The 72,089-nt window shown below is 39.6% G+C and overlaps 2 protein-coding genes and 1 non-coding gene across 3 annotated transcripts; 2 read left to right on the top strand and 1 right to left on the bottom strand.

Annotated features, from left to right (window-relative positions):
* Positions 1-17,782: 17,782 nt before the first annotated feature.
* On the top strand, positions 17,783-45,807 carry ddx18 (DEAD (Asp-Glu-Ala-Asp) box polypeptide 18). Its single transcript, XM_078552404.1, has 14 exons — positions 17,783-17,907; positions 19,698-19,877; positions 21,338-21,493; positions 22,716-22,851; positions 24,277-24,377; positions 25,099-25,298; positions 28,863-28,977; positions 30,116-30,255; positions 36,520-36,681; positions 38,461-38,613; positions 40,264-40,377; positions 41,679-41,735; positions 43,068-43,245; positions 45,173-45,807. The coding sequence occupies exons 1-14, from the start codon at positions 17,817-17,819 to the stop codon at positions 45,316-45,318; spliced, it is 1,929 nt and encodes a 642-aa protein (XP_078408530.1). The 5' UTR covers positions 17,783-17,816; the 3' UTR covers positions 45,319-45,807.
* Positions 45,808-50,471: 4,664 nt separating this feature from the next.
* LOC144687007 (U6 spliceosomal RNA) lies at positions 50,472-50,574 on the bottom strand. Its single transcript, XR_013578044.1, has one exon. It is a non-coding gene; the product is annotated as a U6 spliceosomal RNA (small nuclear RNA).
* A 1,621-nt stretch (positions 50,575-52,195) lies between these two features.
* LOC144686302 (5-hydroxytryptamine receptor 5A-like) lies at positions 52,196-56,645 on the top strand. The gene is made up of 2 exons (XM_078551382.1): positions 52,196-53,134; positions 54,845-56,645. The coding sequence occupies exons 1-2, from the start codon at positions 52,361-52,363 to the stop codon at positions 55,175-55,177; spliced, it is 1,107 nt and encodes a 368-aa protein (XP_078407508.1). The 5' UTR covers positions 52,196-52,360; the 3' UTR covers positions 55,178-56,645.
* The last annotated feature ends 15,444 nt before the right edge of the window (positions 56,646-72,089 follow it).

Raw genomic sequence — 72,089 nt, 5'->3', positions numbered from 1 at the left:
AGGATTGCCTTCAGTATATTAGGTTAGTTATATAAAGGGTAAGAGAGAGGCAAAAGTGGACATTGGGCTGCTGGAAAATGACGCTGGAGAAGTGGGGAACAAAGAATTGGCGGAGGAACTGAATAGGTACTTTGCGTCAGTCTTCATGGTGGAAGACACGAGTAACATCCCCAAAGTTCAAGAGAGTCGGGAGGCAGAGGTGAGTATGGTGGCCATTACCAAGGAGAAGGTGTTAGGAAAACTGAAAGGTCTGAAGGTGGATAAATCACCTGGACCAGATGGATTACACCCCAGAGTTCTGAAGGAGATAGCTGAAGAGATAGTGGAGGTGTTAGTGGTGATCTTTCAGGAATCACTCGAGTCAGGGAGGGTCCCAGAGGACTGGAAAATCGCTAATGTAACCCCCCTGTTTAAGGAGGGAGTGAGGCAAAAGACGGGAAATTACAGGCCGATTAGCCTGACCTCGGTCGTTGGTAAGATCTTAGAGTCCATTATTAAGGATGAGATTTCAGAATACTTGGAAGTGCATGGTAAAATAGGGCAAGGTCAGCATGGTTTCATCAAGAGGAGGTCATGCCTGACAAATCTGTTAGAATTCTTTGAGGAGGTAAAGAGTAGGTTAGACAAAGGAGAGCCAATGGATGTTATCTACTTGGACTTCCAGAAGGCCTTTGACAAGGTGCCACACAGGAGACTGCTCAGTAAGATAAGAGCCCATGGTGTTAGAGGCAAGGTACTAGCATGGATAGAAGATTGGCTGTCTGGCAGGAGGCAGAGAGTGGGGATAAGGGGGCCCTTCTCAGGATGGCGGCTGGTGACTAATGGAGTTCCGCAGGGGTCAGTGTTGGGACCACAACTTTTCACTTTATACATTGATGATCTAGATGAAGGAACTGAGGGCATCCTGGCTAAGTTTGCAGATGATACAAAGATAGGTGGAGGGACTGGTAATATTGAGGAGGCAGGGAGGCTGCAGAAGGATTTGGACAGGTTAGGAGAATGGGCAAAGAAGTGGCAGATGGAATACAACGTGGGCAAGTGTGAGGTCATGCACTTTGGTAGGAAGAATAGAGGCATAGACTATTTTCTAAATGGGGAGAGAATTCAGAAATCTAGAGTGCAAAGGGACTTGGGAGTCCTGGTCCAGGATTCTCTTAAGGTTAACTTGCAGGTTGAGTCGGTAGTTAGGAAGGCAAATGCAATGTTGGCATTTATTTCGAGAGGACTAGAATATAAAAGCAGGGATGTGCTGCTGAGGCTTTATAAGGCTCTGGTCAGACCACATTTAGAATATTGTGAGCAATTTTGGGCCCCGTATCTCAGGAAGGATGTTCTGGCCCTGGAGAGGGTCCAGAGGAGGTTCACGAGAACAATCCCAGGAATGAAAGTCTTAACAAATGAGGAACGTTTGAGGACTCTGGGTCTATACTCAACGCAGTTTAGAAGGATGAGGGGGGATCTGATTGAAACTTACAGAATACTGAAAAGCCTGGATAGAGTGGACGTGGGGAAGATGTTTTCATTAGTAGGAGAGACTAGGACTTGAGGGCATAGCCTCAGAGTAAAGGGAAGACCTTTTAGAACAGAGATGAGGAGAAACTTCTTTAGCAAGGGAGTGGTGAATCTATGGAATTCATTGCCACAGAAGGCTGTGGAGGCCAGATCATTGCGTGTATTTAAGACCGATATAGATAAGTTCTTGATTGGTAAGGGGATCAAAGGTTACAGGGAGAAGGCGGGAGAATGGGGTTGAGAAACTTATCAGCCATGACTGAATGGTGGAGCAGACTCGATGGGCCGAATGGCCTACTTTCTGCTCCTATGTCTTATGGTCTTACACCCCCCATATTTATTGCTTCTACTAACGTCAGCATTTCAGCAGCTGATGATGATGGTTGTCCTTCAAGTTCGAAGAAGATGATGGATGTGCAGACCCATCAACAATGAACACAGAGATGGTTATGTAATTCCAGTGGGGGACACAGAGTTGGAAACAGTTGGAGCTTTGGAATGCATATGTGGCGACATGGACAGATGCTGCCCCTATCCAAAAATTTTAACATCATTTTTGCATTTAAGTGTGCTCAATGCACTCAATTACAATTTGACATCAAGAGTTCTAAATTGGAATGAATTTGACATCAAATTTGATAGCATGCGCTAAGCTATCCAGTGCACTCAAAGCTATATCCAATGTGTCCAAAGCTATCCAGTTCACTCAAAGGTATCCAGCACACTCAAAGCTATCCAGTGCGCTAAAAGCTGTCAAATGTGCTCAATGCTATCCAATGCACTCAAAGCTATCCAATACGCTCAGCAACCCACATCGAAAAATACACTGAAATTAATTACTTAAATAATGTCTGAATTTATTTAGTTTTTCATTTAGTCCAAAAAAACATTCTGCTATACAGTACATGCTTAAGAGCATCACCTGATCCCCATCTGTTCTTAATTCATTTTAGTCTTAGGGTCTATACTTTCCAGCCACCCACCCCCACCAATGTCTCAGGGTCTAAACTCTCCTCCATTCCTAATCTCAGGGCCCAAATTGTTCCTCCCACCGCCAACCCCCCACCTCACCCAAGTCTCAGGTTCCAAACACTCTCCTTCCCCCCAGTTTCAGGGTCTAAACTCTCTCCTCCCACAACCCACAAATGTCAGTCAATAGTAATGTTAAATGATAGCTAAATCATTGGTTTTGAGTGGAATTGATGTCAAATAATGGCTAAATCATTGCTTTTGAGCACAACTGATGTCAAATGATAGCTAAATGATTGCTTTTAAGTGCAATTGATATCAAATGAGTGCAAATGAATGCTGTTGAAAGCAAATCACGTCAAACTTTTCAGGTAGGGTGTGCTTTATGATGTTGTTCATAGGCAGCAATAAGATGTTGAAGTTGGTTCTTGCCAAAAGTGACAGAAGCTCTACGAATCAGGGCTCTCCAGTGAGTTCCTTCTCACGCTGATTCTTCCAGCTGATGAGGCATAATGCTACACCACTTCAGGTTTCCCTTAAGCATGTCTTTGTAGTGCTTGCGTGGCTGGCCTTGATTCCTTTTGTCAGGTGCTAGCTCTCCAAACAGCAGCAGCCTTGGAATACAATGGTCCTCCATTCTAACTACATGCCCTACCCAGTGCATTTGGCCTGTCAGAAACATTGCCTCAATACTTGTTGTCTGGGCTCAGTCTAAGATTGAGGTTGGTGATCTGGTCTTGCCAGTGGGTGCTGAGGATGGAGCGAAGAGTGCACATGTGGAATTGTTCCAACTGCCTTATATGTTTGCAGTATAAATTCCAGGACTCACCACCATAGTGGAGGGAAGCAATGACAAGCACATTGTACATCTTGATCTTCATGGGCAGTCTAATGCTGAGGTGCTTCACTACTTTGGTGTGAAACCTTCCAAGCACCTGGCTTGCCTTGCTGATCCTAGCTGATATCTCTTTATCAAGCAAATCATTGTTGGAGATAATGGTTCCAAGGTATTTGAAGCTATCAACATTCTGCAGCTTTGTATCATCGATGGAGATGTCTGGTTGAACAATGCTGGAATTTGACAAGGGCTGGTATAGAACATCAGTCTTACCAAGACTGATGATCAATCCAAACAGCTTGGAAGCCTCTGATGATCAGTCAACCATGATCTGCAAATCTCTTGTTTTGTGAGTCATTAAGGCACAATCATCAGCGAAAAGGACTTCCTGGATAAGTTTCTCAGAAGTTTTGGTTTTTGCACTAGAACATTGTAAGTCAAAGAGTGAGCCATCAAGGTGATATCGGAGATACACTCCCTCTTCGATATCTGTAACAGCATGGTTAAGGACAGGTTAAAGAGGACTGGTGCTAGAATGCAGCCCTGCTTCACTCCATTCAAGTTCTCAAAGGGAGCTGATGATTCGCTATTTAAAAAGGACCTGGTCCATCATTCCATTGTAGAAGAGTTGTATGATCCTGACAAATTTTTTTGGGTGGCCATGCCATTCCAGGATTGTCCAGAGGGCTTCCCTATTGACTGTGTCAAAGGCCTTTGCAAGGTCAACAATAATGAAGTAAAGGGCCATGTCCTGCTCGAGGCATTTTTCTTGGATTTGTCTGACATTGAACATCACATCCACTGTGCTGCGACCTGGTCAAAAGCTACACTGAGCCTCAGCTTCATTTATGTCATAATGATAAAGCTGTTCAAGGTTAAGTGAGCAAAGATCTTTCTTTCTATGGACAGAAGTGAGAAGTGGCCTCTGTTGTTACCACACCCTGCTTTGTTGTCTTTGTTTTTGTAGGGAGCAACAATTGTGGCACTACAAAAGTTCTTTGGTATATTTTCTTCATTCCAAATGCACAAGAGGATATCATGGAAGACCACTATCATATCAGGACCTGCCGCTTTGAAAATTTCCACTGGGATTCTATCTTTTTCTGAAGCCTTGCCTGAGTTCATTTGCATAATGGCTTTCTTGATCTCATCAACAGAAGGAGGCAAGTCAAGCTCATCAAGGACTGGTTGCTTAGGAATCTAGTTAAGGGCTGTAGGGTTGAAGGTAGACTGTCTGTGCAGCAGGCTGCTGAAGTGATCCACCCACCTCTTATTTCTGACTGATTTCTAATCAAGGATGACCCATCAGCCAAGAGCAATGGTGTGGAATCTGTCCTCGAAGGTCCATATACAGATTTGATAGAACTGAAGAACCTTTGAGTTGTTGGAGTCTGCATATTGTTGTAATTCTTCAGCTTTCCTTTCCCACCATCTGCCTTGCATCACATACAGCTCTCTCTGAACTTTGGTTTTCAGCTGTCGAAACTTGTCTCTTTTGGAGTTGGAGGTTGTATCGTTCTGCCACTCCATATATGCTCTATTTTTGGCCTGCAGAATGAGAGAAGTTTTCATCATTTTTAATCGAACTAATCCTGATGCACTTGCTTTTTTCAGTCCAAGAACAGTGTTTGCTGTTTCAGTGACAAAGTCTTTAAATTTGGTCCACTTCTCGATGCAGTCTCCAACTAGGTGTATGCTAGCTATGAGTTCTTGATCAAGCGAGTTCTGAAACTGGATGTAGCCTGCGGCAGATCAGCCATGATCTTATTGAATGGTGGGGCAGGCTTGAGGGGCCGAATGGCCTACTTGGGCTCCTATTCCTTATGTTCTTATCTAGAAAGTGACGTTACTCAGTTTAGCTGTATTGAAAGAAGCTCTGATGATTTTTTGGTCGCTTGTGCTGAGTTGGAGAAATTTGCAAATTGAGAATTGCACTAATTAGTCTGTGACATGTCCAACATTCTGTATGTCGCATTGCGATTCATACATCCTGGAGATCCCTCTGACGCACAATGATGTAGTTGATCATGTGCCACTGTTTTCACCTTGGATGCTTCCAAGTACTTGTACTTATCAGCTTGTCTGAACATTGTGTTGGCAATGCAAAGATTGTGCTCAGCACATTTGCTCAGGAGTAACAGGCCATTGTTATTAAGTTTTCCACACCCATGATTACCCAGGATTCCTTTCCAGTTATCTCTGACATTCCCCACATGGGCATTGAAGTCTTCTAGGACCATAAGCTTATCATTGACAGACGTGAACTTAGTCATAGAACTGTTCTTTCATGTCCTCAGGGCTGTTGAGAGTTGGTGCATAGGCACTGGTGATGGTCACGTGATGTGTTTGGTCAAGTGAAAAACACAACCTAATGAGGCACTCATTGCAGATACCTTCACCTGATTTTGCCTGCCTGTTGAAGCAGTTGCCCATGATGTGGCTGCTGCCGCATGCAGCAACTTCTAGGAGCAACAGGTGAGAGCTAGGTGTCAGGTGGAGACCAAAGCAGGCAAACTACTGAGGGCACGGCAAGTCTCCCCATCAGAGGTACCACCCTTCTGAGCACCCCAGCAGCTAAGATGTTTTTAACTGTCCTTTTCATTCTGTTTGCTTCCCAGGCCAATGGACACCATTTATTATTCTTTCCCACAAAGAATATGATAAACCCTGATGTGTAGAATAATTTGGAAGATTGCTAAAAATGACTAACCTCATATCTTCTGGATCACCTGAGGCTAGAAATTTGAGTGCACATTTCTCTGAATTTAATTTCTTTAATGTTTTATTTGCTCTCAGAGCTTAGTTAACAGTAGCATGCTTCATCATAGTGCTCAGTTCCAATATGTCATAACTGGTATCAGGTCTAGTCTGAGTGCACAACTAGTTCAACTGTCCAATAAATTGGTCTGTTTCTTCCTTGGATGCAAAATCCTCTGTGTGAGGACCTGACCTGATTTATTGGGATGCGATTGATGTTTTTTAAGTCAGGTTGTTGATTCAAAGTCACTTCTGACTTATTCTGCTTAATGCCTAACCCTATATATTTAAAGACCCCCAAATCCTAACTTTCAACCTTAAATTCCTTCTTTATGTTATCTATCACCCATTGCTCAAAATCTGCAGAACCTCTCCACAGAAAATCATCAACATGCATTATAAAGATGCCTACTATTTTTCTCCTTGTGATACCGATAGAATATTCCTGAGTAGCTTTTAACTGAATGCAATCTGTTTTCAGCAGAAAGGACTTAACTGAGAAACACCATACCCGTGACACATCATTCAACCCATAAACACACCTGTTTAATTTCCACAGTTTCCTTTCTACATTGCCAATTTCTTTAGGTGGTTTCAAAAACACTTCCCTTTGAAGTTTCTTACCCTGCAAAAATGCAGCTTTTATATCAATCAAGTTACATTCCCAGGAATATATTGCTCAAAGAGCTAAGAAAATCTTCAAGCTCACTTTTCCATCAGTGGGGGAGTCCACTCTGACATCTTGATCACCCAAGTCTGTCTTCGAAATCCCGAGCCACTAGTCTAGCTTCAGTCTTATATGTGTCATTAGGAAGTACCTTTTCTGGACATATCCACCTGTTTGATAAGACTGGCTGTCCCTGTCTAGTATTTCAGTGTATACACCAAATTCTTTCCAACATTCCAACTCCTTTTGTTTGGCATCCTTCTAATTTGTTAGTAGCCACCTAAACTTCTCGATCATAAGGGCTTCTACTTCTAGTGTCATTTCTAGCTTGTCCTATGGCCCTTGGTATTGTCAAACTACGACCTCTACTCGCTCTCCTATCTCTTTCTGGACTGCTGCTACACAATCTCTCCCTCCTATGATCAGAGTCCTTTTTGCAAGGCCATGATCTTTTCCTAGGGCTGTGATCACTTCCTGGTCCACTTTCAGAACTCACAATGGCCTTCCACATCTTTGCCTCATATTGTCAACACATAGATCTTACCTTCTGTCCTCACCTTCTTTGCTCATCTTGCACATTCAGCCAATGTTTTTATTTTCCAATGGCTTCTCCTGCTCTCCCTATGATGGTGGAATCCCTCCATTCACTGACCCCTACTGGCACATATGTTACTCTAGTATCAACTTTGGGTAGTTGTCCTTTGGGATGATTAGCCTTATCCTGCAATTTAGTGTCACTTCGTTCATATTCAGTCAGCCTTTTATCTGCCATAATCTGCTCCCTGTAATTGTCCAACATGTGTATGTGAAACACATGGTGTCTCTTCACTTTCTATTAGCTGTTTAGATTCTGCAAATGTATAATGAGTGTCAATTAGCCTCTAGGAATGCACCCCAACAGTTTGGTTGCCATGTTATAAAATTACTGTTTTTACTGTTTTTCTATCACTGCCTATAACCTTACCTTCCTTTCTGCCCTTCTCTTTTTTAATATACCATGTCCCCTGGATTAAAATTTATTTCTGATGGCCTTATGTGGTTCCATAAGTCTCCTCAAATTTTCTCTGAAACCTCAACCTTGAAAAATTCTTTTCTCCCTACATACAGGGCATTCAAGTGCTCAGAAAAAATGTAACTAATAGCAGTCCCTTCCAAGGCTGGGGGATCATCCCACTTCACCGAAGGTATTTTTGGATTTCTCCCATAAATTAATTGATAAGGACTGTAGCTCCCAACCATTTGAAGTGAATCCTTCACATGGAGTTCCCATGCCAGAACAAATGTCAGTTTACAGCTTGGTTGGTCATCTAGGATTTTATGATCAATTACTGTTTGATTTCTTTCACAAAGCCTGTTACGAAAGGGACTTTCTACTGCTGTGTTCATTACTATGATGTTCATATTTTCACACATACTTTTAAATTCATCTTTGGCAAATTCCACCTCCTCATTGTCAGTTAGGAATTTAACCAGTACTCCCAGTCCTGTTCCTACACATTTTCCATGATCTCATCCACAATTACCTTTTTGTCTACTATATATTACTGTTGATGGACTGAATCTAATTGTCATGTCTGTTGGGAGGGTGTTAGTTACAGAACCGTATGTCTTAAAGAAGTCACTGTAGTATTCTGTAGGTTAACTGTAAACCTTTATTAACTGCTATAACAGTTTACACATGTATAGTAAAGAGTACAGGCTAGGAGCTGTCTGCATGCTTAGGTCTATACACATCTCTGCTCAACACCACATTGACACCTGGGTCTGGGTCATGTGCCTTCTTACATCTGTGTGGGCAGTGATGTATTCAGTCCCACATTAACTTTGTATGTGCCAGACCCTATATACTACAACATCTATGAAATGTAAGGGAAAAATGTTTTTGTCCTTATCCCATACCTTCAAGTCCATTGTTACAATTTTATTATAGACTCTTAATGATGGGAGGCTCACTATGGGCTATGATGGTGACATATATGTAGTTTTAAAACATTTTGCCATTTTTCCTTTAAACTCCTACCTCCTGATGTCATCAACACTTCTTTAACATCATGATTAGAAATGTTAGGTCTTGTTAAAGGGATACAATAATGTCCCAATTGTGTAAACTTTAAATCTACAGATTTCCCAAAAATAATTGCCTTATCGTGTTCCATATCAAATTTCATTTGAGCCTTTTTCTTAGATGGTTTACACAATAAGGGTATATCACTGGATACTACATTTGTGCTGACAAAATGGTTTACTCTAGCTATTTTACACAAAATTACCACACTGTAGTGATTTTAACGTGTTATCGTCTCCAAACCTGAAGTAAGTAGAACCTTCATATTCCTTAATCTTACTTCAGTCTTTACTATTTAAAGAATTCAGATAACACTTTAAGCAATCTGCTCCACACACTGTAGTCATGCAGCAATGTCTAACAGCACATTTGAATGAGTCTGCAACTAGAACACCCATTACTTGACTAAAGCTTCACAATTCCTTCTGACTCAAAAATAAAAATACCTGGAAAAACTCAGCAGGTCCAGACCTGCTGAGTTTTTCCAGGTATTTTTATTTTTGTTTTCGATTTCCAGCATCCGCAGTTTTTTGCTTTTAATTCCTTCTGACTGATCAGTATTGTCATCTTCCCATTCTGATCCTTCCTTGTCATGTGTCATTTCAAAAAAACCTATTATTCCATTTCAGACAATTCATCACTATGATATTTCAAGTCACATTTGTGCTATGACCACAGCCAGTGTTAATTGCTGGGCAAACCAAATCCCAGAGAGAAGCTTGGCTTACAGGCCGTACCCTTTTTTTTTGTATTCTGAAAACGAGAAGAAGGCATACCGATCTCAACCATAAGAAGTCCAGTAACAGTTTTGGGATATTTAAAAATTACAAGTACAAGTTTTATTAACAAGAATAAAAGATAACTTTAGCACACAAGGTTACAGTTACACAATGAAGGTTAATCTTACAAAGCATTCCCCAAAAATCTATTTGGTCAAACCCACAAGTAAACACCTTCCAGGCAAAACACACACACAACCTTCTTTACAGAATAACACAATATTCCCCAAAATGCTTTTTTAAAACATCCATTGTCACAATCTGAAACACCTTTTTACCACACCTCCGTTATTCCTGATGTTCATTCTCCTGCCATAGTTATCCAATTCCTCTTGTCTATTAGAGCTACCAAAAGAGTTTCTATCATTTCTTTTGCTTGTGGTTCTTCTTTCACATTGGCACTTGCGGCCAATACCTAAACAGTCTCAAAATGCTGCCAACATTGAAACCTCCATCTTTTGTGTTACTGCTGAAGGTCCCATTGGTGCCATGAAAGTTAATGAATATGAATGTTTCTCTATTTTTTTAAAACTTCAGACATCAGTTCCAGAAGCGCATCTCTGAGAATCCAACTCCAGTCAAAACCAGGAGCTTATCTATGTTTGCTACTTTAGAACCATCCAATAATTTCAAAGCAAACAATTAATGAGGGATCTCCAAATAGAATTTCTGCAATCTTGTATAAAACCCATTAAATTTCATGATATTCTTCTAAGTAATTAATGTTCATCCTTCTAAATTTATCAGCATCTGACCATGCCTCATATGCATTTAACAGATCATCTTCCTTATAAATTTTGTCCATACATTTTAAGAGTTTATCCAAACCTTCCTCAGTGTCCAGCTGATGAGCCTTTAGCTTCAAAAATACTTTGCATCTGATCCTGCTTCTGGTGGGAAGCGAAAGTGCCAAGGCCATACCTTGTTTTTTTTGGTAAGGTAACCTGTGTCCATGTATCCACCTCATTTTTCCATTGGTCATAAGGTTGAGCTTCATAACACAACAGTGGAAAATCATACCCTGATACTTTACACCTGGTTTCAGCCATTCTTCTCCAAAGTAACTCCAGTTACAATCTTCTATCCGAAAAGGTATCTTGGTTTCCAATTTTCACCTTTAGGCCATTCTCTCCTACCAATATTTAGCAGGATTCAAGCTGGTTGATGAAGTCAAAACTAAGACACAGAACCTTTCCTTGCTGAAAGAGTTTATTGACTTTGCCCAGTGTCAACACTTCTCACCCATACCCAGTGTCCCAGCTATCCCCTGTTTATATGTGTTCAAATACCCATCACCTGATTCCTTTAACAATGTAATTGACATTAACAATGTAATTAATAAGACATTGGCATTCCTACCAAAATGAATCACCTCACATTTCTCCACAATGAACTTCATCTGCCACCTGTCCTCCCATTCCACCAACTTATCCAGGTCCCTTTGAAGTTCTACATTATCCTCCCCACCGTTTACAATGCCTCCAACTTTTGTATCATGTGCAAGTTTTGAAATTGTGCCATGTACACCAAGGTCCAAGTTTTTAATATATATCAGGAAAAACCCAAATTTGATCCCAAATCACATGCTACATCTTCTCAAGCATCACAACATATCTCAAACTGATCTATTCACAGTGTTTAATAATTACATAAGGCCCATTACTGAATACAAGTTTGCCAGTTTGGAATGCTGGACTTACCAAAGAGCATGTGAACAAGCTTGAAAGCATTCAGAAATGAGTACTGAAACTGATCTTAAGCTACTCTGACACAATCAAAAAACTGAAGATGTATTCCTTTGCTGATAGGCGGAAAAAGCTCTGTCTGGACTTTGCTAGAAAACTCTTGAATCCCACCTCCCATTGCCACTGTATCCTGATACAACCACATGAAAGTAAATGTGCGATGGAACTGAGAAAAGACACCATTCCTCAAATGAAATATAGAACACATAGGCTATGAGACAGCCCAATCTCCTACTTTATAAAACTCATGAATAGTATGTAAATGATTGCGAATTTAAGGAACTCAGCCTGACCTATGGACTTTAATACAAAATGCAGAGTGATGTAGACCTTTCATTTTTATTCCGTAAATTAAGACCAGCATTTTTCAACATGTTATAATTATTGTATACTGAAATGTTCATAATTGTGAATCCTTTTATAATTTATACTTTATTTTTACTTTAATGATTATCTATAGCTTATGAATTATGAATACTTGCTTTATTTGTATTGTCATCACAGTTCAGCATCTGCCACCATGATGATTTTTCAATAAACCAATTATTTATTGATCAATACTTGTCTTATTATCACTTCCTTTGGCCTTGAACCAGCATCACTTTTATTATATAGTCACTCCACTGGCTGTGTACTTCCTAACATCTTCCAGCTCTGATGAAAGGCAACAAAAGCAGAAAATGCTAGAAATACTTAACGGTTCAGGCAGCATCCATGAAGAGCGAAACAAAGCTAATGTTATAAGTCAATGACCTTACATCAGAACGGGAAAGAGATACAACAGCTTAGAAAGGTCATCAACCTGTTCATGTATTTCCAGCATTTTCTGTTTCATTTCAGATTTCCAGCATTTGCAGAATTTGCTTCTGATGAAAGATAATTGACCTGAAATGGCAATTGTTCCTCTCTCCAGCATGTGCTTATTGCTCTGTGCAGTCCTTAATTCCCATTTAATCATATCCCTCTTTTGCAAAGTGCAGAAATGAATTTGCAGATGCACCTGGACATCTTTTTGTCAAATAAGGGTCAGCATGCAGCTTTTTTTAATCAGGTAGGAGTAGAACTTAGAAATATGAACTGTTTTCAACAACTCTACACAAAATGGAACTTTACCAAAATAACAATGCTACTGTTTTTTTGTAAAATTACTGATTTAAAGTGACAATATCTTTGGGCTATGTATCTGGATATTATACAAAAATGCATGAGTTTGCTTTACATTTCTGAGTTTAAATCTGGGACTTGTATGACTGTTGGAAATTAACTCTCAACAATGGATATTATGAAGCTGTCCATAATCGTCACAATCCTCAGAAAAGAAATGAGGGTTCTTGCTTGACACTCCTACCGAGAATGTACTGTACAAAATGATGGCAAGTGATTATGGATGATTGCAAACAGTTAATACTTATGATATGGTAAAGATTAGTCTACAATACTGAAAGCCCCCAGCAATCAGTCATAACTTTATAAGCTTTGGTGTTCAATATCTATATAGAAAAATGTCACTTATAAAAGAACATGTAGTACGTATCTGCAGCATTTGCACTGTGCCTAATGCTGTCTATTGTAGCCACCGTTATACAGGGTAATAATATATATAAAGTCCTTGGGCAACATTAAACTTTAATAAATTTGGATGTACATATGACACAAGCAAACTGTAAATAATATATGAAAACATATTTTGTAGTTTTTAATGTGAATGTAGTTATTAATACTGCGTGAATGATGCTGAAACTGAAAATTATGGCAGTCGGAGTAAAGGTGAACTGTTGGAAAATTGTATTGAATGATGTATCACTAAGGATGGTGGTTACATTGAAGTATAGATCTTTGCACTATGTTGTGCTTAAATTTAATGAACTTTGGTTTCATACACCATTTACAATCTTGGGTATATCCAAAGTTATTAAAGTTGCACAAGGCCTTTAGAAACACCCTGGGCAGGGAAGCAGTCTGTCAAAATCATCTCGAACTGTAGTAATTATATTAATTGGTCACCAGAGGGTGCTATAGAAAAGTTTACCGTCAGACTTTTAGCACTTTCTCCCAAATCTTACATGTCAATTTCATGTTTCCTTTCACACTCGTGGTTTCATTGAAGCCAGGGCAACTTTACCAGTTACAATATTGAAGAAGCAAATAATGTTTAAAGAAAAATGAGGATTTTTCTCAGTGGCAGGTATATATATACAAAAGTCTATATTAAAATGAGCTGCAGAGAGGAAGACAAGAATTTTAAATTTAGTCTGTTTCTTTCAAATGTAGACACAGGTTTAAACATTAAGATTCACTGTTATAATCACTTCCGAATTTCCTTCATAGTTAGAGATATTAAATACAATGTTGGATCAAGGGTAATACATATTATAACTAATTTCAAAGCTTAAGAAAGTACCTCATGCATACAATAAGATCAAAAAGTATAAAACTTAAGATTAATCTAAATTGTACTTCTCATTTTTAACAATTATTCTCCATCATTATTTAACATTACTAAAAGAGTCAACTTAAACAACCATGTTTAAGTTCAGAACTTTTATTCAGGCCCCAAACTGAATAATATGCAATCCTTCAACGTTTTTTTTCTGCTTTGTTAATTGTTTTTATGTTGTTTCTGGTGTCCTGACAATTTGCTCTATGAGGAGAAGGAATGTTATTTGAAAATGGCAAAGATATTTTAACAAACAACTTTAATTAACATAACCCAAACCTGGAAAATTCAAACAGTTTAGCGCCAGGGTTGGTAAAAGAAAAAACTTACATTTAAATAAGAAATGAACTTGCATTTACTGTTTACAGTGCCTTTCACAACCTCAGGATGTTCCAAAGTACCCTGTAGCCAATGAAGTGTCATGCCCAGTACAGACATCAAGATATTACAAATTTTAAATCATATCATAAAATGGACACAACGCTTTTCAGATAGCTGGCAACGTATGTAACTTTGGCAATATCTGCTCCAGACAGACCTGAAACTCAAGTAAATATCTACTTAAAATATGGACAATCACAACCACTTGTGAAATTCACAAGTCCCTTTGTTAAGGATGAACTGTCGATAGAACAAAACTAACACATTTCAGTCATCTCAACTTTCTACTTCACCCTGGACCGCAGAGACATCGAAATTCAATGTGTTTTCCTGAAAGGCATTCAAAAAGGTAATTTAAATGGAATTGGTCATTCAATTACAAAAACCCTGGCTATCTCAAAACTCATAAAGTGTGAAAGCTACAACAAAGAATGTGTATCAATCCAACCACCATCTTTTTTAGAACGAGGACTTTGGACTCGTCACAGGTCACATGGTTAAGACAGCCATCTTTGTTACCTGTTCTTTTTAAAAATAACAGCAGAAGCTATTCTGATCAGTAACACCATTACAGATACATCAGAAACACCATTTAAACCATTGAACCAGCTGCAAATTAACAATGCAACTAAGGTGATGTACAGCTATACCTTGAAAGTGGGAGAAGGGCTCTCCCCCAAACCTGTTCCAACTTCAAGTTCACCTAAGAGCTGACCTCCTGCCAGTTCAACAACAAGAAGCCTCGCAGTTTATTGAGAATCCTCAGCTTTTCCAAGATCTCCACTCCAGCTGAAGCATCAATTCATCGAAGAAACTACAGGCCTGCTATGAAAGAAACTGAAATAATTCCAGATTGTAATTGTATTGTTTTTTCTTTCATCTGTACCTATTTTTTGTTTGTGTGATAGTGTGTGTGAAATGTCACGTTAAACCTCCAGGCAAATAATCTTCTTTATTTTTAAATTCACAAAATGTTGCTGCTGGAAATCATTTAAATTGGGACAAATCAATCTGAGGGAAAGAAAACTCACTAACCTCACACATTAAAACACTGATTACTGACAACAAAATACATAAACTCTGTGACAGAAGTATATCTGAAGCATAGGTACTGGTGTAATATAAGCAAACAAAGCTGCCACTCTGCACACTGCAATGTCCACAAATTGCATTGAGATCAATGACCAGATAGGCTGTTTTACTGTTGTTGGCTTAGCTAAAACTCAGGAAGAATTCTTCCTGCTCTTCTTCAAATAACACCGTGCAATCTTTTACGTCCTCATGAGGGTCATCGGACCTTGGTTTAAAGTCCTATCTGAAAGAGGACACCTCCCACTGTACTACTGTTAAGGGTTAGCCTAGACTCATGTTTCTGGACTGTAGGAACATAGGAGCAGTATGCCATTTGGCTGGCTCTGCCATTCAAACAGATCATGGCTGATTATCTACATCTATGCCATTTTTCCCACTATTCTCATATCTCTTGATGCCATTAGTATCCAGAAATCTATTGATTTCTGTTTTGATCATGCTCAATGATTGAGCTTCCACAGCCCTCTGGGGTAGAGAATTGAACATACAACCTTCTGACTCAGAGGCCGCATGACATCACTGGCTGTCATCACAGATAAGCATAATCTCTGCCCTGCAGAGTCAAGGATTGTTGACAATACGAGCCAAACAACCAGCTTTGAAAAGCTTTGGGTTCTGTCCAGAAAGTGTTGTGTTTGCAGAGTGATGAATCCCAAAATTATCAGCTGAAAAAGCTAACACTTGTTGGAAGTCCAATCCTTCCTTTTCCAGAGCTATCAGAACTTGACCTGCAATAGCCTTAGCAAATTCAAATGGGTTTTCAGACAAATCAAGCAGTTTGGACACACATCCCTTTTTGGTCGTGGAGTACTGTACAGAAATAGGGTACTTCTTCCTATTTCCTTTATTAGAGTTGCCCATTGCTACTGAAAAAAGAGGGGCGAGAAAGAGAACTCAGAACCTTTCAGTTAAAGTCTGATATGATCAACTTGCTCAGAGCATTTGTGTCAATTTGCTCTGCTTTTGTCCATTCACATGATACCTCCTTAGCAAGGAGGAATCAGAGAGCAGCTGGGGCCCTAGTTTCAAGAAACAGGCTTATGTGCAATATGAGTCACCATGTTGTTTTCATTCCTTCATAAGATGTGGGCGTCACTGGCTAAGCCAGCATTTATTGCCCATCCCTAATTTCTCTTGAGAAAGTGGTGGTGAGCAGAGTTCGTGAACTGCTGCAGTCCATCTGTTGTAGGAACAGTTCTGTTAGGGAGTTCCAGGATTTTGGGCCTGGGCCCCCAAAGGCTGTTTGTGGACTTGGGTAACTGATACTTGACTTGTCACAAATGGCTGAGATAGTAGTGGGAGACCACGGTGTTTCAAAATTTGAGAGATCATCAACTCCTTGCAGGGTGAAAGCAGTAGCTGCAAAATCTTCCACAATTCTTCAGCGATCTGGGCTTGACAGTCAACACAATGTGCCCAAAATGTCTGATGACAAAAATTGTGACAATTACAATATGTTTTAAGTTGGTTGGGAAAGTCCTAAGTGTCATTAGAGTCAGTCCTTTAGCTCTAGCTCTCTCCTCTCCAGTCCTGTCCCAATCTCGTCACTGCCTCTGCTATTACCTGGCTGGGCCTGCTTGCACCACCGCCAGTCTCCCTGCACAGCCTCACCTTGCGCCATACCCGCTCTTTCTTAGTGAGGCAGGAGTGCTTGGCCCAGTATGCCTGCACCCCGTGTGAAAGAGTCAAAGCGAGCTGCAAGAGGACACACCCACATCTCCAACCTGGAGACCAGAGACCTTCAGCCTGTCAGCAGCCCCAGACTTCAGGGCACAAATGGAAATGCGGGATAAACAGCATCCCAGGGAGATTTCCAACAAGACACGGGACAAACTTTAAAGATGCAGGGCAATCCCATAAAATACAGAACAGTTGGTCAACCTGGAGAAAAGTCCTTGAACTGGGAACTATTAGACCCTGGAATGTTTCATCAAAGTGGATAGTGAGGTAGGAATTAGACATTTAAAAAGGTGTGGAATAAGTATTTGAAAGGAAGGAAATGTAAGATCATCTGGGGTTACAGGAGAGCGCCAGCATTGGCATTAGGGACCGAATGGCCTCCCACTTTGCTGTTATTTCTCTAATGTTACGAATCCTCTCACGTAGAGTCCGAGCTCAGGGGATGTTTCAGAAATATGGGCTCTGAGCTGAACTTAGGTAGGAAGATGTGGAATGTGAGAAGATCCCAATATCTCAGAGACTCCAGACATCAATCCAGTCTCTTCTTTTTAACAAATGTTAGTTATGTTTCCAGGATCCCTTGTTTCATTACAAAACCCTCTATTCGGCTCCGCATTGTCTTCTGACCTCTCGGAAACTCCACCCCCTTCGACATTTCTGAACTGCGGCTGCGCATCCGATAGCTGTCTGAATATATCGCCGAGAAAATCGAATCACAATCTTATGAAAAACGACTGGAATATAATTTCACGAGGAGACGTGTTTAATTCAAGCAGAGATTTTTTTTTTTTTTAAAAAGCGCATGATTTGAACGTGGTTATTTCCCGTTAGCGGGCACTCCAATAACCAGCCCAGAGGACAGGGTCCTCATCTCTTTCACGTGTTGCTGCCAAAATGGCGGATCTACAGATGAAAATTATCCGGAAAAGATTACAGAAGAAAAACGCCAAAATTAAACATATCAACTCAGCGGCGGGCGGAAAAGGTGAGCGTGAGGCGGTTATTTGGGCGGGTGGGGGACTGGTCACGGCCGAACGGCATCTCCTGGCCGAGATTCACGATGTGTGTGAGGCTGAACCCCCAGTCCCCTCGCAATAATGGCCATCGGTGCTATTTGCCTTTCCCATCGCGTGTTTTACCTGCATGCTAACTTTATACGAGTACACACAACTCTCTCTCTGAAGATTTACAAGTGTCATTTTTTAAAAAAGTTCTGCTTTCCTATCAGTATCATGCTCACATCATACTCCGCCTGCCACTTTTATGCCCAATTGTTTAACCCGTCTTTATCTCTTTGCAGCCTCTAAGTGTATTCCTCACAATTTACATCCCCACCTAGCTTGGCATCATCCGCAAACTTGGATATGTTCCTCCCATGGCCTCTTAGTCTAAGCCATTAATATTGTTTATAAATAGTTGAAGCCCCATCACTTGCCGCATTCCACTAGCTACAGCCTGCCAACTTGAAAATATCCCATTTATCCCTACTCTCTTCTTTCTGTCTGTTAACCATTCCTCCATCCACACTAATATGTTACCCCACACTTCATGAAATAAAAGAAAATTGCCAGAAACGTCAGCTAGTCAATTATCATCCATTGAGAGAATAGATAAACTAATACTTCGGCTTTGACAAAGGGTCTAAACTTTATCTGTTAACACCACAGATGTTCATTGACCTGTGTATTTTCAGCATGTTATGTTTTTCTAAAGTTCATTTTTGCGCATGGTGCAATTATGAAGTCTAACCTCATTTTTGGCATACTACATCATGTTCCAGGACTTAAACTCCATAAAATAATTTTTCAGCTGCAATTTTCAGAGATTTGAGAGCATTGTTGTTACTTCATTGTAGTACTGAGGGAGTGCTGCACCATTGGAGCTGCAGGCTTTTGGATGAAATGTTAAACTCAACCCCCGTCTGCCCTCAGGTGAATGTAAAAGGTCTCAATGCACTACTTTGAAAAAGAGCAGGGGATTTCTCCCCAGTGTCCTGGCTGATATTTATCCTTCGACTAACACATTTATCTAAAGAAAATCTTGCATTTCTATAGGGTCTTTCATGACCAAAGGATGTCCCAAAATGCTTTACGATAAATAAAGCACTTTTAAAGTGTCGTCACTGTTGTGATGTAGGAATGGTGGCAATCAGTTTGCAGGCAGCAAGCTCCCACAAACAGCAATGTGATAAGAGATGTGTATTATCCTGGATAACTCCCCTCCTGCTGTTCAGAATAGTGCCATGGGACCTTTATGTCTAACTGCAAGGGCAGATGACACCTTGCCTTAACATCTCATCAGAAAGATTGTGCCTCCAACAGACCAGCACTTCCTCATTACTGCAGTGGAGTGTCAGCTTAGACTTCTGTGCTCGAGGCCTGCAGTGGGACTTCAACCCATAACCTTCTGAGTCAGGCAGAAAAGCCACTAAGCCACAGCTGACACTCGGTTATTATTGTTGTTTGTGGGATCCTGCAGTACAAAAATTGACTGTTAAATGTCCTACCTTGCAGCAGTGACTACACTTCAAAAAAAACCAAAAAGTACTTTCTTGATCACAAAGCCCTTTTGGAATTGCATCAGATCATGAAAGGCACTATGCGAGTCTTTTTACACTTGGAGCTGATTCATTTATAGTCTATTCTCAGCTCCTCCATATAGCAATTTAAGATTATCATCAGTAACCAAGTATAAGATTTGAGCCAATTTGAACATCTAATACTTGAACCTTTAGTGGATTTGGACTGTATGAACAAAATTAAACTTTGTCAACAGTGGTCAAACAAAAGGAAGTGGAAAATGAAATGCCTCAAGAGGCAGCAACTGATCAGGAAAATACTCCAAAAGTGTCGAAGGAAGGACAGAGAATTATGAAAGATGAGACTGAACTGAAACCTGTATCAGAAATCAAAAAGAAAAAGAAAAGAAAGCTTGCAACTAACATCCAGGAAACTGGTAAGTTAATTTTGCTTTCAGTACTTCAGTAATGCATAAAAATAATTATCTGTCATTGAAATGATGGAATGAATAAGAATTTTAACTTGCAGTTAATCAAGTCCACAATACTGCAATAATTAATTGCAGGAAATTCTGAGAATTAAGTGATTGGCAAGAGCCAAAGACGACATGAGATAAAGCTTTTAGCTGTGCTGTAACCACTTTATCATTCTAATTATATCATTGACATAAGGATCCCTAGAATTATGACCCTTCAAGAACAATTTCTGTAACCATTTTTATTGACTAGATTCTGCACTAATCTCTTTTATTTTTTTTATATATAATATATTTATTTCTATTATGTAATCAAGATTGGGTAAAGTAGGATTATAAGATTGGAGATATTTGATAGTGCAGAGCTTTTGCTGTAAGCAGTGTATAATCACAGCATGATAAGTTTACATAGGTAGTTTCTATTATAAATGTGAAGAAAGGAATATATAATGGAAATATTAAGCAAAGGCAGATTATATGATTTAAAATTATGCCTATTACCCCAGTCAAAATACTCCTGAAGCTGCAACCCTATTACTGGAAGGCTTCACTTGGTCTTGGCTCCTGTGTGGAATGCCACATAGATGGAAAACTCGGCATCTTGATTTGAGATTAAGTTATTAGTTCACATGGAGATGTTGGAGCTCTTGTCAAGATAGTATAATTAGGTTTCAATTTTCACAATTAAGCTTCAGTAAGTACATGTTTTGGACAGAACTGGGTGATGCCTTATTAGCACCCTGTGCCTTTCATTTTCAAGTTGAGATGGTGTCAAATGGAATCAAAAAGTCACCTCTGACAACAGTCAGGGTTCCATATGAAACATATTTGGTTAATCTCAATGCGCTGCCTACAGAATTTAGGATTAGGGCACAAAGCTGCACCTAATTTGGCATTCAAGCCACAGCGATGGCTGTTTTGGCAAATTGAAACTATCTCCTAGCTCTGATTTGTGGTCAAAGTACATTATTTAGGTACAGTACAAGAATATTTCAATGTATTTACCTGTGCAGCATGTGACCTTGATATGTTTGATACTCATTGAACCATTTTGCTAACTCAGTTCATTAGGGAAAGTGAGTTTTTATACAGACACACACTCCTAAATATATTTTATAGTTATGCTGCACTATTTGCAGAAATCAGTAGTTTGGAAAGCAGAGTACAGATGTTGTTGCAGACTTTGATTCCAGTCAGGAGAGAGCGCCAACATTTCTGATGCAGGGGTTGGACTTGCACATTTGTATCGATGTACAGCCAAAGCTACTTTGATTTGATGAAAAACAGCAATACAACCGCACCTTTATAGAGACAATAATGACCCATTAAATTGTTTACAGCATTGAAAATGAGAATTCATTTTAATGTTGGCAATGTAACGTGCCTGACATAGTTTAACTTAGTTTATTCTTTTACTGTAGAAATCAAAAAGCCAAAGAATGTTGAAGCGAAGGAGGATGGTGAGCTGGAAGTGAACAAAGCTGATGACTTAGAAGTGAAACAGGATAAAAAGGATGAGGAAAATGAAGAGCAATCTGAACATGATGGAGAGCTGACTTTGCCTTTAGGGTTGACAGGTAAACCTATTTCTGAGATTTAAACCTTAGAATGCTGTTGCACTGCTGCTGTGTACGAAAATGAGTTGGAATAATGTCAACCAAAATCTCCCAGCAGAATACATGTACTTCCTCATCATATCAAGTGCGTCATTGGTATGTTCAAATTGCAGCTCTTCAGGACTGAATGTTGGATAAACAGACAGACAAGAAGTATTAGTGGATTGGTCAGGAGTGGTGGTGGTGCTGAGGTAGAACCAGCTGTTTTACTATAGTTCATACCAAAAATAAATCAGATTTGCCGATGTCGCCAATGGGCAGCACATCGATGAGGGAGCAGCAGGGGGCCTAGGATATATTCTCGGGGACTCCAGGAGCACAGCAGGGAAATAACCTGTTGCTAGAGATTGTCTGCTTGCGTTTGGATGGGTAAAAGTGGGACAGATTGGGAGGGCAGTTGCACTCAGCTGGACAGTAGAGGAGAGGTGCATGAGCAACCATGTCAATGGCTACAGGGACGTCAAAAAGGGCTGCACGGTCATTTACAGAAAGTCATTTGTGTCTTTGAATACAACTGTTGCAGTGCTGTGGCGGTTTGGAAACCCGATTTTTGAAGAGGTTCAAATGTGGACTTGTGAGAAAGATAGGCATTGATTTGGGAGGTGACAACCTGTTCAAGGCCACAAGGAAAAGGAGATTGGAGATGGGACCATAGGTTGCGAGGATTTGAGGGGCCAGGGTCGATTTGTTGATGGCAGCAATTTTGAAAGGGACAGTACTTGAGGAAAGGCAACCCTTTACACTGCCAATGTGCATTGTGGCAAGGAAATGAAGTTGGGTGCTTAGCAGTTTTTTTAAATCTGTACAAAAGTTAAATGTTATTTGAAAAAAACAAAGATTGTGAATGAAAGCAAATGAGCCTGATTATAGAAAAATATATTTTTGTGTATGATTGGCAATTGCAGTTGGTCCTTGATGGGGTTAACTAAAGAGGGTTAGGAGAATAAACACTGGCATGGACCTGTTGGGTCAAATGACCTGTTTCTGTAAATACTATAATTCTATAAATTCTATAAATACTTTGTAACTTTGTCAATATTTATGAACTTTAATATGTTGAAGTGGTTATGCTTTGTGAAATTATTCAGCAAAATTTGATTCTAAAGGTGTGGTGAGTATCACTGATGTTTGAGTACCTGGCCCTTCAGGTGATGCTTTTAGCTAACTTCATGTTTGTGTTCAGGGGCTTTCGAAGACGCTGCTTTTTCTTCTTTGGCTGACATGGTTAGTGAGAATACTTTAAAAGGGATTTCTGACATGAGCTTCACTCATATGACAGACATACAACTGAAAAGTATCCGACCTTTGCTGGAGGGCAGGTAAGTTATGTTGATCATAAACTTAATACATGCTTAATATTTTTTGTGATTTTTAAGACATATATATTGTTTTCTCCTGTCACAATGCTATTTTGTCATCCTGATGGATAACTTAGTTTATTTGAGTGGTGCAGTCAGTCGGAGGGAGCATAGGATAGACCTCTCTTTTGAGCTCTCCTTCACAGCAAGTGGAGATGAAGAAACTGTTACTCTGAGGTCCCCAAGGATCTATCCATGGCACTCTTTTTCATTTGCTGTCCCTTGGAGATTTCATCCACAGACATCAATTGAACTTCTACTTGCTGATAACATCCACCTCTACCTTTCCACCATTCTTGACTCCTCCGCCGCTTCTTTATTGTCAAGTTTAGTCCAACATCCAGCCTTTGATCTGCAATTTCCTACATCTAAACATCTGGGAAGAGTGAAGCCACCATAGTTGGTTCCTGTTGCAATTTCAGTACCATAGCCAGCAATTCTGTTCTTTTCCCTGGCTACTGTCTCAGGCTGAATCAGTCTGTTTGCAGTCTCAACAACCTGTTTGATTCTGAGTGGAGTTTCCAAGCCCATAATTCTCTCCATCACAAAAACCATTTACTTCTACTTCCATACATCTTCCTCCTCCGCCCCTACTTCACCTCTGCTACTGAAACTTCATCCATGCTTTTGTCACACCAGTCTTGATTATGTTCTTGTGGCCTGCCTTCCTATCTCCACCCTCTAAGATTCAGCAATCAAAACTCTGCTGCTTATACCCTATCCCACAAAAAGATTTGCTTGCCCATCTCTCCCATATTCACTGAGCTACTTTGGCTTCCAAAATCAGTGCATCAAATTAAAAATTCTCATCTTTGTACTTTTAAGCCCTGTCATGGGCTCACTGCTCCCTATCTTTGAAATCCCTGCAGCCTCAAAGCCCCTGCTCAAAAACTATTCCAATGATCTCTTGTGCGGGCTCCCCTCTTTTTGCCCCATTGGCGGCCATCACTCTGGAATTTTCTCAAACTCCTCTGCCTCCTGATTCCCTCTTTTAAGAGCCTCTTTAAAACCATCACTTGAGTTTTTGCTCATCCTTCTCATATCTCCTTTGGCTTAGTGTCCATTTTTTGATAGTTTTGTGAAGCATTTGGGGCATTTTCTACATTAAAGGTACTCTATAAATGTGAATTGTTGATGCAGGAAAAGAAAATCTGAGTTGAGAGAATGTTATTACTTTTAAAACATTAGTGTAAATTATATTTTTCTGGAGTTGTCATCTTTGTTCACAGCATTTAATTCAAAAAAACGTTCCCTGTCAATGGATATAAATTTGTAAGACATGTTTTCTTGCACACAACATATTTCAATAGAGGTGGTAATACAAGTGTGAAGGAAGACTACAACCAAAGCTATAAAATTAAATCCCCCTTTCTGTATCTTTTTTAGGGATATTTTGGCTGCTGCTAAGACAGGCAGTGGGAAAACATTGGCATTTCTCATTCCTGCCATTGAACTGATCTACAAACTTAAGTTCATGCCCAGAAACGGTAAACAAATGGCTCAAGTTGTTAACTATTTTAATTGATTGAAGCTGGATACATGTCCATCCGCTCTTGGACACATTTTATTTTAATTTATATTTTTAATGTTAATTATTTGAATATAGCATGTTTGATTCTTGTGTTTGGAGCAATATGCTCATACATTTAGATGATAGCAAATAATGCTTTTAATTAAAACAAAATGCTGAAAGTGCTTACCAAGTCTGGCAGCATCTTTAGAGAGAAAAACAGAGTTAGCATTTCAGGTGTGCAATCTTTCATCAGAACTGAAAAGAGGTCATAGACCTGAAACATTAACTCTGCTGTTCTCTCTCCCCAAATGCTGCCAAACATTTGCAAATTTTTTTGTTATTTCAGATATCCAACGTCCAGTAATTTGATCTTAAAAACTCATTTGATCAATGGCTGGAATTGTTTCTGAAAGAAAATCTAACTTGAGTGTAAAGTATTTTTGGCTCATTTCTGGCTAACCTTAATTTCAAACTTTATAAATGTATTCTATTGGAAAAATCCAGTGAAAGTATAAAGTATCTTAATTGAGCTTGTTTTGAGATGATTTCTCTTCCTTTCCCTTCAGCCCCATTAAATTGTTAATTCTTTGCTAATAAAGTCATTCTAATTTTGAAGCAGAAATAGATGAATGATATTGTTCATAAAGCTAAGCTGAGGTTTTGGTCTGTAATTGAAAATAAACTTGTTTTCTCAGGGACGGGTGTCCTTGTTCTCTCACCAACTCGAGAATTAGCCATGCAGACATATGGTGTTCTGAAAGAACTAATGACACACCATGTTCATACTTATGGCTTACTCATGGGAGGCAGCAACAGAACTGCAGAAGCACAAAAATTGGCAAATGGAATCAACATCATAATAGCAACTCCAGGCAGACTGCTGGATCATATGCAGGTATTATGCATTTATCACTTGAACCTTCCATAAACATATAAGAAAGGATTTGCATTCACATAGTACCTTTCATGACTTCAGGACACCACAAAGCACTTTACAGTCATTATATATATTTTTAGAATGGCCTATAAAGTGCAATTAGTCGGGATCAGCAAATCCGTTTTATTGATGTTGGTTGACAGATAAATATTAGCCAGGACACCAGGAGAACTCCTCAACTCATTAATTGTGTCATGAAATCTTAATGTCCACCTAGGCAAGAGATAGGCCCACAATTTAATGTTTCACCCAACAGTACACCACTTCCTCAATACTTCACTGGCGTGTCAGCCTCGATTGCATGCTCAAGCCTCTAGAATGGCACTTGAACTAGCAACTGTCTAAATCAGGCAAGAGTGTTACCACTGACAAAGGCTGGAACTTAAGTATGGTTCAACATTTCATCTATTCTTTAAACCTGAATAGTCATTTATGTTTTTATACATAAATTTTCTCCCTTCTGATGGCATTGGCTCCTAATGGGGAGAGTTCCACAATTGCACAAATAGAAAACGCTGGAAATACACAGTGGATCAGGCAGTATGTGTGGAGAGAGAAGCAGAATTAGCCTTTCAGGTTCATAATTTCTCAACAGATATGATGAAAGGTCATCAACTTTCTCTCTCCACGGGTGCTGCCTGACCTGCTGAGTATTTCCAGCATCTGCAATATTTAGGTTTTGTAATAATTCCACCAGCCCTGGTCACCATCTGGCACACTGGCACACACGGGAGTGTCAGAATGCTATTTTATCTTGGGGACATTGCAACTGAGGCCAATCTATTACCATCCAGTGTCCACAGATGCGCACTTCCAGTAGGAATTACTTTGCTAATTGAAAGTTGCTGCAGTTGTGTTCCGACAGCTGTGTTGACTGAGACCAGCTGGTTTTTAGTCTAGCCTGGAGACTGAATCTGAGATGTTCATGGGGTTTGTTTTTTATATTTATTGTAATTGTAACTTTTTATATTTCAAAATGTACTTGTATGTTTTTGAAACCTTCCACTCAATCAAACTCTTTGTCCAGAAGTCCCTGGACTTGGGTAGCTACTATAAAGGTGTTCCATTCAACATGTGTTCTTTTCTCAAACAGTTTAGGTTATGATTACTTTGTGAACTAATAGAAACCTTGGTTGATGTTGGTTCTTTCTTATCTGTAATCTCTTTTCTAATCATGTAGCATCTGGGCTTTTGCAGTCTTATCTGTTTTTGTGGACAGGTCATCAGACCTGGTGACAATTTGTCAATTTCTCCTTCTCCAGCAGATGTTTTTCTTAATTTCCTAAGGGAGTACTTCTTCCAAGATACTCCCAGATATTTTTCCAACTGTATGTTGGGGATGAATTGAACAAGTATTGAGTTAAAGCTCTCTGACAATTTGTGGAGAAGGAATCTGGCTGAGGTATGTTATTGGCCTGGGAAATGGTGACTCCTATGACTTTGTTCAATTCTGATGCGCTTTTATTCATGCTAAGGCCTTGGATTTGGGTCTCCTAGCAGTTGCCAATGTTGAAATTTGTTTTATTTTTTTACTTTGACTTATTTTATTCAACTCTGTGATTGTAGTTCTTTCAGTTAATAACTGGGAATTCAAATTTCCCTTTAAGCATTATCGGTCTCTGTGGAGATCATAACAATCGATAAAACTGGAGCAAGCAGACTTCAGTGTAGGCAATTGTGAGGTCATCTGTTTGGACCTAACAAGGATAGAGCTGGGTGCTTTCTGAAGTTTATAGCTTATTCCTTACACTTTTGAGCCAGATTAGAATCATGTAAATTATGTAAAGCTAGAAATGGTGGACTCCAAAGAGACTAGTGGATCCAGGTACACAGATCGTTGAAATGTCATGAACAGGTATAGAAAGTAATCATAAAGGCTAATGGGATGCTGATCTTTATATCTAGAGTACTAGAATACAAGGTGATAGAAGTCATATTTCAGTTATACAAAGCCTAGGTATATGTTGTCCTTGGAGGGAGTGCAGTGTAGGTTTAACAGAATTACACCTGGACTTGGAGGGTTAAATTGCAAGGAGGGATTACAAATACTAGGGTTGTAGGCCCTGGAATTTAGAAGGTTAAGGAGTGATTTGATTGGAAGTTTTCAAGAAATTAACAGGAGCAAATAGGGTAGATAGAAACTATTTCTGCCGTTTGAGAAGTCTAGGACTAGGAGAAATAGTCTAAAAGTTAGAGCCAGATATTTCAAGAATGACTTTAGGAAACACTTCTGCACACAAGGTAGTGGAAGTTTTGAATTCTTTTCCACAAACAGCAATTGATGCTAGGTCAATTATTTATTTTAAATGTGAGATTGGCTAATAAAAATTTATCAAATGTGTTAAGGGATGTGGGGAAAAGACACGCATGTGAAGTTAGATCATAGAGCAGCCATGATCTCATTGAATGGCGGCAGGCAATCTTAAAAGGCTAAATGACCTGTTCCTGTAGCCGTATGTCCTAGTAGCTCCTATGTAGCCAGTTGCCAAATTTTGTTTCATACCACCCCTGTAAAGCACCTTGCAACCCTTTACTATATTAAAGGCACGATATAAATGCAGGTTGTTGGTGCATTGTCGGAATTCTTTTGGGCTTGAGAAATATCAGTGAGGCTACTGGGACCCAACGATCTCATAATTTTGGATTTTGTCTATAATGCAATAGTTCACAGCTATGATTTTAAGAGATATTAAGATCACGCCAGGATTGACGATTTAAACTGCTCATTCCAGCATTTCCTGTAAGTTATTGTAGGATTTTGTTTGTCATCAAATTGGTCTGCTTGGTATCTTTAGAGCATATTTGCTGTTTGTGCTAAACTGTGCTATGAACATGGTTTTTGGGATTCAAATGCTGAGAAGATTAAACTGATCTGGAAATATAATTGATGCTCTTCACTTCGAACCACATCAAATTCGAGTCACTGTGATCTCTCTTTTTGAAGTATTGCAATCAGAACAGATTTTTGTGGTAGATTTTAGGTGTCTGTGCTTGGGCTTTTAATAGGAATTAACCTGTGCTCCTGGTTATTTCATCGCCATGTGTGGTAGGCAATACTTTAGGCATATCTTCTTGCTACCTTTATTCCTTTGTCCTTGTGCTGGGTTTTTTTTTTGTATAATGGCCTACTCGTGTTCCTAAATCCTATATTCCCTAATATTTGTTTCTGGTAATTGTTTCACTTGGCTGTTTTTTTTCTGGGTTGGAAACATTTACCTAGACCTGGAATTTATAATCTAGATGTTTTCAAATCACATTAATTCCTTTCTTGTTGAACAAAACATTTCTTCTCAACTTCACATCATACGTAATGGATCTACAGTGTTTGCCTTAGCTGTTTTTAAACCTCTGCCTCATTTTGTTTCTGTGCTTATGGTGTTCTTGGAAAAATTCATAAAGAATGGGAAAAGAAGTTCAGATAATTGAGATTGAAAAATCTTCTATTTGAGTCAGTGTGTGAGAATTATTTGGATGTCATGAGACTGAATGTATGATCTTAATTTACTAATCTTCCCTTGGCAGAACACACCAGGGTTTATGTACAAGAACCTGCAGTGCCTGGTAATAGATGAAGCGGATCGTATCCTAGAAGTGGGATTTGAAGAGGAGTTGAAACAGATCATCAGACTTCTGCCAAGTGCGTGAATGCAGTCATTTTATTTTATACTTTACTGGAAAGATGAGTGCAATGTATTAACATAATCATAACCACTTTTTTCAAGATCCCAGAAATACAATACTAAATATTTTCCATTTCAAATTGATTTTCACCATTCTGGTCATGATAAATTAAGACCTTATCATTGATGACTGAATTTGCAATTTTAGATAAATTGTTTGTGTTCATGTAGCCTCAGATTGTTTGCAATCACATTAAATTATTTACCATCATGTTAGAATCTAGCTTGTTCATTATGAAAATCCCTAATCTATTATGTATATCAACTAATTTAGATTTTTAAATATTCAAAGTATGGTATGTACTTACCTGCTTTCATTTTGATTATACTGTACTGTACTGATTAACAGTCTTTAAATTTGGCAAGTTATGCTTCCTTAAAAATAGTGGTGGGTTGTACTTTATAAAGCTTTAGTGCCTGTTCTTAAGGTAATTGTGTGGATTCTTTCCTGTCAGGTCTGTTTCATCACACTTTGCTGAGTATTCGGTGCGTTTGCTATTTTATTCATTGCCTTATTCCTATTCCCTTGATGCTGAATGCAAGCAAACTATACAAGCGTGGGAGTCTTCAACTGCCATCGTAGCATGTACTTATCAGTTGGAATCACCAGAAGAAACAAAATTCTATCTCCATCTCTTCCCTAGTTTGCAGATTTTTAGTTTCCTGTTTGAAGATTTGCTATTATTTGCCTTCAAGGCCTAAAAAAAAGTTCTACAAAACTAGAGGCTGCACTAATTTAGCAAGCTCAGTAGCTACACCAGTCAGGAAAAGAAATGGAGTGATCCAGGGGCATTAGTACAAGGACTTTTTTCCCAATCCTCCCCAGCAATTAACAGCAAATGCTTTTGACAGTTTATGGAAACACTTCATAAACTATCTTTTAAATTTATTTAGTTCTGACCTTCATTAATATTTCTCAGGTATGAACATTGATTCTAATTTAATACTGGGACGTATATTTTACTTTGCTGACTGGTGGCAAAATACATCTACCTTTTCACTAATATTAGCAATTGAAAAAAAAATCACTAGAAAGTGGAGGTATTTGAAACAAAAGGAAACTAATGCTAAGTAACTTTTATATAACCTTTACAGAGCGGCGGCAAACTATGCTTTTCTCTGCAACACAAACTCGTAAAGTGGAAGATTTAGCTAAAATCTCACTGAAGAAAGAACCTTTGTATGTTGGCGTTGATGACGACAAAGAAACTGCAACTGTAGAAGGCCTTGAGCAGGTGAGGTGAATTCCTTATTTTTCAGTTTTTGCTTGTATTTGCATATTGGATCATTAATCAAATAAATATACACATGACAAAATTTTTCAAATTACTGGGGCTACATTTAACATACTACAGTTCAAAATGCAATGTTTTTTTTTGAGATTCATTTGTGATTTACTTGTCAAAACAGTTGAAAATGGTGAGCAGATTTGTGTTGCAGAGAGAAATACTCTGGACCTTGATCCACAATGCCAGACCACCTTAGTTTTGTGATCTTCTGAAAAGAGGTAGATTTGCTGTTTAATAAGTTGTTCATACTAGACTCTATATAATCTCTCAAGCTAATTCTCTTGTTTTTGACTCCTGTCCATAACCTCGTTTTGTGCTCGGCCTTCAGAGGCTAACTATGCCCTTGCTCTTTGGTGCTTTTCAAAAACTTTGCCTTGCTACTTCTCTCTCTTCCTGTGAAGGTCTTCTAAAACTGTCTAAAGAGTCGATTCCTTTCACGATATGTTCCAACCACCACCTCACATTTTACAAGGCAAGTGTAGTCAGTGCAAAAGCTTTAGATTTGTACCTCCACAGGTCGTTAATGAGAACCATAAAATCGTAAATAGGAGTAGGCTGTTCAGCCTGTTGAGTGAGCCCAGCCTCCATTTGATAAGAGCATAGCTGATTGTCCTTAAGTCCACTTTCCTGCCTGTGCCCATAACCCTTGACTCCCTTGACAATCAAAACTCTGTCTAACTCAGACTTGAATACATTCAATGACCCAAATTTCACTGCTCTCTGCAGAAGAAAATCCCAAAAATTAAAGGCCCTCTGAGAGAAGAAATTCCATCTCCTCTCTTTTTTAAATGGTAGATCCCTTATTTTTGAACTGTGCCTCCTAGTTCTAGATTCCCCCACAAAAGGAAACATCCAGTATTTCCTTTGTAGGACCCCTCAGAATCTTATGTTTCAATAAGATCACCTGTCATTGTTCTAAACTCCATGAGTATAGGCCCAACGTGCTCAGCCTTTCCTCAAAAGACAATCCCTTCATCCCAGGAATCAACCTAGTGAACCTTCTATGATCAGCTTCCAATGCTTGTATATATCCCTCCTTAAGTAAGGAAACCAAGCCTGCACGCTGTACTCCAGGTGCATTCTTACCAATGCCCTGTACAGCTGTAGCAAGACTTCCCTACTTCTATATTCAATACTCCTTACAAAAAGGCCAACATTCTATTTGCCTTCCTAATTACTTGCTGTACCTGCATGCTAACATTTTGTGATTTGTGTACAAGGATACCCAGATCCCTCTGTACTGCAGCATTCTGCAGTTTCTTTACGTTTAAATAATATTTTGCTTTTCTATTCTTCCTGCCAAAGTGGACAACCTCACATTTTCCCAGATTATACTCCTGCCACATTTTTGCCCACTCAAATTACCTATATCTCTTTGCAGACTTTTTGTATCCTCCTCAACTTGCTTGCCTACCTATTTGTATTTTCAGCAAAGTTGGCTATAGTGCCATCTGTCCCTCATCCAAGTCATTAATATAAATCATAAATAATTGAGGGCCCAACACTGATCCCTGTAGCACTCCACTAGTTACAATTTGCCAAACTGAAAATGACCCATTTATCCTGACACTCTATTTCCTGTTAGTTGGCCAATCCTCTATCCATGCTAACATATCACCCCCAACACCATGAGATCTTGTCTTGTGCAGTAACTTTTTATATAGCACCTTAAAGCATGCCTTTTGGAAATCTAAATTTACCCTTTATCTAAATTACCCTTTATCCATCCTGCTTGTTATATCCTCAAAGAACTCTCATAAATTTGTTAAACATGATTTCCCTTTCTCAAAACCATGTTGACTGTGCCTGATTGTATTATGATTTTCTAAATGTCCTGCTACTAAGTTGTTAATAATGCATTCTAACATTTCCCCAATGACTGATGTTAGATGAATTGGCTATAGTTTCCTACTTTTTCTCTCCCTCCATTTTTGAATAATTGTGTTAAGTTTGCGGTTTTCCAATCCACTGGGACCTTTCCGGGATCCAGGGAATTGGAAGATTATAACCAATGAATTTGCTATCTCTGCAGCCACTTCCTTTAAGACCCTAAGATGCAAGGCATCAGATCCAGGAGACTTGTCAGCTTTTAGTCCCATTAGCTTTCCTAGTACTTTTTCTCTAGTGATTCTGATTTGTTTTAAGTTCCTTGCTCCTTTTTGCCTCTTGATTTTCTACTGTTCTTGGATTGCTTTCTGTGTCTTCCACTGTGAAGACATGCAGAATACTTCTTCAGTTTCTGTCATTTCCTTGTTTCCCATTATTAATTCCCTAGTCTCAACCTCACACTTACTTTAGCTACCCTTTGTTATACTTATAGAAGCTTTTACTGCCTGTTTTTTATACTTCTTGCTAGTCTTCTCTTATACTCTAATTTCTCCCTCAATTTTTTTAATCCTTTCGTTTCTAAAATTTTCCCAATCTTTGCAGCATTGTACATCTTTCATTGATTCCATCCTTAAATTATTTAGTTAGCCATGGATGATGCATCCTTCTTGTAGCATTTTCTTTCACAATGGAACATATCTTTGTTGAGGGATATAAAATTTCTTCTTAAATGTCTGGCACTGCTTCTTTACCATCTTACCTTTTAACTCACTTTCCCATTCCATGTAGCCAACTCTTTCTTTATCCCCTTGTTTGCCTTTATTTAAGTTTAAGCCACTAGTTTCAGACACAAATTTCTCACTCTCAGACTGAAGTTGGAATTCATGTTATGACCACTCTTACCTAGAAGATCCTTTACTATGAGGTAATTAATCCTGTCTCATAACACATTACCAGCTCTAAAACAGCCTGTTCCCTGGTTGGTTCCAGAACACACTGTTCTAAGAAACTGTCCTGACTACACTCTCTGAACTCATCCTCCAGAGTACCTGTGCCAATTTGATTCATCCAATCTATATGAAGATTAAAATCTCCAATTATTTCAGTAGCTTTCTTACAAGCCCCCATTTTTTCTTGATTTATACTCTGTCCTACAGTGTAGCTACTGGCATGGGGCCTATAAACCACTCCCATCAATGACAACTTTCCTTTGCTATTTCCTACCTCCACCGAAACTGATTCTACATTTTGATCCTCTGAGCCAAGATAATTTCTCTGGCAATTTATTTGTATTTCTTCATGTTTGCAATGCAGTATTCTCTACACTGGGGAGAGCATTTTGCTAAGCATCTCTGCTATCCTTTAACAAGATTCTTGACTGCCTTGCAGCTTGCCTCATGAGTTCCCAGTCTGACATTTCTATCTTTGGCAATTGTGTTCTAACACACTTGATGAACAATATCTCATCTTCTGTTTGGTTTGAACTTTGGCTCCAGCATCTTGCCTGTCTCCTCCATTTTTCTGATGAAATGTCATCGACCTGAAATGTTAAACCTGTTCCTCTTTCTACAGCTGCTGCCTGACCTAAGTTTTTTTTTTCCATCACTTTGATTTTATTTCAGATTTCCAGTACCTGCAGTGTTTTGCTTTTGTCATGCCACTCTCATGTCTGTTTCATCTTCTAGCCAGTATATTGGCATGCTCTCTCTCTCTCTCATGCCTCTTTACAGCCTAATTTTGTTTATTGTTCAGCTATTTCTTACCATTTTCTAGATTTTTTTTTAAGAGAGAATAAACCTGCTCACAGACTATTAAAAGCCATAAACTAACTACTTTATGATGTACCTGACTTGCAACCTTTTGTTACTGCTTGTCGTCTCAATTTTATCTGGTCACATGAAGTAGCTCATTAATTTCCCAGTTACAACAGTAGCTTCAGTGCTATTGTGCCTGCCGATTGAGCAGTGGTTTAGCAAGCCCAACAGTACCATCAGCAGGCTTAAAGCGGAATTGCAGCTGTTCATAAAATCCACAATTGCCTCAATTATCCAGCCTACAGTATCCTCTAAAGATAAAATGAAATAAAATTTTCAGTTGGAAAATGTACCCTGGTAAGTCAAAAATGTTCAATTTCTAAATCATGTATCACTTTGTGTTCTAGAAAATTTATGTCAAATGTTTATCTAAAACAACTTTTTGTTTAGCATCCAGAACACACACTATTTTGGTGTGTTTTGGATTACATTATGTTGATGTGAATTAAGCATGTTTATTATGAAAAATATATATTTTTTGAAGATTTGTGTTTTTGCATGGAAGGTGGGGGATAATTGAGTGATGAATGCATTCATCTTTCTGTGTGTTATCCTACTGCAAATATTCCATTCCCAATACACTGTCCTTTCCATATGTCATTATAGAATCATAAAAATATTAATGGCTCTGAAGGAGGCCAGTTAGCCCATTGTATTCATACCAGCCAAAAAAAGTTATCCAGCCTAATCCCATCTTCCAGCTCCTGGTCCATAGCCCTCTGGTTTGTGAAATCTAGAGTGCATATCCAAGTCTTTTTTAAATATGATAAAGGTTTGTGTCTCTACCAGCCTTTCAGGCAGTGACTTTCAGACTCCACCACCCTCTAGATGAAAAATTTACTCCTCAATTCCCTCTACAAAATACATTAAATGTATGGTCCTGTTTGTTGACCTCCCTCTACTAATGGAATTAGAGTGGATAGGAAGGACCTATCTTAGCACCTCAATTTTGTATGCCTCATTTCCCCTTAGCCCCTGTTCTCAAGGAAACAAAGCCAGCCATCATGGGTAAAATTCTCCATTCCTGGCAACATCCTCGAAGATCTCCTTTATACCTGCTCTAGTGAGATCACATCCTTCCTGTAATGTGGTGGCCAGAAATATGTGCAGCACTCTAGCTATGTTCTATACAATTCTAGCATAACCTCTTGCACTTGTGCTGTCTGCCTCCGCCAAATAATGAAAAGTATCCTGAAGGCCTTCTTCCTATCCTTGTATTACCTGTCCTGCTACCTTCAAGGATCTGGTGGGCATGCAATCCAAGGCCCCTCTCTTCCTCTAAACGTCCCAGAAACCTACCATTTATTGTGTATTCCCTTGCCTTGTTTGTCCTCCCAAAATATACTACATCACACTTAGCTAGATTGAATTCTGCCACTTTTCTGCCCAGGGGACAAATCTATTGATATCTTCCTGCAGTCTATAACTTCCTTCACTATCAGCTACATGGCCAATTTTCATATCTTCTGCAAACTTCTTAATCGTGCCCCTCACATTTAAGTTTAAATCATTGATATATATTAGTACTGAGGCCTGTGGAACCTCACTGGAAGCAGCCTTCCAGCTTCCTGTCAGTGAGCCAATTTTGGATTCCCTTGGATCCATGAGCTTTTTTATTTTCTGACCAGTCTGACATGTGGATCCTTGTCAAAAAGCTTTTCTAAAATCTGTCTAAACTGCATCAAACCCCCATAACCTCTCCCTGTCACCTCAAAAAAAAATTCAGTCAGCTTAGTCAGACACAAGCTTCCCTTAACAAACCCATGCTGATTGTCCTTGTTTTTTTAACAGTATTTGTACTGTATCTGAGAATTTTTTCCAATAATTATATCTCATGATTTACATTTTCACTAATCTGTTTTATAGAACAACTTTAATCTTCTAATAGCTAACTGTCACGGAGGTCAATCCATAATAATCACTATATTGGGAGAGATAGCGGCATGGTAGTAATGCCATTGGATTGGCAATCCAGAAGTCCAGGCTAATGGACTGGGGACACAAGTTCAAATCCCATCACGGTAGCTGGTGGAATTTAAATGCAATTAATTAAAATAAAGGAAATCTACCATCCTTACTTGGTCTGGTCTACATGTGACTCCAGACCCACAGCAAAGTGGTTGATTCTTAACTGCTCCCTGAAATGGCCTAGCAAGACATTCAGATGTGGCAATTAGGGATGGGCAATAGATATAGGCCAGCGATGTCCACATCCATTAAAGAAAGAATTTAAGAAGAAAACCGAGCTCATTTAACTGTTGTAACTTAACCAAAAATGAATTCCCCCCCCCCCACCGCAAATTTCAAGTTTTCCCATGAGGTGGAATAATTAAAACTGGTCACCTTTAAATATACCAGTAATTTCACAATTTTAAAAAGACTGGTGCGTTGTTCACTATACAAAATTTCTGAATAATGGTGGTGAAGAGGAGTGCCAGAGGGGCCTGACAAAGAACAAATTGATGGTCTTTTGACCCAGATACAAAATTTCACTATTTTACTTGCAAAAGGATGTATAGTTCAGGTGCAATATTTAATTATATCCTGACTGATTTATCTTCTTTTTTAGGGTTATGTAGTTTGCCCATCTGAGAAAAGATTCCTCTTGCTCTTCACTTTTCTAAAGAAGAACCGTAAGAAGAAGCTCATGGTTTTCTTCTCTTCATGTATGTCTGTGAAATATCACTATGAGCTCTTGAACTACATTGACCTGCCTGTTATGGCAATTCATGTGAGTAAAAAAAAAACTTGCCAATTTTCTCCCCATTTCATATCTGATATTGTTGCTGGGGTATGGTTTTAAATCCAACTAGCCATTATTCACATATGAGCCATGGTGATGAGTGTTGTGTGCAGGTTATTTAAAAATCACGAGAAATTTCAATATGCTTGATCCTGGTATACTCAGCTATGCTTTCAGCATAGTCACTAGATAGCGATCAAGAGTGGGAACTCTAGCCTATTTTCTCCTCCCTAATGGTTGGGCATTTAAGGCTATTTATGATAGTCCTAGTGATGGCACTAAGATCAACTAACTTAGCACAGAAGAGGCATTGGCCTTGAGCCTCCCTTGCTGTATACGATTCAGCTGATCAATGATCAAACCTGCTGAACGACAGGAGATGGGATCTCTCTTGTGTCTTGACTACATCGGATAACTTTGAATATGAATGCTACTGCGTTTTGTATCAAACACACCAAAATAGGTAATGGAATATATGGAATAGTTTCAGTTCTTCTCCTTTATGGTAGTAGTGATTTTCTAGCTGGTTACCTGGAGAAAATAACTATATTTTATAGAACATGTTTAAAAAAATTACATTTCTGAACTATCCATTGACTGTATACTTGGCTGCAAAATTTTCATTTGTTTAGAAAAAAACTTGTCTATGTTGCTTTATCTGAACTTTTTTTTTTAAGAATTAAGATGCGTGGATGATGCTGGCAGGTGACATTTTATTACTATCTGTTATTTAAGCCTCTCCACCATCGACAAGGCAAAAGTCAGGAGTGTGATGGAATACTCTCCACTTGCCTGGATGAGAGCAGCTCCAACGACACTTGACAAACTCAACACCACCAGGACAAAACAGCCAGCTTGATTGGCACCCCATCCACAAACATTCACTCCCTTCACCACCGATGCACAGTGGCAGCAGTGTGTACCATCTACAAGATGCACTGCAGGGACTCACCAAGGCTCCTTAGACAACACCTTCCAAACCCATGACCACCACCGTCTTGAAAGAAAAGGGCAGCAGACGCATGGGAACACCACCACTTGGAAGTTCCCCTCCAAGCCACTCACCATCCTGACTTGGAAATATATTGCTGTTCCTTCACTGTCGCTGGATCAAAATCCTGGAACTCCCTCCCTAACAGCACTGTGGGTATGCCTACACCACATAGACTGCAGCGATTCACGAAGACAGCTCACCACCACCTTCTCAATGGCAATTAGGGATGGGCAATAAATGCTGGCCTAGCCAGTGACACCCACATGCCATGAATGAATTAAAAAAACCATCTGTTGTGGTCCTGGTAAGGAGTTACCAGGTTTTAGTTGCAATTGGGTGATGACGTAGCATGGGCCTAGATTTGGATGTAGGCTAGAGTAAGGGTTTGAACTCATTTTCCTGAAAACTGAATCCCTCATTTATGAAATGCCTTTCACATCATTGGGCTGTGCAGCACTTGGAGCATCCCAGTTGGCCAGGTAACAGAGTGCTCTTGCATTTCTTTGAATAGTGCCAAAGATAGCGCCAAATGATTTTTTTTAACATGGACCTGAAGGAGGAGATGCTGGTTTAATTTTTCATCTGAAATATGGTACCAACTTTGCATCACTCTCAGGCACTGAAGTGTCTACCTAGATTATGGGCTCAAATTCTGTGTAATTAATGGTTACTAAAAACATTCCATAATTCAGTTTACAGAATGTTTTGAATATCCAAATGCAAATCACTTATCTTAATTGTTTCTCTGAATTTTCTTTGCTCAATATTTTTAGGGAAGGCAAAAGCAGGCAAAACGTACATCCACCTTCTTCCAGTTCTGTAATGCAAACGATGGAATACTGCTGTGTACCGATGTCGCTGCCAGAGGGCTTGATATTCCTGAGGTAGATTGGATTGTACAGTATGACCCACCCGATGATCCAAAGGTATAATATTTCCATTATAAAATGAACACTAAAGTTAGCGTACTAATTCTAAAGCTTGTTAGCAGCTTTCTCCCCAGGTTTATTCATATGTCAAAGAGCTTCAAGCCCGTTAGCTTCCTCCAAATGTGAAGTACATTTGAATGGACCTGATTAAATGTTTATTTAAACACAAAATAACTTTTATTCAAAACAATATGGCCTGCGAGTGCGCTGCTGTTCTGACCTATTTGTTGAAGACAGCCTCCTTAGCCTACAGTTAACCATTGGTGCGGGACTGGAGTCACATCTAAGCTAAACCGGATAAGGATGGTAGGCTTACCAAAGGAGATTGATAAGCTAGTTGAGTTTTTATGACAATTCAGCAACTTCATGATCACTTATTTCCATACTATTTTCAAAACAGAATTCAGATTCTCAGACTACTATTCTCAGAACTCCCATTCTCTGGATTACTAGTTCAGTAACATAACCGCTATACTACTTTCTTGTTCCTAATCATTTGAAAGTAGGGACAAGTGCAAGTAAATAGACCATTGGCTGAAAAGGTTGTAATGGTTGACACTCCGATGAGAAGTAGAGATAGTGATAGGATAACAAGTTTAAATTGGCAATTTCCATTATAATGTCTTTGTTATCTCTAAATTTGAGTCTTCCAATGTTCACCTGACCAGCCTCCCATTTTCCACCCACATAAACCTGAGCACCTTTTTTTTATTTGTTCATGGGATGTGGTTGTACTGGCTAGGCAGTATTTATTGTCTATCCCTAATTGCTCTTGTCCAGAGGGCGCTTGAGTCAATCACATTGCTGTGGGCCTGGGGTCACATGTAGGCCAGACCAGGTAAGGACAACAGGTTTCCTTCCTTAAAGGACATTAGTGAACCAGATGGGTTTTTACAACAATCAACATGGTTTCATGGTCATCATCAGACTTTTAATTCCAGATTTTAATTTGATTCAAATTTCACCATCTGCTGAGGTGGGGTTCGAACCCCGGTCCCCAGAGCATTACCCTGGGTCTCTGGAATACTAGTCCAGCAACAATACCACTTTTGTGATAATACTGCTTCCCGATAAAACTTACATTGACTTATGGTCCAGCAATGCCTCAATTTTAAAATTCTCATCCTTGTTTTCAAATCCCTCCATGGCCTTGCCCCTTCCTATCTCTGTACCCTTCTCCATCCTGCAATCCTCTTGGATCTCTTCAATTCTGGCCTCGCGTGCGTCCCAGATTTTAGTCTCTTCACCATTACCGGATGTGTCTTCAGCTGCCAAGGTCCTAAGCTTTGTAATTCCGTCTCTAAAGCTTTCCTATCTCCTTTAAAGTGCTGCTTAAAACCTAAAGTGCTGCTTAAAACCTACCTCTTTGATCATGCTTTTAGACCTCTGTCCTAATGCATCCTTATGAGGCTAATATGTGATCCTTTAAAACTGCCTTGGTCACAACAAGACAAAAACAAAGGAATTCCATTTTAAATTGAGTTAAATATTTGTTGGTTTTGAATGTTGACAGCTTCACCTTTTTTTATTTTGACTATTAACAGTATGGAGATGAACATTTTTATGCAGCTTTTGCTGGAAAGATGTATGCTGTACTTCTACCCAAATTAAAGTTCATTATGTACTAACATTTCATTATCCTACTAGGAATATATCCACCGTGTGGGTAGGACTGCACGAGGAATTAATGCACGAGGACATGCATTACTTATTCTGAGAGCAGAAGAACTGGGTTTCCTTCGTTATCTCAAACAGGCCAGGGTAATTGTTGTTTGTTTTTGCCCACAGATGATTGATGAGATTTAATTCAAGATTAGAAGGTTAGCTAGTTAGAAATTTTGATAGTAATTAAGTAATTCAGAATTTTTGCTTCTGATTTAGAAATGATTTATGTTTATAAGAATGAATGTAACAACCTAAATGTTTAATGACCTAAGTATTATCTGCGTGTATTGCATAATTTCTGAATCCTTTTAAGACTAGGTCAGTCTGATGATCTTTGAGCCAGCACAGACTTTGAGTCCCATTGAAGTATTCAGGAACTCATTGTTTGAAGGAAAATTAAGAAATTAACGGTGACTCCAGAATACAAACTTCCTAAACCTGTAATCCGTAGTTTCACCTTGCTGGTTCCTGTCTCTGGTTTAATGGTGACACAGTGATGGTGAGAAGTGGGAAGAGATTCAATTATAGAAACTTGGAAACAGTTGTAGTTTTGCTTTGTCTATTGATGTGACCAGGAGTTTGTCTAAAACAAATTGGCTTTGTAATAGAAAGAAAGAACTTCTGTTGAGGCTTTATAAGGCTCTGGTCAGACCACATTTAGAATATTGTGAGCAATTTTGGGCCTCGTATCTCAGGAAGGATGTTCTGGCCCTGGAGAGAGTCCAGAGGAGGTTCACGAGAACGATCCCAGGAATGAAAGGCTTAACCTATGAGGAATGTTTGAGGACTCTGGGACTATACTCGATGGAGTTTAGAAGGATGAGGGGGGATCTGACAGAATACTGAAAGGCCTGGATAGAGTGGACGTGGGGAAGATGTTTCCATTAGTAGAAGAGAATAGGACCCGAGGGCACAGCCTCAGAGTAAAGGGAAGACCTTTTAGAACAGAGATGAGGAGAAACTTCTTTAGCCAGAGAGTGGTGAATTTATGGAATTCATTGCCACAGAAGGCTGTGGAGGCCAGATCATTGAGTGTATTTAAGACCGAGATAGATAGGTTCTTGATTGGTAAGGGGATCAAAGGTTACGGGGAGAAGGCGGGAGAATGGGGTTGAGAAACTTATCAGCCATGATTGAATGGCAGAGCAGACTCGATGGGCCGAATGCCTAATTTCTGCTCCTATGTCTTATGGTCTTATATAGACCCTTTTATAATCTTGGCATAGAAATGCATGTCACAGCCAATGAAGTACTGTTGAAGTGTGGGCACTGTTCTAATGTCAGGAATGTCACATCTATTATGGTAAGCATATATTCAGAGATATTTTGAGTTATGTTTCAGTTGCTGGCACAAATATATAGTGTCACCTTCACAATGCTAAATTTTATTTTGATAGGTACCTTTGAATGAGTTTGAGTTTTCCTGGAGCAAGATCTCAAACATACAAGTTCAGGTAAAATTCTACATTTCAATACAACCATGTTGTGAGTAATATTTTCAAGTTTTTTTTACAAAATTTTGGATTCAAAAATGAGGCATTCTCTAGTTTCAATTCCATTCATGAAACTTCTGCGCAAGGTAATAAAATTAATCCTTTGAATTGGAACTGGATTTGCTTACAGTCCTGTGATTTGTAAAAGCCAGGACCAAGTCCAGAAAAGATACACGAGAAAGGCATAACTCTCTGAACATGACTAAATTTGGTGGACAAGTGTCTTGTCCTCCAGAAATCAAATAAATGGCTATAAATCACAAGTACAAATAAGCAAACTGCTTCTGAATTAAGATTAAATGTGCATTGATGTTTTGTACATTTAATATTGTCTGCTTTTGAAAGTTTAATTTGTGCAGTAGTCCTTTCTGGTGCATATGGTATTATGGTAATAAATATTGACGCAGCAACTTGCAGTAAAATGTAACAAGCTTGAAGATTTCTGTGGTTATCCTTTACTCTGCATTCTTGCTCTTTGATACTGCATGGAGAGGAATAGTTGTCAAATAGCTGCTGTAACAAAACTCCGTTGCTGTCTGAAGAGCGTTATTTAGTGGGATCTGGGTGTGGAAACTCCACATGAGATGAACGGCCGAGGGAGACCTGATGCTGAGTATAATAGGGAGAGTAAAGTGATTTGTAGTGAGACATAATTGATCTACAAACTTATTCAGCCTCTTACTAAACCACAGTGTTTCAGTATAATGGTACATTGCCTGGCAAGCTCATAAACATTCAGTTTATTGTTATTCAAGATTCTGTAACTTCAATAGTGTAATTCACTTTTTGTCAATAGAACCATATTTTATATTTTGTAGAACATACAACACCGAAGGAGAGTCAGCCCATGTTTATTTGAATAGAGCCCCATGAGTAGCTTTCTTCTTTCCTATGCACATTTTTATTCTTATTGCTACTCCAGATGGGCTTATCTTTTGTGTGTTCATTCTGACTGCTAAACTCGAGGAAGTAAGTGACTCTAATTTTGCCCATTGTTCATGTTCATCTGTACACATTAAAACATAGGGGCAATCATTTGGGTTCCCAGTTTCATCCTCTCAATTCAGCAGAAATCAAGTGCAGGAGAGGGAGAATTGTGCATAAGTTCCCAACATGGAGCACCCTCCACCCCCTCTGTTAGGAAGTATAGTATTTATGAAGATGGTATGATAAGAAATGAGCATACAGTTTGAAAATCAGAGGTCAGTTACTGCTCTAGTTGACTACAGTTTCCTGTTGATTGTCTTTCATTTTTCATCAACTTCAATCTAAACATGTTTTTGTTTTTTTCAGCTGGAAAAACTAATTGAGAAAAATTACTACTTGCACAAATCTGCACAGGAAGCCTACAAGTCTTATATCCGTTCCTATGATTCTCATTCTCTCAAAGAGATCTACAGTGTCAGAACCCTGGATTTGCCCAAAGTAGCACTCTCATTTGGCTTCAAAGTACCACCATACGTTGATCTCAGTATCCTTTTGCAATTGTTATGCTTTCTCTTTTTTAGTAGTGCGTTTTTAGGTTTAAATGAGTTATATAACAGCATTACCTCCCTTCAAAAAAAATTATTTTACTGTCTCTGGTTTTCTGGCACTCTCAGAATGAATAAACACTGTTTCTAAGAGGGTGGAAGCCATTTCAAGTGAAGGCACTGTATTTAATGGGAGACTGTGTAGCTGTAAAAAAAAAAATGGTACATGTACCTGTGAGGTGTTTTTATAGTTTAAGATTTATTTTTGTAACCAATATGACAAAGTGAAAGGTACTTTGAGATGTTTACGAACTTTGGTTTCTTGACCAGTTTGTCTCAGTCACCACTTTCTTGAAAATAGAATTAGATGCATTGTTGATTTGCCTCTCAAATAATGCAAAATAAGTTAGAACACTGTTCCAGAATGGCTAACTGTTAAACACTGTGGCATATTTATGCTAAAATATTGACCCAAGGAATGATTAAATCAGAAGTCCCAATTGAAAACGAGATGTTTATCGTGTCCATAAATAGTGTTTTTTCGTCACCTAATTTAGTTGTCCATTTTACATAATTCCAATTTTCAATTCACATTTCCCCCCAACCCCCATTCACCCAATAGCTAGTTTTGGTTTGATGATAGGCAGTCTTGGGCATGGGACAATCACTACTGAACCAAGCTTGTTCACATCAACAGCACAGAATTACATACTACAATATATAAACAGACCATTCAGCCCAACAGGTCTGTGCCACCATTTATGCTCCACATGAGGTTTCTTTCCACCCCTCTTCATCCAGCCCTGTTAGCATATTTTGCTATTCTTTTCTCACTCATGTTTACCTGGCTTCCCCTTAAATGCTTCCAGGCTATTCATCTCAACTATTCCTTGTGGTAGTATTTGAGATGAGTACATATTTTAGAAAGGCTGGCTGGATGGCTCGAAGGATTGACGTGCATGGCTGTGTTTTTCCGAAGAGGGTGGAGGGGCAGTTGCCATTCCAGTCCAAGAACATTAGGGCTAGTCAAACCACCTCTTTTAATGTTCCTTCTGTGCACTCTCCCCTTGTTACCCTTGGGTTGAATTGGCTAATTTAGCATAGCCTATAGATCAAGCCTCAAACTTTTCTGATAAATGTATGTGGTGTTCCAATGAATAAATGCGCAGAGGTGTAGTGTGTGTGTGTATATATTGTGTTTCAATTGCCCGAGAAATTCAAACTTCCAATGGGCAATTGCCCTGCACAGCAGATGGTGAAATTTGAATCCAACCAAAAACCTTGGGTTAAAAGTTTGTTGATGACCACAAAACCATTGCAGATTGTTGTAAAAACCCATCTGGTTCACTAATGTCCATGAAATCTCTCCTCACTTGGTCTGGCCTACATGTTACTCCAGACCCATAGCAATGTTGTTTACTCTTCAGTGCCCTCTGAACAAGGGCAGTAAGGGATGGGTAATAAATACTGGTCTAGCCAGCGACATCCCATGAATGAAATAGGCCTCGGGTACCCATTGTGCTACACAGATTTTGCCCAGCCTGAGTCAGAAGGTCGGGTGAAATAGGAGCAGCTGGATTTCAAGGTAAGTAATTATAAGCAGAGTGGCAGTCCGACTCAATTGCCACTCCACCAGTTACGGGCCAATAACTCAAGTTATGTGCAGATCTGGCCGGTATTCTGAAAAGATGAGGGAAAAAGTAACTTACTAATTGTAAATTAAGCAACATATCTCTAGTCTATCAGTTTGACTCAGTAGTAACAACTTTAATTTTAATTCTGTTTTGTGTTCTACACCTTCAGTGTCCCATGTCTGAACTTTGTCATTAGTTTGGAAATGGTGCTGGAGAGCATTTCTTCCCAATCATTCCTACAATAATTTAAACCTTTTCTATTTGTAGTTTTTTCTTAACCAGTGTACTTTAGATGTGAATTCCAGCAAAGGAATGAAACTGAAGAAGAGAGGCGGTGGAGGTGGATTTGGGTATCAGAAGGCCAAAAATGTTCATAAAGCGAAGATCTTCAAACAAATTGGAAAGAATAAATCAGACAACAGACAGTTTTCCCGTTAGATAGCCTTACCACAACTGCAAAATTCTTCGTCTTTTTAAAGCCACAAGCTTTCTGGTTATCCAGCTTTGGCAACTTTCTTCAGATCCATACTGATTAAAGCAATCAGTAACTGACTCATAGTCAGTTTTACTCATGTTAAGCTATTATTTTTACATGTTTACTCCTTATAGAATTTACTATTTAAATGAGTTTAATTTGAACATAAAAGCCCTGTTTATAAAGAACCTTTAAATTGTGACTATAGAATAATATTAAAGCTCATTGACAGATCTTGTATTCAGGTTCAGCAAAGTATTTCCCATTCAGCTGATGTGTTTTTCAAGAAAACATTTAACAGGACCAGAGACATTGCTAGCTTTGTGTCTTGTTGGATAAGTAATCTAGAGATGTGTATAAAATTGTCTACTTTTCTGACTATAATAAACCATTCCATGTTTGTTTAATCTGCACATAAAAATTTAATACAGTGTCACCCAAAAGAGGAGAAAGTTATTAGGATATCTTCTGTTGAAGAGTTTGATGCCATTTATGGTCTTCGAGCATTTGCAGACTATACAACTTGGTTCTTGTTTAGCAGTCCCATTTTTTACTGCATTTACAGCAATGTGTACTGTTGTTAGTTTGTCTCCTCAGTTTATATTCTAAAGTTATTTCTTTTCCTGAACTATTTGATAAATTTTGTATTTTGCTTTTGTTTATAATTTCATTTCAGTTTGAAAATAACATAGGGTTCACTTTAGTATTTAGTGTCAACATCAGATATAATGGAACCATGCTTTCTAAATTTTTTCCTGGTGTGACCCCATTTTAATACCTCACACTTTGAGTGACACTAGGTGGAAGTGGGGGTGGTAGCTTCAGCTGCTGAATGGGGGGGTCGGGGGGCAGTGGCAGAGGAGAGAAGTTCAATGTGGTGAGAATTAAACTGCAAGGGTTTTATCAAAAACAAAACACCAATCACGGGCTTTTTTTTTGCAGCACTAACTGGGCCTCAAAGTTCAGTGCGTTTGGCTACACCCACCACTAGAAAGCAAAGCGAAGATTTGAAGGGGTCTTGCAGCTGTTAGCATTCAGTCAGAGCTCCAATGGCAGTTATTGCTGCCTCAGATCTTGCAACCCCAAAATCTTGCCTCGAGAACCCACAGTTTGGGAAGCCCTGCACAAGAGGCGTCCAAAAAACTCTGTTTTACTGTTTTAGGAGAAAGTAATCTTGGAAGAATGTTCTCCTAGTATTAATGAAAATTCAAGTTAAATGCATACCACATGTACTGGATCTGGGAGATAAGCTGACAGTTATACAAATCAAGGCTGAGTAGTTTCACAATTGGAATGTGAGCTCAAGCTGTTGGTGCTAGGTTACAAATGTTTTGGACAGTTTGGGCCATCCTTCCAGTAAGGTTCATTCAAAGTTGTATTCTGACCCCAGCACTGATGGCAGCAGCTATCATTGGAGGCAATAATTGGATATTTACATTTAAACCTTTCATTGGAACCTTAAGTATTTCATTGTTTTAGGATTTTAGAACCATAGAAAAGTTACAGCACAGAAGGAGGCCATTCGGCCCATCTTGTTCATGCCAGCCTGAGGACACCCAGGTGCCCTTTCTAATCCCACCTTCCTGCACCTGGCCCATAGCCCTGCAGTTTACAGCACTTAAGGTGCAGATCCATTAAGGTGCAGATCCAGGTACTTTTTAAAAGAGTTTAGAGTTTCTGCCTCAACCACCAACTTGGGCAGCAAATTCCAGACACCCACTACCCTCTGCATAAAAAAGTTCTTCCTCGTGTTCCCCCTACACCTGCCACTTATCTTGAATCTATGTCCTCTGGTTCTAGAATCCTCCACCAAGGGAATCAATTTTATCCTGTCCACTCTATCTATTCCCCTCATAATTTTGTACACATCAATAAGTCACTTCTCAGCCGCCTTTGTTCTAAGGAAAATAACCCCAACCCATCCAAAATCTCACCACCTAGCTACACTTCTCTAACCCTGGCAACATTCTTGTAAACCTGTGCACTCTCTCCAGAGCTATTACGTCCTGCCTGTAATGTGACCAGAACTGCACACTTTGTAATCTTTATGGACTGACGACCAGTGCTGCTTTGTTAGATTTGGATGCTATCTACTAGGAGATGAGCCAGTCAGAAAATGATTTGCATACAAAGATTTTGGGAAGGAAGCTGGATCCCATGGTCAAAGTTTCGAGTTATGAGCCACATTACATGCTTGGCTGATTATGTTGAATTGGTTGGTGGTGTAGCTATTAGCACACTCAGGATTGTTCAGCCGGTGCTGCCTAATTGCACAATCAATTCTAACAGCTGCTGTCAACTCAGCTGATCAGAGTTAACTTGGTACCCTTTTCTCCTGTGGTATAACTTGTCATCGTTTAAAATTTGGCATTTTTGTATTTGCCCTGCCGCGTGCAAGATGGAACGATATGCAACATGTCTCTTTTCAGTAATATTCAAGTTCCGCACTTGAGTTCTCACATTTCAAAGAGCTAGTTCAGAGGTGACCTTGGGTAGTAAGTTCTTTGAATGTATCTGCTTAAAATCTCATTGTAGTGCCATCTTACCAGCAGTGGGAAAGGTGGCAGATGGCCCAATTCACCTACTTAAGTGGCCAATTATGGGGTCACTTCTTGCTTCTGCTGGCATTTTACCAGTAGTGGGGTGTCCTTCTACCCATGAGGAGACTGCCAGGTACTCTTTCACCCCTGCCAAGGAGGGGGCCCCGTGGTAACAGCGCCACATGCTCTCAGCAAACCCCCTCCCACATGCACGCACACACAATCACTGGAGGCCTGACTCACTGGCCCCCCACCGCCCCTGGACCCCACCCAGCTGAATTTGAGGGTGCTGGTCAGCGATGTGCCCTCTTACTTCAGGTAGAACCACAGTAGCGACCAGCGCTGCTGCCTCTTCGCGGGGGTGTCTGCAGCTGACAACGTGAGGCTCTGGGTCCCACGTGAAGTAGGCGCGCCACCCGCCCTTTCAACCCTGAAGGCGGGACCCGACCACTACAATACATTTCAGCCCATAATCTTTGGTTTGTGTAGCTAAGTAAAACTTTTAATTTAACCTTGCATCATTTAGGGATCTGTAAATCTTGAGTGCTGGGGGCTCCTCCATCTCCTCAGCCACTTTCTGCTCTTCCTCTCCATCAACCTTGTCCGGACTCCCTACATTGACCAGCTTCCAGTGACATTGGCTGCTTTCTCAATGCTGATGCCTCTATGAAGCCTGTGTCTGTGCAGAAAGGCAGACTGACAGGGCTGGAAGGAAAAGGATTGGCTGTGCGGGCATCTTGTGCCACGTGCACCAGGCGGGCATGGTCCTAACCACATCCTCTTCTTAAGTGTTTGTGTAATGTCCAAGACGTGGAAATTCACCACCTCGTGATCGCATTGTGCGTAAAAAAAAACAATCAGAAATGGAACAATGAACATGGATTTTCATTTTGGAAATGAGTATTTTTCCAGCTGGTGAACTATTGCAGATTAAACACCAGTCCCATTCCCATTGACATGAAGCTGTTTATTGTTCACTGCCCAAAAATCAGATTTAAATCAGAGGTAGAGGCGCATGGGAGTCCGAGTGTGACCCTAATAAACTGCAGTAAGGGGCATGCTCTGCTTCAGCCAGTCCCCAGTTTAAGTTAACTGCTCTTATTAAATCTCACCTGGACCTAGCCTAAAGTCGGCTGACAAAATCGGGGGAGAAATGGTTCCGGTTGACCTCACGTACATACCGCTTATTCCGAATAGAATTGCGAACCAGTTTCAACGGATCTACTGGGAAACTCTTTCGAGTTACCAACAGTCACAGATTGCAACTTCTTTCGAGTACAATCACAGTTCTTGGTTTTCCAGGAGTGGGACATGAACCCACAACCCTCTGATTCAAAGGCGAGGGTGCCATGAACTGACCCACAGCTGACACCTCAATAAAGGAAAATCTTTCGAGTTACCAACAGTAACAGATTGCAACTTCTTTCGAGTACAATCACAGTTCTTGGTTTTTCCGGGAGTGGGACATGAACCCCCAACCCTCTGATTCAAAGGCGAGGGTGCTATGAACTGAGCATGTGTACCGAATGGGGAAATCTAAAACCAGTTCAATCTATTGGTCACCGCCCTTCACTCTGAAGATAGGTTACATTTCTAGATGTTTGTAACAGGACTATCTGGATCCAGTTCCGACTAGAAAGAGCTTGCATTTATAAAGCACGTTCTAAATCCTCAGAGCTCTCCATGGCCACCGGGTACTTTTTGTTACATCGACAAAAGCAGCAGCTGATTTACACATATCAAGATACTACAACCAGCCATGAGAAGTGATAAGCATTCTGTTTTGGCGCACTGGGATTCTTCCCTGCTGCTGGAATAACGCTGTTGGATCCTTTACCTCCACTAAGAGTGTAGACAAGGCCTGACTCTCAAACCGAACAGTACATCTTAAGGCATAGGTAGAACACGCAGGTGAATAACGTATTACCAAACAGGACAGAATCATTTTGTTTTTGCAGTGTACAACACATCAAAAAGCTCGGAATTATCTCAACATCTTAAATAAACTTAGTAGAAACGTGTCCTGTGAGTACTTATCGTCCTTGTATACAGGTATTTTTCTACTTTCGTTTCCTTTGGAGGTTGAATACAGATTTCAATGCAGAGATGTTTATTATGAAATCTGGTACGCTGATCATAGAATGCGACAAGATCTGAACAAATTAGGAAGCTTGGCTGTGTAACTTGGGTAACTTAATTCTTAAACTGTGATTCATAAGGTGCAACAGAAAGAATACGTCTATATAAATTTGGCACATAATTGCCCTGCAGGACAAACTAGTTATGACTTGATCTCTTGTGGCATTGTTCAATTATATATCTATTCCATCTCCCTTCTCTCGTTCTGTCACCCCTTGTTTCTGTGCATTTCTCCAACTTCCATCCTCGATTTTTTTTTTCTCTGCAAACGCTATCGTCCGGCTGTCGCCTCTGCTAAGCTTCACACTCTATCTTTCAGTGTTGGTGTACTACATTTGTATTTATTTTTACATTTCTTGAAAGTTAGGGAGACAAAATGCGCCTCGTGAAAGGTAAAAGTTGGCCGTTTTGAGAGATTGTGTAACATTTGCGGGTGGAAAAGAAACTAGGAGATAACGAATTTGCGTGTCATCCTTGCGCAGGGGCCATGCTAATCTTCTCTGTATCGTTCCAATTTTAGTATATGTGCTGCCGAAGCGAGGAGATAAGCCCGACTCAAAAATATTGGGAGACACAAGTGAGAACTGCCATTTAAATAGACACCAGTGCAGTATCATTAGGCTCTCACCTTGATGTAATATATACTTTTGTGACAATCACGATTGATTTTTTTTCTCCAAAAATAAAGATACGTTTTACAAATTGCAGTGAGTGCAACTTAGATGACTTAAATTGCATTGCTTATTTATCAACATTTAGAATTAACAAGGTGACAAAAATGGTAAATTGCGTTAACATGGTAATTTTGTGTTGATGAATTGACAAAGTGGAATAGGCAGTGATTAGCGCATCCTTCCTCGTCACATATTGGTTTTCTTTCATGGGGATACTGATGTATCCAGGCATCTTATCAATGATTTTCACCAAACTTAAATACTTTCGTGCCACTTCCTTTTAGGAACCATCCCGTTGTGAGCCATGTCTACAAAAATGCTAGAATCAGCTCCAAAAAAATTCTAGTTGATAATTTGGCTGGGACAATGACTTTCCAGCCCTGCTGAAAAAATAATTCAATTTATCCGTTTGCATTTATCATGTTTTGTTGGAAATTGTCTCTTGAACAATTCTTTTTTTTTGCTTTTCTGTTTTCATAAAGAAAGTGAGACCAGAATTGTGTGCAGTACAATGGACATAAAGATAACCAGTTGAGATATTTGACAGCCCAGTGTCAAGTCCAGAAACGTTTACTCCTTGTATTCCTATTACAAGCCTTCCAACTTATCCATGTAAACTGGAGTTATCCATAAGTCTGAGGCCTCACATACACCCCTTGTAGAATTATAAGGTCCTTGGTCTCTCTCCTTGACCTAGTGATGTATGATAGATTCCCAATAGTTTTTCGTTCCTTTAACGTCACTTACCTTGAAGCGTTTTGCCCGCATCTATTTTGCCTGGTCCAGATTTTGTCACACGTCTGTTATCATATCCTTCTTCACAAAAAACGACGTCAACGTTCAGTTTATTTGTCTGTGTTTGTCTCCGTCTCTCCTTTGTACATATCAGAATCACGAAAAGATTTAATGTTTGTCTATTTGTGTGTGATAGATTCTTAAGGTGAGGAAGGCAAATCCAAGACGTTCATATTTTGGGTGTCACGCAAAGTTTTAAGAGTGGTAGAGGAGCATGTTGGGAAGTAAGTACATGCTAGAGACAGTAATAAGTTCAGACGTGTCGATTTTCCCCATTGCTGTAGTAAAGCATGTTCTGAGTTAACATAAATTGAAAAATGACCATTTCCCTTTACCTGCACATTCAATAAATCCTAGTGTTACTGAACTTTTACTAATGTTAAATGGATTCTCGTGCTTCCTGGTGCACATAATAAATCAGAGAGCAACACTTAGCAATATTTGAATCGGGAGGAAATCGGCACAGTAACATCCCGTGCCGGTATGTAAAGATGGATAGACGGAGACATGATGAGCTCAGGACTGTATTTTTCTCCCCCTGGGGATAAGTTTCTTCCATTTCTGTACGTGGCTCATCAACATGGTAATCACGTTTTGTGTCACAAATTGTTCGGTACTTGAACGGCATTTGCATAGAGCGGCAGCCCTCCGCTCATCGGGTGTAGCCTCCTTGGGGAAGCTTTGAAGTGGTAATGTTTAAAAGCTCGCTCCCTTCTGTGTTTGGTTAATGAAGGCACCAAGTGAAAAATTTACTGGCTGTCTTTGATCAAATTGAAAACAATGGAAGATCATTCGTTGTGGCGGGGTTCAGAATGAAGTAGCTGCTTTTTTGTCGGGAAATTGCGCATTATTTCCTAATGATCGGATATATTTCTGCGGAACAGAGCACAGCCTCAAATGTGAGCTTGTGTAGCCAGGCAAAGCTGGGAATCATGTACATCAACGGATGCTTGTTCCTAAATGAAAGCTCGGAGGAAAACAGACTGAAGGAGGGATCTTTATCTGTCTTTAGCGTCCTGATCGTGACTCTGTTAACCATCCTCATCATCGCCACCTTCGTGTGGAACTTGCTGGTATTGGTAACTATCCTGAGAGTGAAGACCTTTCACCGAGTCCCGCATAACCTGGTGGCCTCCATGGCTGTCTCTGATGTGATGGTGGCTGCACTGGTGATGCCGCTCAGTCTGGTCAACGAGCTGCTCGGGAGGCGCTGGAGGTTGGGTAGGCTCCTGTGCCATGTGTGGATTTCCTTCGATGTCCTCTGCTGCACGGCCAGTATCTGGAACGTCACTGCCATCGCCCTGGACAGGTTCTGGTCCATCACCAGGCACCTGGAGTACACTTTAAAGACTCGAAAGAGGATCTCCAACATCATGATCGTCCTGACTTGGGCGCTTTCAGCTGTCATCTCATTCTCTCCCCTTTTCGGATGGGGAGAAGCTTACTCCGCCGACAGAGAGAACTGCCAAGTCAGCCAGGAGCCCTCCTATACCATCTTCTCAACTTGCGGCGCCTTCTACTTGCCACTTTGTGTGGTTTTGTTCGTGTACTGGAAAATCTACAAGGCCGCCAAGTTTAGGATAGGGAGCCGCAAAAGGAACGTTGTTGTGCCCCTGCCTGAAATACTGCAGGTAAAAGAGTTACTGTCTGGCTGTAAACCCTGCTGCTCTCCCATAACAATCACATTTGTCATGTACGGATGCCTCCTCAGTAGGTCTCCTATCCCAGGACCATAAATGCACTCCTAAGGCGCACCTCTACCAGTATCGCCAGTGCTTCTCTCACTAACAATCGCAAGGCGAATTAGTCATTATAATTCTGTCCTTTGGAAAAATGGTTATTCTGCTGTCACCCGGTTAAACGGGTTAGATTACTGGAACGATAATTTAAAAAATATATAGGTATTTTATTTCAACTACTGCAAGCTTCAAACCCGCACAACTCCGAGTTCCTCTCGAAGTGAATGTTGCTGATTTATTGCTGATCGTGTCATTTTTACTGGAGAAAAATTACAGCAAATTATCGAGAGCGGGAAAGGGAGGGCACAGCGACCCGGGGTTGCTGGGACTGTCTGTCCAGGTGCTTTCTGTACCTTCTCCAAACCCCGAGGATAAGTGATGGGGCTGCCCGCTCAGTTTTATTCTGTCAAATAATCAGCAGCAACTGCATTTTAAATCAGGCCATCAGACAAAATCAAAAACAGCTGCACGTTATTTTCAAAGTGCAATGTCTGTACAATTTTAAAAGATTGTTGTATCAAAAAGGAACCGCAGGAAGTGTATTATTAACCTGCCTAACTTATTCCGTTTCCATATTCCCGTATTTTTGATTCACGCTCTTTTTTCTATATTATAAAGTAAATTGATTGGATCACATTTTAACATGTTTACTTGTGGGAATATTGTCTATAAAGATTCCATAGAGATTCTATAAAGGTAAAGTCAGAGGGTAGGTATCGACGTTGCTTCGAAATTAAGTCCGGATCACGGTTTAACTGGGCTGTTGGTGTGCGCGGAAGAGGTTGTCACTGTGGTTGGGGAGTCAGAGAAACAAGGAATGTGGGACCAGATAAATAAAACTGTACCGCATCTTCATCGGAAAGCAAAGCAGGTTCGTGGAGTCAGTAACCTTACCGCTTGACAGGGTAGAGAGAACAGACAGCAACAAACGAAAAGCCGGAAAAATGTTGTGGTGGGGTGTAACACCTGCCGTGTTTCCGGGTAACAGTAAATACTACAACAATATTTTCAGAAGATGCATATTTAGTTTGAATCCTGGACTAGAAGAGAACCGTGGTCTAATAGGTCTCACAGTACATCACCCCATTGTATCTGATGTAATGGTTTTGATTTAAATTTCTCTCTGATACGAAGCACCTCGATAGTGAAAGGGCTGCCGAACAACAAAAGCGGCTCTCAGTCGTTTTTTTTTAAAATTGCCAACCGATCACATTGGTTTCATTGATTGCTTGAAGTACAGAAGTTTTTCTTTATTCTTTCATGGGATGTGGGCATGACTGGCGAGGCCAGCATTTGTTGCCCATCCCTAATTGCCTTTCAGCTGAGTGGCTTGCTTGGTCACATTTCCCCCACCCCAATAGGGCAAGAGAATTATTATTACACAGATACAATAGGACAAATAGATTTCTAATTGGTACGTAGTGACAACCTACTTCATATGGCTTAAATGGTCAATGAGTGAATGTTGCCATTATGTGGTTTAAATTATATTCTGGTACAGTATTCAGTGGGCTTTGAACATTCAACATGGATGAGGTGCTGCATTTTGCGTCCTGCTCCCCGTGTGTGATCTTATGTTTTTAATCGTGAACCTTGTTGTAGGTGAAGGAAGCCAGTCACCAACCCCAGATGGAGTGTGCAGTCCGACATGCAGCCCTGACCTTCCAGGCGGACGGAGAAGCTTGGCGCCAACAAAAGGAAAAGAAGGCAGCGGTGATGGTGGGGATCTTGATCGGGGTCTTTGTCCTGTGCTGGATCCCATTCTTCATCACTGAACTCATCAGTCCTCTGTGCTCTTGCAACATCCCTCCTGTCTGGAAGAGTATATTTGTCTGGCTCGGTTACTCCAATTCCTTCTTCAATCCTCTCATCTACACAGCTTTCAACAAAAATTACAACAATGCCTTTAGATATTTATTCATAAGGCAGCGATAAAGGATTAGATGTAAACAGATTAATCTTTCCTTGGCTGTGACCTGAAATTACTGAACAAAAGTAACATTCTATTTTTATAACTGGTAAAACATGCTGAATATTTAATTTAAGTATTAATTATATTGAATAATAATTATATTAAAATGGCATATCTATTTATAAAGATTAGAGATCACTGGTATGAATTCTAAAGATAAAATTCAAGCCAGGTATTTTACTGTATATTGTTACAATACTTGATATGACTATTATTTTGAAAAGTGCTTATTAAATTAAAGGTGGAGGGAGTTCCCTCAGTGAAATAGAATTACCTACTTTACATAACTTTACCAGGGGAGATCACTCTGCATAAGCAGCACTAACATCTTTCAGATCTGTTTTATTCATACAATCCCAAATAAAACATATCAATATGTTATTATATACAAGATATTGGTGATAATTGAACTTACATTTTCAAGAAGTTGTTATTTTACTAAGTGGTTGGATAATTGCAGCTTTAAAGTTTTAGAACTGTTTGAGTGAACTATAAATCCTCCTTGAATATTGATGTGTGCAATTCTTTTGTTTCATACTCCTCAGTATATGGACTGTTAAAGTAGCATTTTATTTATGATACCATTGGTTTATGGCTCCAGTTTAGTAAATTTGTTGTTCTGAAGCAGTACTGAATCTGTAAGGTGTTTTGTAAAATTACTCCAGCACAAATTTACTGTTGACTTCCTCCCTCACCCCCCCCCACCACCCCAACCTCCACAACCAATTCTAACCCCACCTTTCCTGAAGGTGGTGATTCTTTCTGAACTATCAGTACTGTCGAATATCCTCTGATATTTGACCCCAACTGATCACTCATGCTTGCAACTTGACAGTGAGAATCAGCAGGCTTTTCCATGCTTAGGGGTGAGGGACTAAAAGCTGAATCTCATCATGTCCACAGTCACACATCCAGTTCCTTTTAATATGAGAGTTTAGGTTGTGTAGGTTCAAAAATGACAACCCTTTTAGTACATAGTATGCTTGTACATCTGTCAATGGTACCATTGCTATTAAAATTGTGATAGTTTATAATACATGAATAAATCATTCCATTATTCTTTCATATATTTATGGTTAATATTTATGCAACTATTGGAAAACATTGATCTTAAATTTAAAAAGGGGTTATAGTTATGTCATCGTGGATCAGATGTTAAAAGACAGAAATTCAAGCTTGCCTGACACATCTGTGGACAGCTGACTGAGTCGCAGGTGGAAAGTACCTGCACCTCTCCATTTTCTGCAGTGTTTGCTTTGAGCTGCTGCCTGTGTTGCTCATTTTGCAGTCTGTTAACTAGTATAAATATTATATACTCTGTTGGCTGTTAAAGCTGGTAATTGCTAAGTTATTCCAGATGCTGCATCTTACATGTAATCAGAATTACTTCTCAACATGGTTTAAGAATTGGCCATCAAATCACTCAATTCAATAAATGCAACAGTTTTTTTTAACGCTGACTGACCTACTTCTGTTTTTATTTTAGATTTCCAGCTTTGCAGATTTCTTTCTAATATCTCTATGCATATGAAGAATTCACATTAATATTGCCTATTTTGTGACTCCGTGAAGAAATTTTACAGACTATAGTAGATATTCTTTTGAGAGTATTTCAGAACTTTTTTCTGTTAAGAAACACATCTTAAAATATAGAATTGCAGATTGTAAACTATAAAATAAACAAAATGTATACCACTGGACTGCAGAACATTTTTTATTTGTTCAAATACAAGGACACATTAATTTCCTACTCTATTTGGTTCCCACGCTACTTCTTTTAATTGTTTGAAATTATTTCAATGATTTGTTACATTAGTTTAAGTACTTCTATTTCATGCTCTAATGCCACGAGGAACTCTCCTTCCTTCCTGTGCTATAGTCATCAGCTGTTGCAACACACCACTGTTGCTGGAAAATTCATACTCAATTGCTTATTATCTGTAATATTACGGATCACTTATTACATAAGGGATAAGATTCCAAATCAATTAGATAATTTTCTTTATACAGTTCCATTGCCAAAATGAATCCTGGTCAAGGCTGACAATTAAAGAATGAGGTAATTACAACCTTATTCATGCATATGTATATAGATCTTGATGTGGTAATAACCCATTGGGTCGGGGACAACAAAATGTACTGAGACAAGAGTATGTGCAGCAAATGTAATAGGAGGCATGTATTTCCATATAACTACTAATAAGTGGTTAGTTGTACCACAGGTGTCAGCCATGGATCAATGGTGTCTCTGATGCAGAAGACCATGGCCACTTCCATGAATAGAGCACATAATGCAGGGTGGCACTTCAGTGCAGTTTTGAGGAAGTAGTGTGCATTTAGAGGCACTGCTGTTTGGGTAAAATATTAAATCTAGGCTATCTTTCCCCACAAGTGGGCATAAAAGATGCAATTACATTCTTTGAAGAAAGGCATGGGAATCGTTCTGGTGTGCTGACCAGTATCATGTCACTGAAACAGATTATTTTATTGCTGTTTATGGCTACTTTCCTATGTACAAATTGACTGCCACATTCCTTTACGTTGAAACAGAGACCACACTTCAAAATTTCTTCATTGGCTGTAAAGTACTTTGTCATACAAGGTGTTGTATCAGTTCTGTTTAGTACTAGTTCTCAGCTGCTACGTGTAGACATAAAACTGGAAATGATCTTGTATGTTGTACACACCTTATTTGATAGGCAAAGTCATGGACCAAATAAGAATGTTTAGCCTCATGATCCATATTAACAACATTTGTTCATAAATAATTTGCAACTGCATAGAAAAAAAAGCAACTTTACTGTTTCAATTCAGTAATTAGAGAGCACAGCACAAAAATCTACTAACTAGTTCCATTTTAAAAGGATGTAGGAACAGAGAGATCTGTGGGTTTACATACACAGAGCTTAAAAGTAGTAGGCTGATGAATTTGCTAAAAAGGCATATGGAACCCTTGGCTTTAGATATAGAGGCATAGAGCACAAAAGCAATGAAGTTATGTTAGACCTTTATAAATCGCTGGTTAGGCCTCAGCTGGAATATTGTGTTCAATTGGGGCACGACACTTTAGGAAGCATGCCAAGGCCTTGAAGAGTGTGTAGAGGAGATTTGCTAGAATGATGCTAGAGATGAGGGACTTCAGTTTTGTGGAGAGACAAGGGCACATTTTATGGGATGGGTTGGCAGGTTGTGGGGAGGGGGCGTATTGTGGGAAAGTGTAAAATTATTAGCAAGCAGCACCCCTGCTTACTAGCTACCCCCAATGCCACCCCACCACCCCACCATGGGTATTTTTCACAGTGGGACCCTGCCCCAGTGTAAAATATAGCCCAAGAAAAGTTAGGATTTTTCTTCTTCGAGTAGGAAAAGTTGAGGAGGCTTCCCCTTAAACCTGTTCCACTATTCAATGAGACCATGCCTGATCTGTGACTTAAATCCACATACCCACCTTTGTCCCATATTACTTAATACTTTTGGTTAATAAAAATCTATCAATTGCAGATGAAAAAGTAAAAATTGAACTTGCATTGATTGTCCTTTGTGGAAGAGAGATCAACATCTGCAACCTTTTTTGTTTAAAAGTGTTTCCTAATGCACTGTCTCTTGCCAATGCAATATGGCCACTCAAGATGGACGCCGATACCCTTCTGCATATGCGCACTGGGCCGCAATGCGCAGAAATCCAATGATGTCACTGCTGGAGTCTGCAGCCTGGGATTCAGAGTGACAGAAGGGGGAAGAATGAGGAGAGGCAATATAGTCAAAACAGCAATGTACAATCCACTTACATTGCTGGGATAGTGAGACAGAGTTTAGAAACACTGACCAACATGACTGCAGTAAGATATCCCACAAGGAAAAGATTTTACTTCCCATCTGCAACTCCTTTCCTTCTAACCCCTGTAAAAGAAGTTTCCAAAATCCATCACTCCTCTTGCTGCCAGGGCAGTGATGACTGCAAATGAGCCCTTCTGCACATTGTCCCCATTAAAGATGGCATCCGCTAACCTAGACCTAACATCAGCATACAACTTCGCAGGCATGGCATTGGCAGCAAACACAGCCTTCCTAATTTAATTCTTGAAAGGTCTAGTTCTAATTTTTAGCTTTTAATTCCTAGTCCTAGTCTCTCCAACCAGTGAAAATAGTTTCTAAATACTCTATCTGTTCCTATTAATACCTTGAAACCTTCCAATCAAATTACCCCTCAATCGTCTAAATTTCAAGGTATCTAACTCTGGTTTGTGAAATCGGTCCATGTAATTTAACCCTTGGAGTCCAGGTAGTATTCTGGTAAATCTATGCTGAACTGTCTCCAAGTTCAATATGTTCTGCCCAAAACTGTTCCCTCTATTCCAGCTTGGTTCGACAGAGCTTTGTATAGACTGGGTGACCGCTTTGCGGAACACATTCGGTCTGTCCGCAAGCATGACCCAGACCTTTCTGTAGCTTGCCATTTCAATACACCACCCTGCTCTCATGCCCACATGTCCATTCTTGGCCTGCTGTAATGTTCCAGTGAAGCTCTAAGCAAACTGGAAGAACAGCATCTCATCTCCCGATTAGGCACTTTACAGCCTTCCAGACTTACCATTGAGTCCAACAACTTCAGATCATGAACTCTCTTCTCCATCCACACCCCTTTTTGATCCCCTTTTTTCAAATATTTATTTTTTAATTTTTATGTATACATTTTTTCCCACCTATTTCTATTATTATTTTTAAAATTAATTTCCATTCATTGTTTTATCTCCACATTTTAGCCTATTTTGATCCTTGCTCCCACATCGTCCCCTCCCCCCCACCCCACCCCCACTAGGGCCATCTGTCACTGGCTCATCCTGCTTTCTACTCTTAATGTCACCATTAGCACCTCCTTTAGTCAGTATCACTACCATCAACACCCCTTCGAACTTTTGTTTGACATCTTTTGCAATCTCTCCTTTGCCTCCACCTATCACTGGCCTTATATACAGCTTCATCTGCCCCATCCCCTTATATAGTATATACTTCACCACATTTCTACTTCTCTTTAGTTCTGAAAAAGTGTCATCTGGACTCAAAACGTTAACTCCTTCTCTCCACAGATGCTGTCGGACCTGCTGAGTTTTCCCAGCAATTTTTGTTTTTGTTTCAGATTTCCAGCATCCGCATTATTTTGCTTTTATCTTCGTATAGCTAAAGTATGGCTTCTACCCATCTTGTTTTCTAGTACTCTAAATATAAAGGCCTGCATTCCATTAGACTTTTGATTATTTTTGTACCTGTTCTTGACATTTTAATAATAAATTTCTTTAGAGCTCAGAGACCTGGGGTTCCAGATACATCGACCATTAACATCTAATAGATAGGTTCAAAATTATGAAGTGGTTTGATAGAGTAAGTGAGGAGAAACTGCTCCTACTGACAGGAGGGCCTATAACTAAATGGCACAGATTTAATATAATTGGCAAAAGAGCTATGAGTGGGGGTAAGGGAAGGCATTGAGAAATTTTTTACACAAGTTATTGTGATATGGCAAACAATGCACCGTTGGAAAGGGCAGTGGAAGCAGAATCAATTGTATTTTTCTAAAAGGCATTGGATATATACTTGAAAAAGAAAATTTTGTGCAGCAATGGGGAAAGATCAGGGACTGGGGCTAATTGTATAGCTCTTTCAAAGATCCGTGACAGGCATAATAGATTGAATGGCTTCCAACTGTGCTGTATGATTCTACGTTGCCATAAATTTGTCATATTTATTTGCCTTACAGAAATAAATCAACACTTACACCCATCAAATTTTATGGGGCAGAAGCAACAAATGTGGCTTTTTTCATACAAGTGTCAAGAACTAATTTGAAATTATAATCACCTTGCTGAGTTAAGCCCTCCTACTATTTTAATAACTGACTGATGGAGCAGATTGTAATTAGGACAAAATAACCTCTGAATCATACTTGTTGGTTTGTTGCTCCTTCCAACATCTTAATGTGAGAGTAACATAAGAAATAAGAGCAGAAGTAGGCCATTTGGCCCCTCAAGCCTGCCCCGCTATTCAATTATAAGTTGAGACCTCCCCCGCCCCAGCAATGTGAAATAAATCATTTTACTCTCACTGCTGAGCTCACTACTAATTACTACTAACAGCTCACATGACATTATGTTAGTTTGCTAATACTTATATGATTCATATCATAATAAAATAAAAATAAAATATATGTCTTTGGAATCATAGAATGGTTACAGCACAGGCAGAAGCCCATCATGTCAATGCCAACTCTTTGCAAAAGCACGTCAGCTAGCTAGCCCCACTCAGTCACCTTTCCCCTGTAGCCCTGCCAATGATTTTCGCTTTAGGTGCTTACCCCCCTTGAAAGCCAGGATTAAATCAGCCTGTAACAGACTCTAAGACAGTGCATTCCAGGTTGTAATAATTCTAAATTTTTTTCCTCACATTGCTTTTGGTTCTTTTGCCAATCATCTTAAATCAGTGTCCTCTGGTTTTTGACCCTTCGCCAGTGGGAACAGTTTCTCCCTATCTACTCTGTCCAGACCCCTCACGATTTTGAACACCTCTGTCAAACCTTCTCTCAACCTTCTCTTCTATAGTAAGAACAGCCCCAGATTCTCCAGTCTATCCGATTAACTGAAGCCCCTCATCCCCAGAACCATTCTCATAAGTCTTTTCTAAAGCCTTCATATTCTCCCTAAAGTACAGTGCCCAGAATTGGACACAATGCACCAGTTAAGGCCAAACTATTATTTTATAAAGGCTTATCAGGAGGTATCCTTTGCTTTTGTGCTCTATGCCACAGTCTTAAAGCCCAGGATTCCATATGACCTTTAACCACTTTCTGAATATGCCCTGTCATCTTCAATAATTTGTTCACATATATCCCAGGTCTCTCTGCTTCTGCACACCTTTTAGAATTGTATCCTTTATTTATATTGCTTCTTCTATTCTTCCTACCAAAATGTATCACTTTACACTTCTCTGCATTAAACTTTATCTGCCAAGTGCTCACCCATTCCACCAGCTTATGTCTTCTGGAAGTTTATTGCTATCATCCCCACAGGTCATGATATTTCCAAGTTTTGTGTCATTTATAAATTTTGAAATTTTGCCCTGTATGCCCAAGTCTAGCTCATTAATATTGATCAAGAAAAACCGTGGACCTAGTAGTGATCCCTGGGAAATCCCGCTGTATTTCTTTGTCCAGTCCAAAAAACATCAGTTCAACACTACACTGTGTTTTCTGTCACTCAGCCAACTTCTTATCCGTGCTGTCACCTTCCCTTTAATCCATGGGCTTCAACTTTTCTGGCAAGTCTATTATGAGGCAATTTATCAAATGATTTTTGAAAGTCCAGATACATTATATCAATTGCATTACCTTCATCAACCCTTTCTGTTACCTCACTAAAATCTCAATCAAGTTAGTTAAACAGGATTTGGCTTTAACACACACATTCTGGCTTTCCTTAATTGATCCACACTTGCCAAGTGATTATTAATTTTGTTCCAAATTATCTATAGAAAAAGCTTGCCTACCTCCAAGGTTAAACTGACTGGCCTGTAATAGCTGGGTTTATCCTTGCACCCTTTTTGAACAAGGGTATATCATTTGCATTTCTCCAATCTTATGACACCACCTCTCAGTTTCTAAAATTAGGGCCAATAATATTGCAAATTCTACCCTTACTGCCCTCAGCATCCTTGGATGCAACCCATTGTGTCCTGGTGACATATCAACTTTAAGTGTAGCCAGCCTTTCTAATACCTCCTCATTACCAATTTTAAACCCATGCAGCATCGTAACTACCTCCTCTTTCACTAGGACCTTGGTAAATACAGTTGCAAGGTAATCAATTAGTACTTCAGCCATGCCCTCTGCTTCCATATGTAGATTTCCTTTTTGATCTCTAGCCAGCCCTAATCCTCCTCTGACAACCTTTTTTCTATTTATAGGCCTATATAAGTCTTTTAAATTCTTTATTTACATTAGCTGCCATGTCTGTTCCCATGCTCTCCTGTTGCCTCACTTATTTCCTTTTTCAGTTCCCCTCTGAACATTTTATATTCAGTCTGGTTCTCACTTGAATTATCGACTGGACATCTCACATATGCACCTTTTTTTCACCTTCATCTTGCTCTTTGTCTCTTTTGTCATCCATGGTGCTTTGGCTTTGTTTGCCCTATCTTTCGCCATTGTGGGAACATACCTCAGCTGTCCATAAACAATCTCCTCTTTAAAGGTAGCCCATTGTTCAATTACAGTCTTGACTGCAAATCTTGACTCTAATTTACCTGGGACAGATCTGTTTTCATCCCACTGAAATTGACGGTTCTCTATATTGCTCATTTCTATAGCTAACCTAAAATTTATGATACTGTGATTACTGTTCCCTAAATTGTTCCCCTACTGCCACTTGATCCACTTGACCTATCTCATTCCTCAAAACGAGATCCAGAATGTCTTCATCCTTATTGGGCTGGAAACAAGCTGATCAAGAAAATTTACCTGAACACACTTCAGAAATTCTTCACCCTCTCTGCTGTTTACATTATTCCCATCCCAGTCTTTATTAGGATAGGTCCCCTATTATCACTAATCCAAAGTTGTTGCACCTCTCTGTAATTTTCCTCCAGATTTGCTCCTTTATATATTTTCCCACTTTAATATTGCTGAAAAGTTTCAAAAACTTTTTGTCTTGCACTCATCAGGACAAATGCAAGAGTGTCAAACTTCAAACAATGACAACAAATTATACCACCGAAGACAAGGGTGCTGACAGGTTGGCAAGTTGACTTTGATTGGCCAAGACATTACCAAAGAGAGAGCAATGAGGAACTATAGGTTCATCCAACTCCTGGGTAATTCAAAAAAGGTGCTTGAACATATTCCTTTTGTTCGCAGAGAACAGATCTCTGCGTATGAATGTATGCTGCTTCTAGCAAACATTAATGAGACACGTTAGGAGCACAACTGATTATCTTAAATTGGTTGTCAGTGTAACTAGTAGCACAAACAGGATTGTTCAGCCAATGCTGCCCAATCACTGGATCACATCTAACAGTAGATGTTTTGATTTGGGTTTTGCAAGTTTGGGCTGGTTGAGTGCGGTCTATACTCTGCCTATTCTGAACAACCAAAGAAACACGCTGTTTGATTCCATCAGCCAATCATTGAGACATATGGCCTATGTACCTGGCATCACACCAGCATTGAAATTCATACACGATGTTGCTCAGTTCTGTAGTAGGAAGATCATCTTTTGAACAGACAGCAGTATCCTGTTAGTGGAGAATAGCACTTGTGTAGTGTGTGCAAAGTGGCAACGTGACAGAGCTTCCTTAACCACTTGTTCAAATTTGCTTCGTTCAAACAAAAAAATGGAGGGGGGCAGATGGCAAAATGGAGCTGAGACACAACCAGACCAGTCATGACCTTATTGAATGGTGGGGCAGGCTGTAAGGGCAGAATGGCCTATCCCTGCTCCAAAATTCTATGTTCCTATGTTCTCAGCTATTTTAAATGTCCGCCTCTTATACAGTGCTGCTCAATCCTGGAAACACATCCGTGAACTTACTGATCATTCCTCCTACATTCAAGTCTAAATTGTTTATATAAACCACAAACAACAAGGGACCCAACACTGATCCCTGTGGAACCCCACTCGACACAGGCACCCAGTCACAAAAACACCCCTCGAACATCACCCTCTGCTTCCTGTCACTCAGCCAATTCTGGACCCAATTTGCCAAATTGCCTTGGGCCCCATGGGCTCTTACCTTCATTATAAGTCTCCCATGCGGGACCTTATCAAAAGCCTTGCTTTTGCCCTCATCTACACACCTGGTCACCTCTTCGAAAAATGCAATCAAATTGGTCAGACATGACCTCCCCTTAACAAAACCATGCTGACTGTCCTTGATTAATCCCTGCCTCTCCAAGTGTAGATTAATTCTGTCCATCGGAATTGCTTCCAACAGTTTCCCCACCACTGAGATTAGAAAGGCTGGCCTGTGGTTCCCTGGTTTATCCCTTCCTCCCTTCTTGAATAACGATACTATATTGGCTGTCCTCCAGTCCTCTGGCACCTCTCCTGTGGCCAGAAGGGTATTGAAAATTATTGCCAGTGCCCCTGCTATCTCCTCCCTTGCCTCACTCAGCAGCCTGGGATACATTTCATCCGGGCCTGGAGATTTATCTACTTTTAAGCCTTCCAGGCTGCTTAGAACCTCCTCACTTTCTATGCTAATTTCTTTAATTATATCACAGTCCTTCTGCCTGATTTCATACCCACGCCGTCCCTCTCACTTGTGAACACCGACACAAAATATTCATTTAGAACATTACCTATGTCTTCCAGCTACACACACAAATTACCATTATGGTCCTTAATGGGCCCTACTCTTTCCCTAGTTATCCTCTTACTCTTAATGTACTTGTAAAATAACTTTGGATTTTCCTCTATTTTGCCTGCCAATGTTTTTTCATGCCCCATTTTTACACTCCTAATTTCCTTTTTAAGTTCCCCCCTACACATCCTATACTCCTCTAGGCTTCCGCTGTTTTGACCCGTCAGTATCTGCTATAAGCCTCCCTTATTCTCTTTATACAAAACTGTATATCCCTTGACATCCAGGGTTACCTAGATTTGTTGGTCCCACCCTTTGTCTTTACTGAAATATGTTGGCCCTGTACTCTCCCCATTTCCTTCTTGAATGAGTCCCACTGGTCTGACACTGATTTACCTAAAAGTAGCAGCTCCCAGTCCACTCTGGCAAAATCATATTTGATCTTATTAAAATCAGCCTTCCCTCAATGTAGAACTCTGATTTCTGGCCATCCTTGTTCTTATCCATAACAACCTTGAATCTAACGAAGTTATGATCACCATCTGCAAAATGCTCCCCCACTGATACCTCTACCACTTGCCCGGCTTCATTCCCTAAAATTAAGTCCAGGACCACCCCCTCTTTTGTAGGACCTTTTATGTACTGGCTTAAAAAGCTCTCCTGGATGCATTTTAAGAATTCTGCTCCCTCTAAACCTATCACACTATGACTAACACAGTTAATGTTGAGGAAGTTGAAATCCCCCACTATTACTACCCTATTATTTTTACACTTCTCTGAAATTTGCCTACATATCTGCTCTTCTATTTCTTTCTGACTGTTTGGGGGCCTATAGTACACTCCCAGCAATGTGATTACTCTTTTTTTGTTTTTCAGTTCTATCCATATGGCTTCATTTGAGGAGCCTTCCAAAATGTCATCCCTCCTTACTGCTGTAATTGATTCCTTGATCAATATTGCGATACCCCCTCCTCTTTTACTTCCTTCCCTGTCTCATCCTGGAATATTGAGCTGCCAATCCTGCCCCTCTCTCAACCATGTCTCTGTGACAGCAATGACATCATACTTCTATGTGTTAATTTGTGCCCTCAATTTATCTTCCTTATTCATCAGACTCCTTGCATTAAAATAAATACCGTCCAACCTTGCCAAACTCCCTTGTGCCCTAACTGGCCTATAACTTCTATGCCTTCCAGACTCACTTGCTCTCTCTTCTAATTTTTTCTGTGCATCTCCCCCTGCTGAACCTCCTCTCAGGATCCCATCCCCATGCCAAGTTAGTTTAAACCCTTCCCAACAGCACTTGTCAAACCTCTCCGTAAGGATGTTGGTCCCATTCCGGTTCAGGTACAACCTGTCTGCCTTGTACAGGCCCCACAGCCCCCAGAAATGGTCCCAATGTCCCATAAATCTAAAGCCCTCCCACCTGCACCGTCTGTCCAGCCATGCATTCATCTGGACTAACTTCCTATTTCTATACTCACTAGCGCAAGGCACCGGAAGTAATCCAGAGATTACTACCTTTGAGGTTCTGTTTTTTAATCTGTTTCCCAGCTCCCTAAATTCTGCTTGCAGGACCTCATCTCTCTTTCTACCTTTGTCATTGGTACCAATATGTACCATGGTCTCTGTCTGTTTGCTCTCCCCCTTTAGAATGCCCTGCAGCCGTTCAGTGACATCCTTGACCCTGGCACCAGGGAGGCAACATACCATCCTGGAGTCACATCCACGGCCACAGAAACGCCTGTCTATTCCTCCTACTATTGAGTCTCCTACCACTATTGCTCTTCCTCTCTTTTTCCTTCCCTCCTGTGCAGCTGAGCCACTCACAGTGCCATGAGCATGGCTGCACTCCCCAGAGGAAATGTCACTCTCACCATTTTCCAACACAGAAAAACGGTTCTCGAGCGAGATGCATCCTGGGGTTTTCCTGACTACCTGCCTGACACCCTTCTTCTGACTGATGGTCACCAATTCCCTCTCTGTTTGCACTTCTGTAAGCAGTGGGATGACCACGTCTAAAAACGAGCTATCCACGAAGCTCTGAGCCTCGCGGATGCACCTCAGTGCCTCCAGCTGCTGCTCAAGCTCCAAAACCCGGAGCTCAAGTTGCTGCACTGGTGGCACTTCGCACACACGTGGTTGGTCAGAGCGCAAGGAGCATCTAGGGATTCCCACATATTGCAGGATCTTTTATGTTACAATGAGAAAACCTGTCATTCTTCTAAACTCCAATGGGCCCAACCTGTCCAACCTTTCTTCATCGGATAAGTCCCTCATCCCAGGAATGAATCGAGTGAACTTTCTCTGAACTGCTTCTAATGCAATCATATCTTTTATTCAAATAAGGAGTCCAAAACTGTACACAGTATTCCAGATGTGGCCTTACTAAGGCCCTGTGCAGCTGCAGCAAAACATCCCTACTTTTATATCCCATTCCCCTTGCATTAAATGTCAACATTCCATTTGCCTCCCTAATCACTTGTTGTACCTGCATACTAACTTTTCATTATTCTAAATAAGGGAGATAAGGAGATTTATGCATTTCCACTGTCTTCTGGAGCTGATTTGAGGCCTTCAGTGTGAGAAACAGACTTCCGAAAGTTTTTTTTTCTTGAGTTGGCTATAGACTGTCTCTCAGGAGATTGCATAAGTGTGGGTTGGGGTAGGAGCTCTGGGGGAGCTGACCATTGTACAGGGCTTCACCATGTCTGGATGCTGTATCCTTGATTAAACAGATGGTCTCTTCCACTTCTCATTTTTGCATGTCCAAATACTTTTAGTGTAAATATTGTCTAATTATTCATTTGGTCATGTTATGTTCAACTTGCTACTTCTGATCATGGAAATCTGAAAATTGAACAATGAGTCATTTTCCAATGCCTTGGCCCTAAAAGAACAAAAACAATTAAGTAAAAGTGTTTTTCTCTTCAGTTTTTCAGTAATGGGGTCAATCAAATGCAGTATTATAATGTTTCCCTTAAATATCCATTATACCCCCAGTGATAGCAAATGCTAGGTATCTTACTTATTTAAAATCCTCATTCACATCTGTGGTGCTTGTGAGTTATGGGCGCTTTACAAATGAAATAATTTCTAACTCCCCATCCCAGGTATGATATTGTGCATTTATTTATTCAATTAAAGCAAAATAGAAATTAAACATTTATTTGAATGATTGTCATATTTCTGATAACAGATTATCAATGGATTTATGCTCTTTAAATACCCAACATTTATCCTCCAACACAGTCATAGATAAATATAACCAGTTTAAAATGATTCAGAATTGAAATTTGTTATTATATGGAATAGGGTGAAGTCAACAATAAAGTTAGTTATGTTAGAATTGTATATCATAGAAAGACACCATCAGTGTAGAGGCTGAATTTCAGACATACTATAAATCAAGCATATATAGTTATTAATGTACATAAGTTACATTGCACTTGCGCATCAATTGTTCTGATATGACCATAAACGATTTAAAATGTATAAAATTATCACTGTGACGACACTTGTTTGCAGTATTTTTATTTCAAGGTGCTCAACTGAAGTGCAACAAACAGTACGCTTTTGATACGTATATTTTTACACGAAATTGTGAATTATCCAACAACCTGAATTAAGCAGGAATTCAGATCTATGTCAAACTACTAGCGCACTGAAATTTATGTTAATTTACCATTTCAGAAAAGGGCTACATCGCATAGTTTTTTTTTACGTCTGGTTGCCCTAGCCTTGGCAAAGTATTAATCAGTCAATAAGAAACGAGATTTCTAATTAGTCAAATTCTTCATTAGCAACAACTAAAAGCAGTAAACGCATAGATTAGCGATACTAGGAATAATGGTGCAGGGCAGTTCGACAGGACTTAACAGATGCGGCAGCATAAGTTTCTTATCATAGTTTAATTAAAACAATCTTTGTCAGTCTGAAGCTGAAGTAAAGCAGAGTTCACCCAAAACTCTTGGGATCCCCTCCTGAAAGCTGTTATTCCAAATTCCAAGAAAGTTCGATGTTCTGAAGTTCATTGTTATCTGTATTTATTAATATGTCATGGGAGTTCTTGAACACCTATTAATTGGAAATGCGTCAGCATATACAATTCAATTAACAAACGAGTCGAATAGTGCTCACCTCACACCTTAGAAATAAGCAAATATTATAACCCGTTGCTTTCCTCCAACAGGTTTTAATACAAAATCAAAATATGTCCTCCATCCTAACCCTTTCCGAAACCCAATGCAGAAAGTAGAAAAGGATGGCTGTCTTCTCCGTTTGGCCACTTGACTAAAGGCATCAGATTTTCTGATGGGCAATTTCGGTTCTTTCCCTCTCCACGTAACAACGTTACACACCCTGCCTTTCACCATAAGACATTGAGGTCTGTTTATTTATATGATCTAGTTTTTTAATGAATTAAACTACTTTGCTTCTTTTTTTCCGTAGAACGCACATGTCGTGACACAATTCTCACTTCAATAATTGTTGATCTTGAAATAATGAATTACGTCAATTATGTTTTTACCGTATGTATGTGATGAATGTATTAAATAGTTTTCATATGCCACTCAGCACATCACTTTGATTGTCGCAACGGTTGCAGTCGACTGTTCATCGTGAATGAAACGACAAAGAAACAACATGTTAAATAAGGTCGTAGAGAAAATCTAAAAAAAGATACGAGTGGATGATGATAAGCAACGGAGGAATAAACAAATGAGGAGAAAGTGAACAATCGGACAAAAGACAATTTCGCAAGGAGCAGCAAAAACACAAGGAACAATTTATTCAATAGTCTCGAGGTAAATTCAGTACAAAAGCAATGGTTGCAAGCGTTTTCATTTCTTTCACGAGCATATAGTAAGTAGTGGGAGGCTTGTTGGAGAAGGCAATAGAAGCTTTGATAGCTGGTGCAAGGCCGAGATTTGTACCCACTGTATAGGTGGATAAGCAAAAGACCAACTAAGCCATCAGAGCAATCCACAATGCAACAGCAATTTGAAGAAAAAAGCAGTTATAAAAAAACGCAAAACTTGAATTGCAATATATAAATCTTTCAAGACCAAATATATAGTTTATAGTATGTATAGGATCTAGGCACTACTAGCGCTAGGGGCAAATACCAAAAAACAAAATACATTAATTGGCAACTCAATACCAAACAAATTAGCGTCAGCACTTGTATAAGTTTCCTGGGTGAGTTTGTATTATTGTTTGGCATGGAGCAAGATACTAATCTAAAACTAATTCTGAACCGCGGGCCGTTATGAAAGGACAATTAATTGGTGCTTACAATATTTAGATAATATAGTTCCAAAAAAATGTAATTACACAACGTATATGGAGATTGAGAAGTTATATTTTTATGGATCACAATCTTTGTTATTACTTAGGAGGAGTGCACATACAGGACGATAATATAGGAAAACAATATATGAAAGCTTAGAAGAAAAACACCACCCAGTCGATTGAGTTCATTTTTCAACAAGTCAATGCTCTTTCATAATTTTATCCAGATAATGTCGTTACCTTTGGGAAAGATATTAAACCCAGATCTGGTCCATTTTCTGGTAGTTCCAGTGGTTTGGCCTGGTCTATTGTTGACATAACAACAGACATTGTAGTTAAAAAAAAAACACTCCAAGGACCTTGCGGTGTTTTTCAGAGACGTGATAAATGCAGGTTCATTTTTTTCTTAAAGTAAGGTTTTTGAAAGACTATCCTTGCCTTCCGAAAATAAATGGAGCAAACTGCAGAACACAAATCAAACCTTGCATCCTGCATTATTCTTTCCATACTAGTTGTTTGCATTGATGTCACACCGTTTTCAGCATATCATAAATCCTTATGTTACATGGAGCATCCTATATGTCCCATTGAATATCTAGTATGTACTTCTTGCCCTTAAAGCTTCTCCTGCCATTCTTTACCTGTGAGCCCAGGCAGTAAACAGATTATTCAAGGCTATGGGGAGCATCCAGTCCAGTTTTGCAAATTTTCAACTGGGGTCATTTTTTTCTGCTTGTGAAACAAATAAGAGAAATCGCATTTTCTTTTGGAAAGACCAGGTTAGGAAATAACGAGGAATATTGTCCCACAAAATAACACAACACAATATCCTTTATAATTCTGTTAAGTAAAAGGAATACTACTGAACGGATCAGCAACATGTACCTAGCAGTCTGTGCAGTGACACATTCAAAGATAATAGGGACACGTAAATTTATTGTTGAATATTGGATGTTTTGTTTCTTAGTCAATACAACTAAAGTGGACCTGATTACCATTTTTCTTTCCAAGCTGATTTGGTCCTGTGGCTGAAGCCTCTTACATGGGAAACATTTGTAAACTAATTGTTAAATATCAAATAACTACATTTAAAATGTGATATATTTGTCGGCATTGCTGATACATTTTGAAAGTCTCTAAAATAAATCTAAACCTAATTTTTAGCACTGCGGTTTATTGATGTTGGTTTGCTGTTAATAGATCTCTAACACTCAATATTAGCATAGCACCACC

Source organism: Cetorhinus maximus, chromosome 11 (genome assembly GCF_964194155.1).
Source record: "Cetorhinus maximus chromosome 11, sCetMax3.hap1.1, whole genome shotgun sequence".
NCBI lineage: Eukaryota > Metazoa > Chordata > Chondrichthyes > Lamniformes > Cetorhinidae > Cetorhinus > Cetorhinus maximus.
The sequence above is the reverse complement of the archived record's forward strand: the minus strand, read 5'-3'. Positions and strand labels throughout refer to the sequence as shown.

Coding starts and splice junctions, on each gene's coding strand:
- ddx18 (XM_078552404.1), top strand. CDS start 17,817: ATGGCGGATCTACAGATGAAAATTATCCGGAAAAGATTACAGAAGAAA. Junction 21,494..22,715: donor TTTGCCTTTAGGGTTGACAG/GTAAACCTATTT, acceptor GTTTGTGTTCAG/GGGCTTTCGAAGACGCTGCT. Junction 40,378..41,678: donor GTTATCTCAAACAGGCCAGG/GTAATTGTTGTT, acceptor TTATTTTGATAG/GTACCTTTGAATGAGTTTGA.
- LOC144686302 (XM_078551382.1), top strand. CDS start 52,361: ATGATCGGATATATTTCTGCGGAACAGAGCACAGCCTCAAATGTGAGC. Junction 53,135..54,844: donor CCCTGCCTGAAATACTGCAG/GTAAAAGAGTTA, acceptor ACCTTGTTGTAG/GTGAAGGAAGCCAGTCACCA.